Here is a 70,930-nt window from a genome sequence, read left to right as displayed (position 1 = left end):
TGGCAAGGGAGGACGCTGTGGTGCAAGGCTAATAGTGTAAAAGCTAGCTGCTAGCGCTAGCCTGGATGAGGGGGGGGGGGGGGGGAGCAGAGGGGACAGAGGGGTGGAACCGAGGCAGTGTGTTTGCTAAATTAATTTGTTTATTCCTCTCCATTATCGTTTGGGACGTTTTTCCGTATCGCGGTTAGGTGGATTTTATGTTATCCGGGCGCAGGGTGTGTGTGTGTGTCCCCTTTTCCCGGCAGAGGAGGGGCAGTTTGGTCAAGACACAAAACAAAATGAAACAAGAAAAACAATGGCACACACACACACACACTACCCTTTTCCGGTAGCGTCCTTTCGGTTAATTCACTTTAGCACCTCGGGGACGGAAAGCAAGAAAAGGTGACAAACTCGAACGGAGTTTGATTATTGATGAAAGGGAAATAAATTTCACCGGGAGCCAATCAGCTTGGAGCGAGGGCTCGGATGGGCGTGGAGAGGGGGATTAGGGGAGGGAGCGGAGATTAACACCTGATTAAAACGCCTGTTATCTCGGCGCATTAGAGCAGGGTTGGCCTGTCTTCGTTTAAAGCGCGCTTCTTTTCGTAACCAAGTTTGACATTTCAACCAAACAGTTTTCCGGTTCCGGTGTGATTTGAGGTTCTAGAAACGTTTGACAATAGCCATTCATTTGTTTTGGTTGTCGTTCCTCGCTGTAGCAAACACTATTTCAATTAATGGCTAAGAGGAAGTGATTAAAAACAAGATCGCTCAAATTAATGGAGGCGCCTGGTGCCTTTCGTGGCGCCATTTTTTAAAATCTTTTTTGAAAGCATTCGAAGGATATGTTCGTTTGCAACAATAATGAACCAGTTTCGTGCTCAAATGAGACATGTTTATCCTGGGTTTAGAATGTTCTATATTATGAAATACTTCAATTTATATCGAATGGAGGCGCCTGGTGTTCCTCTTCCTGGCTGACTATTGAACTGTGTTTTGCTGAAAATTATTTTACTTGAACTGATATCAAGCTGATACCAATGAGCTTGACGCATTACATTGGAAAGGTAATATATAATCATATCCGTAATTAATAGAAATAGTTAATTTTAATTCTTCCTTTCTTTGCCTCCGTTTATGTACTTTGAAAATGTAATTACGTCCCTTAAGGAAACATACTACCGGTGCTACGTTAAAGGCACTTGGAACTACCAGCAACAGTTCCACGCTTTTGCGAGATTGAGTATGTAACAGCGGCGTCTGCTAATCCCAATGCCAGTGCAAAACTCCAACAGGCAGCATGCATAATGTAGGCCGATCGGTACCTAAAGCAATCTCCTCCGACCTTGGGGCCGCGCTGGCTGAAGCCTGCCAGGTCGGCTCCAGCATCGGATTGCCGTCGGCGATCGATGAATGGTTGAGGCGCGTTGTGGAATGTCCTCAATCCCTCAAACCACGAGCCAAACCCATCCGAGGCACCCCTTTTCACCGGTGGAAAACGCCAGGCCACCGACGGTGGAAGGGACTTTTCCGGGTTCACATTAGTTGGCGGGCAAAAATGTCGATTCACATCGCGACAGTGCAGTCAGGTTGGTTCTTAACGTGCAGCAGGAAGCTGAATGCATCCCATCGTTCCACGACCTGAACTTGGCCGCGAAAGGAGGTACCCAAGGGTGGAAAAGAGTGGGGTTTTAGGAAATTGGCCCCCTCTTTCGCAGCTGCCCCGTTTTACCCCGTTTTCCACAGCCTCGTTGTCCTCCTGTGTCTTCATGCAACAGCATATGAGAAGGCGCGCGCGACTAATGTTCATTTGAAGACGCTAGTTAATTATTCAAAGTATTCGGTTTCGGCAAACTTGTAAGCCTCTTACGGAACGGTACAGTCTTTGGGTTCTTTTTTCTTGTTCTTGCCAGCTCGTTGATTCCATTCACCCTCTCAGCATGGCTCGCCCCCTCGACGAAAGTAGGCTTAAAATAGTGACAGAACTTAAGAACGCCCGCTCCTGCAGATGGTGAACGAGGCGCCCAGGAAATCAGGACATCACCAGCAGGCGTAAATATAGCTGTAGATAGCATATCGGTGTTGACGAGCGCACTTCCAGCATTAGCGAGGTCAGAAAACAGTGTCACAGAAGCACAAACACACACAACACACACACATACGACAAGGGGAAATCGAATCTCGGGGTGACACTTCGCCGTCATCCAGGTTCGACTGTGTTATTTATTGAACGGTTTAGCGGTTTTTCCTTTCCCTCAAATTTTTCCGAACTAGTACAACACCGTGCGTCGTTAAAGACCGCTCCAATCGCTCGTACGATTTTGATGGTGAGTAAATTTACGCGATTGATTTGCCCCTCCCTACCCCCCCTCTCGGCACCCTCTCACTCCCCCTTGCTTACAGCTCACCCGGTGGAAATTATTATCAATTTCTTCTATCTCGCTGTCATTACCGACACTAATCAGCATCAATTATGCAGTGTGCCCAACTGTCCAACCCCCCCACCCTTACTTCCACCACCCGTTACATACACACACACACACGTTTCCCCCCGTGACCTACGGCGCGGAAATCAATTTGGGCCTGTCATCGGGAAGCGTCGGACGATCGGCCCAGCGTGATTGTGTGTAATGGAAGGGTAATGAGGCCATTGTACTCGGCAGGGGGCGGGTAGAGCACAGCCCTTCCGTCGGCTATTACACACTGACCCCGGGGCGGCGCTTTAGGGAAATCCTACAACTCTTTCCCTCTCCGGCGGCTCGAAGGATAAAGATTCATATGAGGGAGCAAACGCAGCCTGTCTTTTTGAAGGGCAATAAGGATCGGGGCGAGGTTGTAAAGGAAGGAAAAGGAACTTATAAAACTTATAAGGAACTTATAAAACCGTTGAGTACAAGTGCAAGATGGTTGCTTTACAGAAAAAAGAGCAGTGAAAGATTGAAATGGAAAAGACAACTCACATGGGATACTTCACAAAATAAAACATAAAATAAAATAATACTAATCTTTAAGAATGCCCAATACGGATAAAACACAAACACATACATATGCAATAACGATAACAAATTCCATGGTTCCATGACTTTATCATCAGAACAGTAACAATTTGAACTGTTTCAAACATTGTACATTGAAATTGAACTTCCTAAATTAGTTTCCTAATTAGAAGTTTGAAGTAAGAGCCTTTACCTACAGATCGTATAAAAGTTACTACAGTTCACTTCGTAGGCAAACTTGAAAACCTATCTCAGATTACTTCATGTTTTGTACTGATTTAAAGAAATGTCTAGCAAAACAAGCGACTAATTTACAGGGTTCAAGTGGATCTATCAACTGATTCATTCACGATTCACGAGTAGATCATTTAAATCATGGGATATTTCATACACATGATAAACGTAAGTTTTTTGTTTTTTTTTTTTTGTAAAATTTGCGCTCATAAAACCCCTTAGTTTAAAAGAATTACGGTAAAAGAAGTAATGTTAAATTGGTGATCTAATTATCGTATTCAAGACTAGTGCGTTGAATTTGTTTGGAAGAGTTTGTTCGCAAATACAATTGCGTTGCCCACTGTTTATTTGTTGTCCAAAGTGTGTTTATGATCTTCTCCTAGTAAATAGGTCCTTTACCGATCATTGCATTAATAAGTTTATAAAGATAGAGAAAAGTTTAAGTCTCCATAAAATCGATGGATTTATATTAAACTTTGTTTCTTAATTAACAAGAAAATCTATACCCGAAGCATTTAAATGTTGAAAATCTAGCTCTTTAGATGTTGCCAACGAAACACTGATCACAATCACAATGACGGATTTAAATGTGATAGTAGCAATTGTATTAAAATACATTATTCACCGAGTTTGAAACCAAACTGACAGCCATTTTCTACAAGTTTTCACCAAAGCTGTTACTAACCGATGTTCGTCTTCACTTTCCTAGTTTATACTTTACAACCACTGACGATTCCAAAGTGTGTCTTATTATTTCACAATGCAGATATTTAAATATAGATCGTACGATCGTACCAACTTCACGCAGTTGCAATTAATTACAACTCACAGCTCACGGTGTTGTAGATCGTTTGCATTGCATTGGTTGGATTAACGGTTTTTCACGGGAGGTAAGGTTAATTTTAAACACCGCTTCGCACACACCGGAGCGTCTCCATGGAAACTCTCCATGCAGATCGGCTGCATTCCAAATTTCAAATAACATTTGATGGACGGTTCAAATGCAACGCGGTTCATAGGAAACAAGTGCGAGTGTGATCTTGTCCGAAGGTGCATTTCTTGTGCAAGTCGTTTTCAAAAAGGGGGGATCCTTGAAAATGTATATGATTCCTCTCACTTTAAAGTCTAACACAGAGAACAAAGCAATGTTATTAGATTAGGAACAGAGTAACAAAGTTATAAGATCATTACTGAGAAGAAAAAGATGCCAACTGGGTTTTACAGCATGATAGATGAAACCGCAATGATTTACCAAAGAACAAACATGAACATGAAACATGAAATAATTCATTCTCTGCCTTGAAAGTTCTTCAGAGATACTAAATGGGAAGTGCTTTAAATGAACTAACTTTCCGATCGGTACTTACAGGAACGATGGAGCACAGCTCGTTGCATCGGATTTTATTGCTGCTTCCGGTTCGCGATCGTTGATTGCAGCCTAATTTGATTTGATGCCTCGCGGAAGTGTTTTACGTGTTTACATATTGGTGGAAAAAAGGATGTGTTGGTCAACGTGTGTGTGTCCGTTTTTCTCTGGGATGAATGTTCGATCGGGATGGAAGGATCGCTTGCCCGATGGTTTGGTGGTTTGCAAGCACCAAGACCCACACACAAACACACAGGTAAGTAGAATTGGGTTGTTGAAAAGGAAAATATTGGTTGGAAATAAAGATTTAACGACAGTTCACTTTGCTCGCTTCACCGCTGCTGAAATCACTGGCGTTTGGGGCGCTCCTTAGCGCTCGAGCCCGACGAGCAAGGATCTCGAGGCGGTCCTGTCGAGTACGACGTCGACCACGACGACGACCGGGACGACGAAGACGACCACGACCACGACGACGACGACGACGAAGAGACGTTTCTTAGCGAGCGCGATGGACAACCGAGCCAGCGTGTGTGACCAGCGATGCCGGACGACGACGGCAGACTGTGCCACTCGGGCTGGCGTCCGGCGCTGCGAAGCGCGCGCGTCCGGAAAACTACGCGCCCCGGCTGCGGCCGCCCCGAACGCAGCCGGCTCCCAGCAGCCCGTTCCGACCGGAGCACATGTTCCAGCGCGACTGACGTTGCGTCCGAATGCTGCTGCCTGTCGCAGCTCGCACCAGCGCCGGAAGCACACGAGCGCGCACGAGCGCTTCTGAGCCGAGCCGGAACAGCGCGCTGGAGCTGTCTCGCTCTATCCCCATCGGTCCGAGCGAGACCACCAGTGCGAAATTGTGGCACGCGCCGAGAATTCCACCACGCGACAGATGCGATGCGATATTCCGAACGGCTCTGTTTTTTTTTGTGCTTCCCTCGCAGCTGGTGCGTCCTCCAAAAACCGTCGCTGACTTCCGGTTGGGCTCCCCCTTTTCGAGTGGGCGACCAGGCGTCCCCATCCGGAGGTTGTTTACACACATACGCTCCTCAACTCACGGCGATTCCGTTCCGGTTTCGGACGTGTTTACATATGCACGCTGCTGGGGAAGTGGCCTCCTCCCCCCGATCGTCGCGAGATCGCAATCGACTGCGCTTTCCTGTTGTCACCACCCTTCCACCAGAGAGAGAGGGTGATCGACACAAACGTCAAACCCCGGTTGGGGTCGTATTTTTAAGACGAGATCGCGGGATTTTTCCCACGAAGTTAATTCGCCACCCCAAACAAACGCGCGTGTGTTTATTACAAGTCCCTACCGAGGGGAGAGATTCCCTGTCTCCCTGTGCCTTCCCCTTTCGATAATTGCGCCTGCAGGTATGCAAACCGCACTGCAAGATTGACTTCACACACGCTTTCCAACGGCGTTTTACACTCTAGGAGTCGCCCAGACTTTCCCCCCATAGGAGGAGGGGGCGGGGAAAGCTGGTAGACATATCGGCATGTCCTACCCCACCGCCAACCCTCTCTCACTCCCTTCACGCACCGCCGAATGTGCAGTGCAACTAGAACTGCATTTTGCATTTTAGGGTTTTGCATTTTCGCTCGTCGGCTCGAAGCGCCTGGGAATGCCGGCAGGTGCTAATCAGCGATTGAAAAACATTTTGCAACACACACACACATCGGTCGGTCGCCTTTACCCGGGAAATTTCCCCCTGCCTTCTCGCGTGCCCCGTTGCCTTCCTTCCTTCCTGCATTTTGCGTTTTGCCAAAACCTACGGGGCAGACACTGGATAAACACCAGGAACTGTAGCCCCCTCCCCCCCTCCCCGCGTACCGAAATTCTCGCGCACTATTATGCTAACAACAAATCAGCGCTCGATATACCCGTCTCTCTCTCCCCCCCTTACACCTCGCCTCACCACGCCATTTGCCGGAAAGCTCTTTTGAGCCCTACCTCCGGGGGAAGAAAACGTTTGGCGTTTGGAAACGGTCGTGTCCGCAGTCGCAGTCGCAGTTTCCACACAGACAGCAAACCACCTTTACCTTCCCTTAATCAACCACAACCATTTCCGAACCGGTTTATTGGTCAGCTTTTAATTAGGTTTGTAACAGATAATGTCTTTAGCATGTCTGCTTTCGAAGATCGGCGACCCGTTGGTGGTTTTACAGATGTAGGGGGTTTATCCACGGCATGTTCTTGGTTTTTTGCTACTCAAAACACGCTTCATGGTAGGCATTTGTCGCTACAGAGACGCAGAAGAAATGTTTGAGTATGAAAAAGGAGTTTGAAACTCTTTATACCTTAGATAAGTTCATTTCCGTTGCCCCTACAGTTGGTTGTCTTTCATGATGAAGTATTAACGATATTATAATATGAATATATTGAGAGTATTCCCATAAACTCTTTCAGGGGGTAGGAAAATTAACACACGCTCTAAAAATCGCCTTAAGGAACTCCCCTTTTCGTATGATTTGTTTACCTCAATTTTTCTCTCACCGTTTACCATAAAGTAAAAAACAAAACCTTCCGATAAGGATGCGAGTTTCCCCCCCCCCCCCCCCACCGAGAGGGGATGATAGAAAGCGTAAAACAAGACTCCGGGGGAAGAAAAAAACAACCGAACGACACATCTTTTTCGGGGAGTGGGGCCATCATTACGCTTACTTTTCTTGCCTACTTACTTACTTAACGCCATTACTCATCACGCCTATTAATCGTCTGTGTTGCCTCCCATTGCACTCCCTTTTCCTGCTTTCCTGCTGGTCAGCTAAGAGCCACCCTTCCACCAGAAAAAAAAAACCCGGGTGAATGTAATTTCCACACGTTTAGGGTGTTTTTCTTCCCGCTCACTTTCAACCGGAGCGATTTTTCACAGCAACGCAAATTTGCCACAAGCTGCAGCTTTTCGGGAACCGCCGCTTCTTCCTCTCCCCCTCGCAGTCGGGTTTTTCCCCCTTTGAGTGACCCTTCACACCAACACACCCCCATGTGTTGACTGATTTACGTGCGTGACTGTGCAAATTTTGCCTTTGATTTAATGGGTCATTAAAGTTTTAAAACCCGGGTGGTGGTGGTGGTTTTTTTTTCTCTTTTTCAGCTCGGTCGGAGTTATTTGGAAGAGGAAGTGAATGATGAGGAAAGGAAAGTGCAGGTGGAAATCTTCCCCACCACAGTGTTGGGCTTCGTCGTTTTCGTTTTTGTTTTGCTTTAACGATTCCAATGGAAACACGAACCCAGAACCGTCATACTTCCTGGGAAAAGGCACCGAAAACACACACCGCTCACACCGGGTGGGCCATCATCATCTCGCGGGGCACACACACACACACGCACACGCACACGCCCATAAATCGACGAGTCGTGAATCGTGAAACCGGCAGAAAATTGAAATTTACAGCCGCCCAAAAGATGCTTCCGTTCGGAGGTTCGTCGCTTTTCCGCCCCCCGAGGAAGCGACTCGGTATCACTTTTCCCCCCTCCCCGTTCGGAAAGGTGTTGTTTTGTTTTCATTTTGTTTTTTATAAGTGCATTGTAAATATTGTTTCTTGATGCTTGGTTTTTGGGTGTGCGTTGTAAGAGGAAAGGGAGATTCTTATTCCAAACCCCATCCTGGGCGATTTTTCTCATCGTCATCAGCATCCTTTGTTTTTTTAACCTCCCCAATTTTCCCATCCCCCTCCGGAATGGGGAAACTTGTTTAAAAAAACACCCGGATGACCCAGTCATCTAAGCGTGGGACACTCACGCGCTTAAAACTAACAACGGTTTGCTTTCTTCCGCAGGAAAACATCATGTTCGGTGGAAAAATGTAAAAATATAGTTGTGGAGGAAAATCTCTCAGCCAACCGATACTTTCAACTGGGTAAGGTCGCCGGTTCTTTATATTCCATCATATTTTGCTACCTACTGTCAATTTCTCTATTTGTAGGTCAACGATGAAGTGAAGGAGTAGGTCGCAGTGGAATCGAATAGATACATTCCTTCATGAAGAAATGAAGAATTCAACGAGAACACTTTTCCAATCGTTAAAAAAACGAACTGAAGAGAGTGCCAATGGTTGGTTTCCAGCTTGGACAGGTGAGTGTGGTCTTATTGTCGAAGCCAACTTGTGTTATTTAGTCATGTGCGTAATGAGTATCAATGAATCAGCTTGCTAATGAATGATTTATTTAAATTCTAGAGAACAGTTTTTGTTACTCCTTTTCGATTTGAATCCTTAACAAGTAGAGAGTAAAGAGTGAGTAAAAGAGTTGCTAGTCGCCATAGAGAGTCGAATCTCAAACTGAGATTCGAATCCCAAACTGGGACTTAGCAACTCTTTTACTAACTCTTGAGATTCTAATCTCTATGGCAACTAGCCACTCTTTTGGGATTCAAATCTCCTCGAAGATTAATAAATCATTTTACACGTTTTAAATCACAAAAGAGTGACTTAAAGATTCGCATCATCGTGATGATTGTTCACTCTGATTCAACTCTTTCAAAAGAGTTGTTATCCTCATCACTAGTCTTTATATAAGCTATTATTTGCTCAGTATAACATGTCAACCCCTCATGGAGGGTTGTAGAGATTAACGGTAGGCGATTGTAATACATTTATTCTCTTAGGCTTTTCCTTGCGTGTTAAGGGCACGAAAGCAATGAAATGACTATTCAAATGTGCTTTACAATGACAAAGTTATACTTATTTAACTCGTCGCGTAAAATAGATTCAATAGTCGTTGATACTTTGGAAAAAAACAACTAAACGGAAAATAATTATTCTATCGAGTAACTAGAAGAATCGCATGCAAAAAGATAGAACTTTGTAATGAAGACTCAACCGAACGGTCAACCAGCACCGAAGCGATTGGTAGTTCGTGCCATTGCCTTCTTTTCTTTCGCTTCCTGCTATAATTATGTGCTAGTTTTGCGTCCGTCGGGTGGAGAATCGTTCCGTTTGGCCACGACTTGTTCGCCGTCCGATAGCATTATGGGGTCGTTTTGCGGACGGCCCGGTCAGCGTCGTTTATGATGGCAACCGCTCCACGACGCTGCAGCCCGGGCGAAGAAATCCACAAACGATGTGTATGCGCACATATACACACACACACACACACACACACATTCGAGCGTTTGCGGTTATCTTTGGCAGCGATTCTCGCAAGCCGTGCAGCACTGGTTGCAGCCGTGGAACCCGGGGCCGCCGTATTTCATCCGCAAAAGAAAGTTGTCGTCGAGGTTTTTCCCTTTCGACGTTCGACTTTCCCGTTCGCCCTTTGGGGTTGGAAAAACCGGGATCGTGCAACGGGCCGGGGAAGGGGGCGAAAAAAACGAACGCTCGAGTGTTTACAAACTGATAGTGGATGGCACGTTATTATATGTTATTTTTCATTAAGCGCTGGGAAAGTCTTGGCGCCCCGGGAAAAGGGGACTGATGTTTTCTTTCACCCAGCGTGTGTGTGTGTGTGTGGTTTCTTTTCGTTTTGTGTGCTTCCTTTGGACCAACGCGCACACTTTGCTCCAGTTTTGCACACCACAATAACCCACCTCCCCCCCCCCCCCCCCCCCTCCCCCCCCCCCTTCTCACACCAGAATGCCTCGCTTCCAGAATGATGGACAAACTGCAACCACGAAAAAAAGGTCTCAGCACCGGTTTGTTTTTTTATTCTTGCAGTGGCAGGAAACCAACATCAAACAAATAAAATAAAAATGATGCCCCCCCCCCGGAAGTGCTGATAAGTGGAAGGCTTAGAGGGTCCGCCCGATAAAATATGGGTGAAAACAACGTCAAGTGCGTATGACCCAAAGCTTTATGCCGTACAGGAAGTGTGTGTGAAGCTCCGACCGCAGTTATCACTTCGAGCAAAGAGGATCACACCTACTCGTGTGCCTTTTTTCTTGTTTACTAAAAGAAGGAAAAATATTGCCTGCCTATGGTTATTCTCGTGCTAAAGTTTTCCTTTCCTTAGTGCGTTTTCAACAAATTGGTTTATCTTTTGTACATTCCTTTCGTCTTGCTTACATAGTTCCTGGAGGCGCCTAAAAGTATGCAACGAAAATGTACAAATGGAAAGCAATCGATATCGTCCAAGGATTTAAAAAAAATCATATTTTTTAAATATCAAAATGTCCTTATAAACATACACTTGCAGATAGAAAATCATCGACGAATGTTACAAAAACAACTGGAAACGGGAAAAAAGAGCGCCCGAACATCCGCGATATGGTCCGCCTAGCGTAATTGGTTTTGTTGTGCCGCTTCGATTTGATCATATATGCATAGGCCACCCCCTTTTTTATAATATGATTTTTGCATTTTGCATTTTTAACTCTTCCCCCCTCCTGTTTGGGCATCCGTAGCTTTGTTTTCCACAACGCCACCCTAGGAAGACGGAAATACAAAATTAAAATCGCCGCACGCCTGTGATGTGGAAATATCCTTCGCACTCTCCCGGGCTCAGTCGTGGGAAAATCCTCGATTTGTGTGAGAGAAGGAGGTGGGGGTGTGGTCACAAGGGGGAGGGCAGACAGTCAGCACAGGGTCGCCGGAACCAAATGTCCGTGTGACAAATCGCTTTCTCTCGCTCTCGCGCTCGAAGCGAAGTACGAAACAAATAGAACGCCCGTGGTACCTGCGTATGTGTATCTGTTTGTGTGTGCTTTATTTGCACTGAAGGTAAAACCGGGAGCTAGACAGCCGGGCGAGGGAGGGCGGGCGGGTGCGGCTGTCGAGGGTAAAAAGCTTTTGAAATGAAGCACAGTAATTATAGAATATTTTATTACTGTAATTAAATGATGGTTTCATTTATTTACATTGCACGATGTATTTAAATTAATTTATTAAAATATTTCGCCGCATCGCGTCGGTGATGGTGGTGGTGGAAGGGGGAAGAGAAGGGTGTTGTACTCAAAGCAGGATGAAATGGTGGCAGAAGCGGCCTTATTCCTGTTGCTGGTAGGCCGATGATATTGTGTGCCAGATAGGAAGCGCAAGGAGGTGAGGAGGGCAAAGGAGGTGAAGTGAAGCCGTCGGTTTTGTGGGAAAGTTCACTGTGGAAAACCACCTGCCCATGCGAGCGGAGAAGGGGAAAAGGATAGCCCAACACCCGTTTAGTCGCTTCGGTGCTGTTGGGAGACCTTCGTTATCCTCGCGGGAGGAGAAGGATGGTGGTGAGGGGGAAGGCGGGGAACGGGGGAGAAAATGGGGGAAACTAACTAGATGCATGCAGCGGAAAAGGCGGGAAAGCTTCGCACAGTAGGTCAGCTCGCACTTGGAAATGGCATAATGCATGTAATAGACTTTCCCTACGTTTTCCATTGGCACAGACACCCTCTCCACCTCCCCCTCCCGGCACCACCACAATGGAGAGGGGTGGGAAAGTACCGGGGGGGGGAACCTATTGATTATTATTTCCCCAATAGATGCACGAGTTATTAATGCATATATTCCACCTTATATTTTCATAAACTCACTCCACAGCTGTTTGTGCGTGCATGCGTGTGTGTGTGTGTGTGCATGATAATTCTGCGCTAAGAATGGGCCCACTAATTGTTACATTGGTAAAGCCCTTTTTTCATCTCATTAACCCGCTTAGCAACCCGATGGGCGACATTGTTGGAAAAATGACACGCGAAAAGGGAACGGGGAGGCGCACAGTGTACCGATGGAAGAGGGGGGAAGAGAAAGGGAACGGACACAACATCGAGCATGTAAATCACGCGCATTTACGTACACTCAAGCCGCTTCTGGTTTGTAACATGCATTTTAAAAAACAAAACGCTAAAAAAATGTGTTAAAGCAGATAAAAGTTTTATTTTTAACTTTGAGAAATTTTAAATGAATCTACGTTCATTGTTCCTTGTATGTATGCTTCTGTACTTCATATTTGTACTATCCTAGTTAGACATTTCCAACAGTTTTCCTCAAAAACTCCTCACCGCGAACAAGAAACTTCTCATTTATGTATGGACCAAGACAGGCTGACACAAAATTAGCGAATTGTTAAAGCTTTCGACCAGTTTTTCGAGCTTCTAATTTTGAGTAAACCCCCCCCCCCCCCCCCTCCCCTCGGCCCAAATAAAAAAGGAGGAGTTTTTGGTTCGTGTGGAGAAGTTCTTCAGGCAGTTAGAAATATCTAGCGAGATCTCGTAGAATCAAGACAGGTGTTGTTTAAAATGATGAGTACTTTTCCAATAATACTTTCTTCCTAGTTATCTTATTATTTCTATGACCAGGTGTCTCCATCATTAATAGTTGTAATTAGACATCATCGGCATAGCAATCTTTTACCCCTTGCTTGTCAGTTTTACTTCCGATAACTGTCAAGTCCTTTTACTAAACTCCACTTGTCAAAATAGTAGTCCTGTCAAAATAGTTAATCCTCATTCGGGAAATGTATAGGCTGTGTATAGGAGTTTTGATTGGATAAAAGGAATCGTTTGAACAGCTTTACAGTTACCGAGTAATTATTAACTAACTGTTGCCAAACTTTCGAGCGAGATCCCCACCCCCACCCCCCCTCTCCTCCCCCCGGGTTGGGGGACTGGCATCGTCCTTTTTTTTTGATGAAGTGCGGGCAAAAGAAATCTCGTCTCAGATTGCAGCGTTTAGAAGGCGACCCCGGGTGACGTCCCCTTCCCATTTTCTCGAGGTGGATGAGGAGGGGCGAGGAAGGGCATGAGATAGTTGGCGAGAGGCGTTCGTCCGTGCAGAATTAGTTATTGATCGCGCTAATTGGAAGCGTGCAGGAGGCTCTGTGTTCGACGTGGCGGCGCTAATTGATATTCTTCCGAGTTGGACGGTTTGCGTCGGGGAAGGAGATACCGCGAACTATCCTCCCGGACGATCCCGGCCTTCCCCTTCCTGGCGCGCCGGGCAAAAAAAAACAGCGGCGCACAAAAGGGAAACAGGAAATGAGCGAAGTTTTTCGCGCGCTGGGCAGAGTAGAAAACGAGTGTTGGATAAAGTGAGGGGAGGGAGGGGGAGGGGGGGCTTTCTCTACGCCCAGCGAGGGCCGTAATTTATGCGCTAACATGTGTTTCCGGTTTTTTCTCCCCGTACGACTCGCGCCCCTTTCGCTTTCCCAACCGCTTGCTCGCGGGGAAAACCCTAGCAGAAGAAAAAGGAAGAAAGTGTGAAGGCAGGCGTGTGTGTGTGTGTGTAAGTTGATAGTGACACCGAAAGGATAAAGGTAAAATGCACTAGGCGCAGGATACACAAAACCGAACAGGGAAAACGCGAAAGGGAAAGGAAACTCGAGAGAACCACCAACGTCAACAAACACGAAGAAATTGAAGCAAAGCCTTTCTCCGCTTTCCATTACGATAAATCCGGATAATTGCTCCCGAAAAGGGAGCGGGGCGAGGATTAGAGACTCCTTCTCCCTCTCTCGTTCGTGTCCCTTGCCCCCATTCCCTCCCTCAATTCCCTAGGTTTAGAGTCACGCATGAGACCCAAGCCTCTCATCTGATTAATGTGAGACGCGCCCGGACTGCAACGTTCCGGTGACTCGGGGCGAGCGGCGTACGGGGTTCGGTACGGAAAATTGATGAAAAATCAGCCCTGCAGCAGCGAGTAAGACGGAACTCGTCGGCCGTCGGTCGCGTGACCAACGGTAATATATAACGCTACTGATTGGTGAAATTGGTTCTCGCCCGGCTGGAAAAAGCTGGCAAAGGGCCCCGCAGAGTGTGTGGGGGAGAAGGGCGGTATGAGTGTCGGCATTCTTCAATCGTAAATCATCGCTGGCGGAAATCAAACCGTCTCCCGGGGGAGGCACCCTTTTCTGCCGAGCCACGCCGAGGCCGGGATTTGAATTTTTCCGTTGCGATTTTTGTCGAACACAATATTAACACACCAGCGTGAAACGGTGGAACAATCACTTCCACACACCGTGTGGTGCTGTTGGTTGTGGTGTGCGAAATGAATAATATAATAGAAAGGAAAAAGCCGGCCAAGAAAAAGATCGAAGCGGGCGATCGGCCAGCGACGGGAAAGGGAAAAGCGGTGTGTGTTTCTTTACTACAAACGGAACAGAAGGGGGTTACATTGTAAAACCCCCGTTTTCCGAGCGTTTTCCTTCGATATGTTGGCGGAAGCGGAAGTCTCGTTGCGCATCTTTTTCTCGCTGCCGTAAAGTAGTCTTGACCGATTCAGGAATTTTCCAACAGCCTGCAGTTACTTGCAACTTTCCTCAAGTTAGTCATATTTAAACCACAGAGAAACGCAGTTTTCCAGTTCATAGTCGACAACCTATTGGAGGTATTTATTTTGAAACTCAGTGGAATGCCTAAGAAAATCCTTAAACGTTCAACTAAAAGCAAGTCAATCATAGTTTGTCCAAACATTGGTGGGACCAGCGTTCTCCCCATTAAAATAGATCCCGAACGTGATGCTCTGCGGCGAAATGGAACGGTTGGAATTTTCGTGCCGAAAGCTACCAGTTTCACCCGATTTTCTTCACCGTCCAAGAAAAATCGGAAAACCCCGAGCAGCGTTCGATGCGGCGAGCCGGACCTTGGTCGGAAGAAAAATGGCCTTCCCGGGTGGGAAAGGGGAACTCCTACCCATCACCCCTTCCTGTTTGCCAGCAACAACACGAAATATACCCACACACACACACACGCACAGACGCGCGCGTTGGGTGCAAGGAAAACTACACGACCGGGATCGACTGCACTGCGCTGTTGCATTTTGTTGCTCATTTTCGTGACCATTCATATTTTGTGCCACTCGCCCAACAGAAGTGGAGGAAGGAGGGTGGTGGCAGGATCCACTAACCGTGGGAAAAGCGGGTGGGAAAGCTAAGCAAAATTTTGTGCCCACTTGCAGAAATATCATCGGCTTCGACTCGGCTCACTGGGCACGGATGTGAGAAGGCCCTGGCGATGGATGTGGGACCCTGGCAAAAGGGAAAGGGTGGAGGGGGAGGTGGTTCGGGAAAAATGCTTCGGCGCGCCGGATGGTGGACGGCCAAGATAAATTGCTTCAGAAACTTTTTGATAGTTCGATTATCTATAGCCAACCTCGCGCCTCCCGATCCGCCTTTCGTGGGGGGGGTGGAAAATCTCATGCTATAGAGGAGAAGGGGGGAGGTATGATGGTAAGAGGGTATGGGAAAGCCGTCCTCCCCGCGTTAGCGTGCGAGCCTGCATGCATGTTAGTAATCTGTCTTCGAGCTGCATTATCCTGCTGTTTTTCCCTTGGTTTTTTTGCTCAACCAACATTTCCCGGACACACAATTTTCCCCACCCCAGACCCAGGGAGGGTGGGGGGCAGCAGCAGCCCAAAAATGCCATCGCAAAGCGTGCGCGCTGGGCTTTGGGTGATTTAGTGTAGCCCCTTTTTCTCGCCCCGAACTGGCATCAAACAAATTAAACTTTTCTTTTATTTTCCCGCAGAATAGACGGAAGCGCTTCGTTCGTGCAGTTTTCACTCGGCTGTGTGCCGAAAGATGCATTCGATGCTATCGGAAATTAACGGTCTTAGATTATGACGTGTGTATGTGATTTTAGTAAGTTCGAAAACAACTTACTAAGCTAGTGAATTATATCTTATATTTAAATAACATTCTCGTATCACGGTGTTAGTGTTTCAACTCCTCAAGTTTGTCCATCTTTGCACACATGTTTCTTAGGCATGAGAATAGGTTTTTAACAGTATCTCACGCCTGGAAAGTATACACTTTTTTTTAATTAATTACGATGTTCTCTCGTCATATATTGGCTGGTTTGTTTACATTCAGCAATGACATATGAAACGTAATCCCAACTTGCACGTATCACAGCAGCAAGTTTTTTCAATGAGTCGATTGTGAACAAAACGTTTCTTTAAAATAACAAGAAAAATAACATTTTTTTATTTGTCGGAAAAATAACTTTCTGCAGTTTTGACATTTATGACATATGAGTGAATGGAAACTCCAAAGAGTTAGATGTTAAAATACACAAATGGACAACAAAGTCTTGTAAACCTTTAACGAGGGCAGGCATGAACTTTACGTCAAGAAGAAGAAGAAGAAGAACAGGTCGTTAACCGAGCTAGCTAGCAAAACGATACATCTCTTCGGGAGGAAAATAGTGACCAAAATACAACACAAATCACTATGAAACGTATCGAAACCACTGTTACACAGCGATGTTGCTTGCTGCACAGTTATCATGCGTTTGGAGTTTACTATAAAAATGCTCTGTTAAATTTCTATTCAGAGAAAACAACCCTTTCGATTCGGAAATGTGCAGCGATGCAGCCCACCGCAGCCAGCGCGAACGATGAGAAACAATCAGGACCTGCATCTCAAAACCCGACAAGATTGTCAGTTTTTTCCCCGGGTGCTGAGAAAGCAAAAAAAAAGGAAGTTTGGACGAGTGTGACAAGGGCAAAAAATTTGACGAAACTCATAATTAAAAGCTGCACAATGCTCAGGTGCTTCAATGAATCCTGACTTCCCGTTTGCACTCCGGTTTTCATTCTAGTTTGACCCCACCATTCGGAGAAGGTGAAAAGGTGTCTCTATTTGCCTGTGTGTGTGTGTGTGCGCGCTTTTCACGTGATGTTTGTTTTACTCGTTTGATGTGCTCCCGTGACGCGCTGCCAGTATTTCCCTTTTTCGAGCGTTTGCTACCCGCTCGCTTTTTCTTTATCCCCTTTATTCTTTATCTCGTCGGTTCCACACGTCTCCTTGGTGGGATTTCCCGTAGTTCATTTGGAGTGAAAATTAAAGCTTGAAAAACTAACCCGCCAGAATTGTGGGGCTGAAAAACTAAGCCATTCTCTTTTTTTTTAATCGTTACACCTGGCAGCCTTTCGAAGCTAGTGCCTAAATGTATCCATATACACACACAGACACACACACACACACACACCTGATGCTACGTATTCGTTCAAATTAAACATTATAAACAGGATCCTTCCCCCCCTCAGGTCCCCTCAGCGTTCGGTCCCGATGCATCCCGAACAAATGGGCCTCCCGAGGTGATAAAATATATGTTTAGCTTCCGTCGTACTTACAGTTTTGTAGTACCTTCAGATATTTTACAGTTCCCCCACCATCTCACCCTTTGCGGGAAGGGAGAATAACGAAACGAAACGGAGAAACGAAAGCTGGACAAACCGGTTGTCAGTCGTTTCCCTTTTCAATGTTTTCCCAAAAAAAAGGGATGCCTGGCACGGGAGAAGGTAGCACCTGAAGGGGGGGAGGGGTTTCCAATGGGAAAAACTGGTACAAATGTGTTCGCAACCGTATGCGGGATTTGTGGATTTGTCGTGGTAGTTTCTTGAAATGTGCTGTGTAAATTCTTTTTTGTTCTCCTCGGCTCCTTGGCATTGCATTTTCCTCCTGCAAACACGTTTTTGTGGTATGAGGGCACGGGAAAGAGCTTGTGCTTCATCGTGTCTTTGATCCAAACACACAGCGGGCAACTTTCACGACTGTTCCGACGTCAAAATGACAAATGTCAACAATTGACAATCTCTGTCATAAATTGTACTTTCATTTGTTTGTTCGAAAGTCATTGAAAACTATGATAGTATACTTGAAAACTGAAGCATTTCACCATGGGAAATATGCCATAAAGGAGCCTAGTGCCCCGTTTTACCCTATGTTTCACTTTTATAAATAATTCACGTAAACCGCTCTCTTGAATACCGGTGTTGTTGTTGAGTCTTTTTCAGGTACATTATTACGCTAACAGAAGGAGACATTTAACAATAGTGGATGCTAGTACACTGCCCCATACACGTCCACTTTTCCTCTCGTTTTTGTTCATAAGAGTGTCGTAGGGAAAAACGGAACGGGTGTCTAATTATTTTCACGCCTAAACCCGGCTGGTTAGAGAAAAGGTTTTGGGGCTCAAACACCGGCAAGCTCAGCCGAACGCAGATAATGAGTCATGCAATTCCCCTTCCCTTTCTTTATCCCTTTCACCCTAAACGGGTTCTTTACCATCTAGGAGAAAATGGGATCCGGCAAAGGTGCGCGCTACGAAAGGACATCGCTCCAAAGGCGGGGAAAAACCGCAAAGAGCTGGGGAAACGGCAGAGGAAAATCGAAAGGCAACACCTTGAGGCCGCGCACTCACGCACGCACGCACGCACACAGCCATCACTCTAGGAGTCGACCCCGGGAAAGGATTTCTTTCGCCAGCTCGCGATTAGGAGATGCTGGGCAAAAAAACCCCTTTTCTACACACCAGACAACAACTCACCTTTTTCTCCCCGCGAGAAAGGGGTGGATGAGAAGGGGAGGAGGTTGTCATTGTTCGGCATTACAAGACGCCACCGAAACAAGGGGTGGGAAACCAAATGGCGCTGGGGCGGTTGGTTGGGGGGGAAATAAAATGTTATTAAATTCCATTGGAAATTTATGAAGACAACGTGACATCGCCCGAATCACTCTCCCCTTCCTCTCGGGAGTGGAGGCGCGGCTCGGGGGGAGGGACGGGATGTGGAAGGTAGTCGAACGACGAACCTCCCCGCCCCCCTTCCCCTGCTGCATTCGCTCTTTCTCGTGCGCTTTGACATCATAATTCGTGCGACATTTTCCGTCCTTGCGAAAAAACACACACATCTCCCGAAAGCTCCTGAAAATGAAGCGAAGGTGGGGGTGCGTACCTGGGCGAGACAAATCATTCCACCAAACGGCCAACTACTACTACCGGGTCTCGGGTGTTGGTATGTACGTCTCGTCAGGGGCAAAACCAGTCCCGCGCCGGCCAAAAATAGCTGCTGGAAATGGTGGAAATATCTGTCGCAAACCTTCCAGCGTTGGCAAGGGCAAGGGCAGATGTAAGAGAGGGGGAGGTGGAGTATGCCACACAAGCCACCCATAAGCAGTGGGATACCATCCCTCCCCCACCCCTCTCCGTATCCGGGACCTTCCGTTCTAGGGCAGAAAGCAAATTATTATTAAAGAATCCGGAAATGACGCGCACACTATTAGCAAAGCACCAAATGGCACTCGGGGGCAGGAGGAGGGAGGGGGGCATACAAGAGAAAAAAGGCGACAGCGTCAAGGGCTCGAATTACGAGCCCGGGCGTCGGAGGGGGTGAGGTTTGTGGAAAATCAGCCCGAGCGGTGCAGAAAGCAAACGATTACTATAACTTGTGTTATTAAATGAGGGAGCTTTTTAATTAAGCCTTTGATGAACGAGAACGAGGCGGGAAGAGGCGTTGGGGGGATGGGGGTTGTGGGGTGCGGGAAAAGGAGGAGGGGCGGGGGGAGAATTCAAGGGTGAGCACTCTTTCACGCGTCCTTCGGAACGGAACTACACGCTTCCGAAACCCTCATTCTGCTCATTCTCTCACACACTCACACACACACAAATATCCTGTACTTAATAAAAAGGAATAGAAAGGAGCAGTGGAAGACAATATCCTTTACGAACCCGGGTTCCCTCAAACACCGCGCGTTTTCCCGACGACTTCGGCGTTGACTTTCATGGCGTTTGTATAAATCAGCCACGCTTATCCGCTCCGTTTATCGCTTTGTGTGAGTTAACCTCTTCTAGGAAAACGCGGGAGGTGGAAAGCCACCCCCACCACCACCACCGGTAGATGTACCCGCACTAGTGATGAGAATAACGATTCAGTAACGTGATTCAACTCAGAGTGAGCGAGTTAGAATAGAGAGTCAATTCGTTAATTCACTCAGTATGAATTGACACAGTGAGAATGATTTGGCTCAGTGAGAATACATTGACTCAATGCGAGTGAATTGGCTATTTCGCGAACTGAAATTACGCGATTATTCGATGGATAATTAGTGATGAATTGAACTGATCAGGTAATCACTGATTATTTATCGAAAAAATGTGCGAAAAAATCATCTTGGTGAATAGAATCAATTCATTCATTGCGATGAATTGGCTCACTCACTCACTTCGACTCAGTTTGCACATCACTAACCCGCACTGCGCCTCGGAATGCGACCAGAACGCGCGCCGAAAGGATGGAAAAGCGCACGCCGACCGAAGAGGATGGAAAGAAAAACAAGCACACAGACACACACACACACACACACACACACACATAGCCGCGGGGGGGGAATCGGACCGATTATTTCCGATGACAAACGGTTTGATTGTCGGGGCCACGAAACTCCCCGTCCCCCCGGCCCGGGTGTTTTGGAATCCGTAAATCATCGCATCATCATCATCTTCATTAAACGAATTTCTGCCTTTTTCCCTCTCTTCGAGAAGAGAAGCGAAGGGAGAAGGGAACGGAAGAAATATGCTCCACGATGGATTTACGAGCTTGTTTTGCCAACCGGATGGTCAACTGCTCTACCCCTCCCCCTCTTCCACCCCATGGCAGAGGATGTTTGCGCTTTTATTTGTGCCTGTTTTCTTTTCCACTTTTCGTCCAATCGGTAAAGGTGTGAAACGCCTCTGAAGTGTCGCAAAGCGGCACACTTTCACGCATGTTCGATGGATGGATGAAAGGGACGGGGGCCTTGTTACTGCAATCCGAGCGTGCAATATCCGGCCGGCGGAAGTATGCAATCGAAAGCCATTTAAAACGGTTCCTCTGCCTCTTCCAAAACTCGCGGAACGGTGTGTCATATTTTCCACGCGTTTTCATTCGAAGAGTTCATGCAAAATATTTTTAGCTTCACGGAAGCAAAATGTAGCATCGATTCCTTGGCCCTAGATTTACCTAGAGGCCTCTCTTTCTCTCTCTCTCTCTCTTTTTTTTCCCTCACAAGGCAACCCCATCAAGGATCGCAAGCGCCAGACATCGGTCGCTTCCGGAATCGGAGCCAAATCGGAGTCGTGATTCAGATTCGAGACTGAGCAAGACGGGGCCACTCGGGGGACATCCTTCTACTGGTTCCATATAAAGAGATGTCCGGTTGGAAGATGACCACCATTAACAGAGCCAACCACAACAACGACGCACTCTTGGCCGACATGAAAACCGACCTTTATTTGCCTTATTTATTTGGGTTAGATAATTACTAGTGCAAAGATGTTTACGAAAGATTTAATGAGATGCTTTGGAGAAATATTATTGTAAAACAATCCTCAAGCTGAATTTACATTGTTAGTTTCACAGCTACTTGCAGTATCGTTTGATCCTATTTATATCTAACGAAAACACCACCAAAATGTAACAGCGATTGCAACATTGTCCGTCCTAGTGTGAAAACGGTTTGATTTGAACACCTGTCACTACGCCATCTCACCTGTCACTAAGCCCTCTCACCTTTCACTACGCCATCTCACCTGTCACTAAGCCCACTCACCTGTCACCGCCACTCTGTCAAAGTGACTTCCTCTGAAACCATGTGCTTTTACTAACCTACAAAGCTACTAACTTCTCACGTAAGTTTTACGTTCTTTTTATGTCTATCACGGCATTTTTACTTGCCGGAAGGACGTTAATGCCCCCTACCGTGTCCTGTTCATCAAATATTAAGGTATGTTACAAAAATATCCCAAGAAACCTACATGATTGAGTAAACCTAACCTTCCTACACCTAATCCTCGCTCGATCTTCCATTTTTAGGCATTCTTAGATGGTTCTGGCCCGCTCTTTGCGCCGATAGCACCTTTGCACATCGCCGAACAGCGTGATCATGGCCAGCGCCAGCCCGACCAGCGTCCAGACGAACACCCCACCGAGGCTCTCTGCATCGGGGAATTCCGCATCGAGCCGCTCGTTTACTCGCCGAAAGCCGTCCGCCGCACTCGCCACCGGCTCCGCCGACTCGATGACGGTGAGAATGTTGATGTTCTGCTCCTTGATCAGATAGTCCCAGAACTGCGCCGGATCGTTGCCGCTCGAGAGCGTCAGATTGCGCCACATCTGATACAGCACGTCCTCGGCGTTCTTCATGTTCCGTAAGTATTCATATGTGCACGAGTTCTGCACGACCGTGTACTTGAAGCGGTTCTGGCGCGACAGTTGCTCAAGGGACTGGACTGGTGTTTGCATGCGCTCCACCGTGAGGAACGCGGCCAGGTTTACGGTAAACGTCGCGAGCATGACCACCACGAACAGCCAGTAGGCAGCGACCAGAGTTCGCCCGGAGAGTGCCTTCGGAGCTTCATCACCACGCAGAATCTCGTACTTGATCTCGGCCGAATCGTGGATGAAGGCAAAGTCCGCATCGAGACGCTCGTTTACTCGCCGGAAGCCGTCCGCCGCACTCGATGGCGAGAATGTTGATGTACTGCTCCTTGATCAGATAGTCCCAGGACTGCGCCGGATCGTTGCCGCTCGAGAACGTCAGATTGCGCCATATCTGGTATAGCACGTCCTCGGCGTTCTTCATGTTCCGGAAGTAGTCATGTCAAGGGACTGGATGAGGTCAACGCGAACCAGCAGCTTTCCTTCAGGGCGTACTGTAGGGCGAGAACTTGTCCAGCAAACCGATACGAAAGCGAGCCCCAAAACTACAGCCAGTGGTCCATACAAATAGACGTACTTGCTGATGCGTTGCCGGTGATCACAGGATATCAATCTGGCCGATACCGATCGGTTTATGGCTAGCCGGAAAGTCCATGCAGATCAACAGCTGGGATCCTTTGCGATGGGCTACAAATGTGACCGCCCGGATCTGGACCACCTTCAAGCGGACAGCGTCGTCAATGAGAAACAACGGCAGCAACACGTCCTTGGTGCCCGTCACAAACGCTCCGCTGCGTGGCAAGCGAAACCGCCAGGCTCATGACGTCGTCCGTGTGACTAAGTTTGCTGGACCTAAATGGTTACTTCAATCATCCTCGCCTCCTTCCGATCAACCTCCACTTCCTGAGTGCATGATGACAGACCGGTTGTTCTGTGACCTCTCCAATCTTCGATTTCCAGAGTGTGAACACCCCACCGAGGCTCTCCAGCGTGGTGCCCTCGCTGTCGTCCGTGTTCGGGCACTGGCCGCGCGCCGAGTTATTCCAGAACTTTGCCGTGAGCGACTCGAAGAAGTGCTCCTTCTGCAGCTCCAGTATGAAGTAGCTCAGATCTTCCTGCAGATGGCTGCCCTACTATCCAGTACGGATGCTCGGCAAACACCTCGCCCACCTCGGTGAAGTTGCAGTTGCGCAGAATCTCGTACTTGATCTCGGCCGAATCGTGGATGAAGACAAAGTCCGCATCGAGCCGCTCGTTTACTCGCCGGAAGCCGTCCGCCGCACTCGCTACTGGCTCTGCCGACTCGATGGCGGCGAGAATGCTGATGTACTGTTCCTTGATCAGATAGTCCCAGAACTGCGCCGGATCGTTGCCGCTCGAAAGCGTCAGATGGCGCCATATCTGGTACAGCACGTTCTCGGCGTTCTTCATGTTCCGGAAGTAGTCATGTCAAGGGACTAGACGAGGTCAACGCGAACCAGCAGCTTTCCTTCATCGTAAAGTTCCTGCGTGTGGGAAAGTCAGTGGAGTAATCGGAAATGAACACAGTGGAGGAGTTACAATATCTTAGGGAACCTGATCTCTTACCGACACTCGTACGGATAGGCGGCCTTGTTGTTTCTTGCACTGTAGGGCGAGAACTTGTCCAGCAACCGGTGCGAAAGCGAACCCCACAACTACAGCCAGTGGTCCATACAAATAGACGTACTTGCTGATGCGTTGCCGGTGATCACAGGATATCAATCTGGCCGATACCGATCGGTTTATGGCTAGCCGGAAAGTCCATGCAGATCAACAGCTGGGATCCTTTGCGATGGGCTACAAATGTGACCGCCCGGATCTGGACCACCTTCAAGCGGACAGCGTCGTCAATGAGAAACAACGGCAGCAACACGTCCGTGGTGCCCGTCACAAACGCTCCGCTGCGTGGCAAGCGAAACCGCCAGGCTCATGACGTCGTCCGTGTGACTAAGTTTGCTGGACCTAAATGGTTACTTCAATCATCCTCGCCTCCTTCCGATCAACCTCCACTTCCTGAGTGCATGATGACAGACCGGTTGTTCTGTGACCTCTCCAATCTTCGATTTCCAGAGTGTGAACACCCCACCGAGGCTCTCCAGCGTGGTGCCCTCGCTGTCGTCCGTGTTCGGGCACTGGCCGCGCCCCGAGTTATTCCAGAACTTTGCCGTGAGTGACTCGAAGAAGTGCTCCTTCTGCAGCTCCAGTATGAAGTAGCTCAGAGCTTCCTGCAGATGGCTGCCCTGCTATCCAGTACGGTTGCTCGGCAAACACCTCGCCCACCTCGGTGAAGTTGCAGTTGCGCAGAATCGCGTACTTGATCTCGGCCGAATCGTGGATGAAGGCAAAGCATCGAGCCGCTCGTTTACTCGCCGGAAGCCGTCCGCCGCACTCGATGGCGGCGAGAATGTTGATGAACTGCTCCTTGATCAGATAGTCCCAGAACTGCGCCGGATCGTTGCCGCTCGAGAGCGTCAGATTGCGCCACATCTGGTACAGCACGTTCTCGGCGTTCTTCATGTTCCGGAAGTAGTCATGTCAAGGGACTGGACGAGGTCAACGCGAACCAGCAGCTTTCCTTCAGGGCGTACTGTAGGGCGAGAACTTGTCCAGCAAACCGATGCGAAAGCGAGCCCCACAACTACAGCCAGTGGTCCATACAAATAGACGTACTTGCTGATGCTTTGCCGGTGATCACAATATATCAATCCGGCCGATACCGATCGGTTTATGGCTGGCCGGAAAGTCCATGCAGATCAGCAGCTGGGATCCTTTGCACAACTTTGACCGCCCGGATCTGGACCACCTTCAAGCGGAGAGCGTCGTCAATGAGAAACAACGGCAGCAACACGTTCTTGGTTTGGTGCCCGTCACAAACGCTCCGCTGCGTGGCAAGCGAAACCGCCAGTCTCTTGACGTCGTCCGTGTGACTAAGTTTGCTGGACCTAAATAGTTACTTCAATCATCCTCGCCTCCTTCCGATCAACCTTCACTTCCTGAGTGCATGATGACAGACCGGTTGTTCTGTGGCCTCTCCAATCTTCGATTTCCAGAGTGTGTGTAGTACGAGGCATCATGGAACCGAGTCGCGTTGATGCCGTGCCTCTTCTCGGTCTTCAGGGGCCAAAGATTCCTTAGGAAACTAGCTATTTTCCTTCCGAAAAAGCTTCCGGATTAGCTTGTGGTGCTACGCGTGTGTTAGTTCAGTGTAGACGACGTAAGATTGTGTCGGGAAGGGATACCAATGTCCTATCGATCGCCGTCGTCCTCCAAACAGCCTAGGGTGACTTGCAAGTGCGACGTCGGTGAGGTAAAACACGTCAAACATCGGTACGGCGCGTGTGCAGCCGTTTTACGTACGATTATTACCACGCGCGGTCAAAACCAATTGTTTTAGAATAATAAAGTTACTTGTCCTTACTGTACTCTTCGCGAAAGAAAAGAAAACAGCTATCAGCTTCGTTTGCATGTCGTTTCCTGTGAGTAAAGTGTAGTTTAAGTGTGTTGCGAGTAAATTAACGGGTTCCAATTGTATTTAGACATGTTCTATTGCGAATTTTAGTACTGTAAGAACTGCATTTTGTACGTGCGGGCAAGAACATGCAGTTTTACTAGTTGTTTATAAACAAATGTTATCAAAACCGATTATATAGGCCATAAGAAGACCAATTACAAGGTTATAGAGGCTAAATGCAGTTGTTATTCCACATTTTTGTATGTTTACACGCTCGTTTCTGATTTGAAGAATAAATAAAGTCTTAAATAAGGTTATACTAAAGAATTTTAACCCTTTTTGTCGACTTTTTATTGCGTATTATCCGAAAATATCTGTAAACCAACTTTAAATTATCCGAAAAGCGTTATTTTGGTAAGTAAAACAACTTTTAATCACCTTAAAAAGAGTTATTTTTAAGTAAGTTTAATAACTCTTAATTAAACTAAAATATTACTACAAATTTCAGGCTTTTTTTCCGACAAAATCCTGAAAAAATCAGATTTTTTGGTCCAAAATTGCATTTTTTAGCGCGAAAACCGTCTCTTCGGTTCAATTGACAACTGTCAGCTGACAGCTGTCACCTGTCAACCGCTTCGGATAACCGGTCAACCGTTTCGGCCGAACCGCCAACTGTCACCTGTTTCCCGCCAACCGGTTCGGCCGAACCGGTTTAAATTTTGTGCTACCTCCTACGAAACTGGTAATCCTTCGCTCCTGTTACTTTTCGGCCAAAAAGCCGGTTTTTGACGGTTTTTGGGGCCCAAACCCGAGCAGGCCCGACAATTTTCGACCTGAAAATTTCAACTTTTGTAACAGGAGCGCAGGATTTTCAGGAGGTAGCAGGGGCAAAATTTTTATCGATTTTTCGACCTTGCCTGGTACTTTTGGGCCGGTTTTTGAGGATGAAAATTTCAACTTTTTTAACAGGAGCGCAGGATTTTCAGGAGGTAACAGGAGCAAAATTTTTATCGATTTTTCAGCATAAACTGGTACTTTTGGGCCGATTTTTGGGGATGCAAATTTCCATTTTTTTACCAAAAGTGATGGATTTAAAGTAGTTTAACTTACCTAACTCATTCTTTTCGGATAAATTGAAGCTTTTTATACTGTTTTCGGATAATTAAAAACTGTTTAACTTACCTAAATAAATCTTTTTGCATAAAATGCAATATTTTCGGATTACTAAAAGTTGTTTTACTTACCAAAATAACTGTTTTCGGATAATTTTAAGTTGGTTTACAGATATTTTCGGATAATACGCAATAATAAGTCGACAAAAAGGGTTAAAATTCTTTGGTTTAACCTTATTTAAGACTTTATTAATTCTTCAAATCAGAAACGAGCGTGTAAACATACAAAAATGTGTAAAAACGACTGCATTTAGCCTCTACAGTCTTGCGATTCGCCTTCTTATGGCCTATTTAATCGGTTTTGATAACATTTGTTTATAAACAACTAGTAAAACTGCATGTTCTTGTCCGCACGTACAAAATACAGTTCTTACAGTACTAAAATTCGCAATAGAACATGTCTAAATACAATTGGAACCCGTTAATTTATTCGCAACACACTTAAACTACCCTTTACTCACAGTAAACGACATGCAAACGAAGCTGAAAGCAGTTTTCCTTTCTTTCGCGAAGAGTACAGTACGGACAAGTAAATCTACTATTCTAAAACGAATGGTTTTGACCGCGCACGGTAATAATCGTACGTAAAACGATTGCACACGCGCCGTGCCGATTTTCGATGAATTTTACCTCACGGACGTCGCACTCGCAAGTCAATTTGGCTGTTTGGAGGACGAGGGGGATCGAAAGGACATTGGTATCCCTTCCCGACAACATCTTACGCTGTCTACACTAAACTGACACACGAATAGCACCAAAAGCTAATCCGGAAGTTTGCGACCACACATTTCGGAAGGAAAATAGCTAGTTTTCTAAGGAATCTTTGGCCTCCTGAAGACCGAGAAGAGGCGTGGGATCAACGGGGCTCTGTTCCATTAAGCCTCGAACTACACACACACACTGGAAATCGAAGATTGGAGAGGTCACAGAACAACCGGTCTGTCATCATGCACTCAGGAAGTGGAGGTTGATCGGAAGGAGGCGAGGATGATTGAAGTAACCATTTAGGTCCAGCAAACTTAGTCACACGGACGACGTCATGAGCCTGGCGGTTTCGCTTGCCACGCAGCGGAGCGTTTGTGACGGGCACCAAGGACGTGTTGCTGCCGTTGTTTCTCATTGACGACGCTCTCCGCTTGAAGGTGGTCCAGATCCGGGCGGTCAAAGTTGTGCAAAGGATCCCAGCTGCTGATCTGCATGGACTTTCCAGCCAGCCATAAACCGATCGGTATCGGCCGGATTGATATATTGTGATCACCGGCAAAGCATCAGCAAGTACGTCTATTTGTATGGACCACTGGCTGTAGTTGTGGGGCTCGCTTTCGCATCGGTTTGCTGGACAAGTTCTCGCCCTACAGTACGCCCTGAAGGAAAGCTGCTGGTTCGCGTTGACCTCGTCCAGTCCCTTGACATGACTACTTCCGGAACATGAAGAACGACGAGGACGTGCTGTACCAGATGTGGCGCAATCTGACGCTTTCGAGCGGCAACGATCCGGCGCAGTTCTGGGACTATCTGATCAAGGAACAGTACATCAGCATTCTCGCCGCCATCGAGTCGGCAGAGCCAGTAGCGAGTGCGGCGGACGGCTTCCGGCGAGTAAACGAGCGGCTCGATGCGGACTTTGTCTTCATCCACGATTCGGCCGAGATCAAGTACGAGATTCTGCGCAACTGCAACTTCACCGAGGTGGGCGAGGTGTTTGCCGAGCATCCGTACTGGATAGTAGGGCAGCCATCTGCAGGAAGATCTGAGCTACTTCATACTGGAGCTGCAGAAGGAGCACTTCTTCGAGTCACTCACGGCAAAGTTCTGGAATAACTCGGGGCGCGGCCAGTGCCCGAACACGGACGACAGCGAGGGCACCACGCTGGAGAGCCTCGGTGGGGTGTTCACACTCTGGAAATCGAAGATTGGAGAGGTCACAGAACAACCGGTCTGTCATCATGCACTCAGGAAGTGGAGGTTGATCGGGAGGAGGCGAGGATGATTGAAGTAACCATTTAGGTCCAGCAAACTTAGTCACACGGACGACCGTCATGAGCCTGGCGGTTTCGCTTGCCACGCAGCAGAGCGTTTGTGACGGGCACCATGGACGTGTTGCTGCCGTTGTTTCTCATTGACGACGCTCTCCGCATGAAGGTGATCCAGATCCGGGCGGTCACATTTATAGCCCATCGCAAAGGATCCCAGCTGCTGATCTGCATAGACCTTCCGGCCAGCCATAAACCGATCGGTATCGGCCAGATTGATATCCTGTGATCACCGGCAACACATCAGCAAGTACGTCTATTTGTATGGAGCACTGGCTGTAGTTGTGGGGCTCGCTTTCGCATCGGTTGCTGGACAAGTTCTCGCCCTACAGTGCAAGAATCAACAAGGTCGCCTATCCGTACGAGTGTCGGTAAGAGATCAGGTTCCCTAAGATATTGTAACTCCTCCACTGTGTTCATTTCCGATTACTCCACTGACTTTCCCACACGCAGGAACTTTACGATGAAGGAAAGCTGCTGGTTCGCATTGACCTCGTCCAGTCCCTTGACATGACTACTTCCGGAACATGAAGAACGACGAGGACGTGCTGTACCAGATATGGCGCCATCTGACGCTTTCGAGCGGCAACGATCCGGCGCAGTTCTGGGACTATCTGATCAAGGAACAGTACATCAGCATTCTCGCCGCCATCGAGTCGGCAGAGCCAGTAGCGAGTGCGGCGGACGGCTTCCGGCGAGTAAACGAGCGGCTCGATGCGGACTTTGTCTTCATCCACGATTCGGCCGAGATCAAGTACGAGATTCTGCGCAACTGCAACTTCACCGAGGTGGGCGAGGTGTTTGCCGAGCATCCGTACTGGATAGTAGGGCAGCCATCTGCAGGAAGATCTGAGCTACTTCATACTGGAGCTGCAGAAGGAGCACTTCTTCGAGTCGCTCACGGCAAAGTTCTGGAATAACTCGGCGCGCGGCCAGTGCCCGAACACGGACGACAGCGAGGGCACCACGCTGGAGAGGCTCGGTGGGGTGTTCTCACTCTGGAAATCGAAGATTGGAGAGGTCACAGAACAACCGGTCTGTCATCATGCACTCAGGAAGTGGAGGTTGATCGGGAGGAGGCGAGGATGATTGAAGTAACCATTTAGGTCCATCAAACTTAGTCACACGGACGACGTCAAGAGGCTGGCGGTTTCGCTTTCCACGCAGCGGAGCGTTTGTGACGGGCACCAAGAACGTGTTGCTGCCGTTGTTTCTCATTGACGACGCTCTCCGCTCGAAGGTGGTCCAGATCCGGGCGGTCAAATTTGTGGACCATCGCAAAGGATCCCAGCTGCTGATCTGCATAGACCTTCCGGCCAGCCATAAACCGATCGGTATCGGCCAGATTGATATCCTGTGATCACCGGCAACGCATCAGCAAGTACGTCTATTTGTATGGAGCACTGGCTGTAGTTGTGGGGCTCGCTTTCGCATCGGTTGCTGGACAAGTTCTCGCCCTACAGTGCAAGAATCAACAAGGTCGCCTATCCGTACGAGTGTCGGTAAGAGATCAGGTTCCCTAAGATATTGTAACTCCTCCACTGTGTTCGTTTCCGATTACTCCACTGACTTTCCTACACGCAGGAACTTTACGATGAAGGAAAGCTGCTGGTTCGCGTTGACCTCATCCAGTCCCTTGACATGACTACTACCGGAACATGAAAAACGCCGAGGACGTGCTGTACCAGATATGGCGCCATCTGACGCTCTCGAGCGGCAACGATCCGGCGCAGTTCTGGGACTATCTGATCAAGGAGCAGTACATCAACATTCTCGCCGCCATCGAGTGCGGCGGACGGCTTCCGGCGAGTAAACGAGCGTCTCGATGCGGACTTTGCCTTCATCCACGATTCGGCAGAGATCAAGTACGAGATTCTGCGTGGTGATGAAGCTCCGAAGGCACTCTCCGGGCAAGCTCTGGTCGCTGCCTACTGGCTGTTCGTGGTGCTCATGCTCGCGACGTTTACCGTAAACCTGGCCGCGTTCCTCACGGTGGAGCGCATGCAAACACCAGTCCAGTCCCTTGAGCAACTGTCGCGCCAGAACCGCATCAAGTACACGGTCGTGCAGAACTCGTGCACACATGACTACTTCCGGAACATGAAGAACGCCGAGGACGCGCTGTACCAGATGTGGCGCCATCGGACGCTCTCGAGCGGCAACGATCCGGCGCAGTTCTGGGACTATCTGATCAAGGAGCAGAACATCAACATTCTCACCGTCATCGAGTCGGCGGAGCCGGTGGCGAGTGCGGCGGACGGCTTCCGGCGAGTAAACGAGCGGCTCGATGCGGACTTTCCCGATGCGGAGAGCCTCGGTGGGGTGTTCATCTGGACGCTGGTCGGGCTGGCGCTGGCCATGATCACGCTGTTCGGCGATGTGCAAAGGTGCTATCGGCGCAAAGAGCAGGCCAGAACCATCTAAGAATGCCAAAAAAAAGGAAGATCGAGCGAGGATTAGGTGTAGGAAGGTTAGGTTTACTCAATCATGTAGGTTTCTTGGGGTATTTTTGTAACATACCTTAATATTTGATGAACAGGACACGGTAGGGGGCAATAAAGTCCTTCCGGCAAGTAAAAATGCCGTGATAGACATAAAAAGAACGTAAAACTTACGTGAGAAGTTAGTAGCTTTGTAGGTTAGTAAAAGCACATGGTTTCAGAGGAAGTCACTTTGACAGAGTGGCGGTGACAGGTGAGTGGGCTTAGTGACAGGTGAGATGGCGTAGTGAGAGGTGAGAAGGCTTAGTGACAGGTGAGATGGCGTAGTGACAGGTGTTCAAATCAAACCGTTATCACACTAGGACGGACAATGCTGCAATCGCTGTTACATTTTGGTGGTGTTTTCGTTAGATATAAATAGGATCGAACGATACTGCAAGTAGCTGTGAAACTAACAATGTAAACTCAGCTTTTGGATTGTTTTACAATAATATTTCTCCAAAGCATCTCATTAAATATACCCGAACTTAGGGTATAGTAAACTCAAGGATATTTTTATCCTTCTACTAACATCTTATATTGTTGTGTGGCTTGTTTGAAAAGCTGATTTCACATTCACTTTGCGCAAGTGTTACGAGCTTCCGAGCGCCGCAGGTTTAATTAGGGAAATAATTGTACAAGTACGGTCGATTTAAGAGGCACTAACGGAGCAAATTCTTGTGTAACATAGGTAATTAAATAAAAATTTTACTTGGAGTATGCCTTGGTGATTCCCCTTTGCTTCCTCGTCGGAGTTGTGACCCCAAGCTTAGGGAAAGTTGTTAAGGATCATTGCCTAGCCTAGCGTGGATGGATTTCAATTGATTAGGATAAAGTGTTTGCTTTTTAATGTAACTGGAACTGTGTAGATAACCGCTGGTTGAAAGAAAGTTTGTTGATGCTTGTGTAGTGTTATTTGGATTTGGTCTCGAGAGGTTGACAGTTTGTTAGTGAATGTATGTCTACACAGTAGTAAAACTTTTGTAGCTTCAACTCTTGTGTCCAAGAAAATAATAAATCTGTTTGAACAATAAAATAATACTCACATAAACACACACAAATGGTGTCGCAGCGCGTCGAAGGTTTGCAAACGAGCTGAGGGGCCGCAAAACAAATGGCATACGGCTCCATCGAACACGACCTGGTCGAAGAGCTGGGGTTAAGTCGAGTTCCGCGACCCCTGTGTATTAGCTGGACCGGTAACCAGAAACGCAAGGAGACCGGATCAGTCCGCTTAGCACGTACACTTCCCGGCGCCTTTGACGATAAGTAAGCGCCATATAAACTATTGAAGAAACTCGGTATCACTGTCCAAGCGATACGAACATATTACGGGAGCGAAAACCGACTCCTACGCTGGCGTTAAACCTCAGGTGTTGATCGGAGCGGACAACTGCACATTGGGGCCTAATTTTCCCTAAGAGGGAAAGGCCAACCAACCGATTGATACGAAGACGACAAGGCTAAGATGGACCTTGTGTATCCTTGTCTTCTACCGCCGCACATCACAGCAATCGTTCCTGTGAAGATCTGGCACCACAAACACACTACTCACTCGAAGCGCCCTGGAACGCTGAAAGAGGAAACAATAGACAGATAACCGCTTTGAGATTGGTATCATATGGCTTGATGGAAACATACGATCACATACTTAGAAAAGAACTGTATCTTACGGATCCTTATATTGATGCTAATAAACCAGTTGTTCCTCAGCGTTATCGGTGAAGCATTCAATCTACGTAGACGCATTCCCATCGGGCCATGGTTCCAGCGGTCACTGATCCTGCTGACATTAGTATCCGCCAGCGGAAGGAAACCTCTGATCGCCTTCGAGGACAGTTCTGCAACTCTGCGGCCTACAAGGAAAGGAATTGTAAAAGCATGTAACGAGAATGCAATCTTACCAGGGGAGCAGCCGACCGAAGGACGAAACTTCTTCTTCTTCTTTCGCTATGCGAGTCGGGGTATATCCTCCTACGCTAAGTCGAACGTTTGTTCCCTTACTCGTAATCAGAGGCGTACCGACTCTGTCCGAACTCCTATGAAGGGGCTCGTCCTTTAGGACCGGCTAATAACAGCCATATGTCCACCCGCCGGCCACGGGAGGGATAATTCCTTCCGTTGTCAGGACACAAGAACTCGTGGTCCGCTTGATTGACTCAAACAGAACGAGATGTGCGGCAGCTAGGATTTTTCTGACCTGAGCTCCAGCTCGGGGTGACCACGCGGTCGTGCCGTAACCTTACTTTTCCGCTAACCCTTTCAGGAAACTTGAGCACTGCTAACATCCGCTCTGATGCACTACCGAACTGGAACTGGAAGGACGAAACGATGCACAGATAAGGATCCTCGAGGATGCAAGCAATGACGCGCCAGCACGAGGTCGGTAGTGACAGCCAAATAGTAAACATGTTTACTAAGACTGCGGCTTCGCTTTTGGTAAACCCGTGTTCTCGAGTCCCGTTTCCAGTTAGAGCTTTTCACGTGCACTGTAAAATCGTAGGATTTATTACCTCATCTCATCACGGGACTTTGAAACTGAGAATTATAAAATTTTATAAAGACTTCGGCGAATCCCGTTGGAATCGATCGAAATCTGTTCATTAACTGGCATTGACGGGATTTTGGCGATTATTGGAATCGATAGGCGACGCCTAGCGTTACTCATTTCCATTCTCCACCTAATATCACCCGCCCGCCCTCCCCCTGCCAGTGGGAAAAGTAAGAGCGAAGCTCATTGACGGAAAGTTGGACGGCAAGGAAAGTTTTGCATGAAATTAAATTTTTCTTTCGAAAATATCCCCCCCCCCTCGTCTCCCGCCATCGGTGTTTGCCCATCGCCTTTTATTGCCACACGATCTGCCGTCGTCGTCGTCACCCCTTTCGATTTTTCCCGACGGTACTGGTGCCCCTTTCTGTTTGTTTGCATAAACTCCGCACATCATTAAGCGCGGAAAGCGAAGAAAAATGTCAAAGGTGTCAAATTGGAAGGGGGAAGGGGAAAAGAAAACAAGCACGAACGGAACGGGAGTGCGAGTGATGACAGTACTCCCCCGTTGCTCCCCACACTTTCTCCGGCAAACAAATTCCAACTGGAAAATGGTTATTGACGAGCATTCCTTCGCGTGCTTTCACTCGCCGACTGACATCGCGATAAGGGTGCCGTTTACATGCTAGCGGGGTTTGGGGGGGGGGGGGGATGGTGGTTCGCCGACAACAGGGACTATCTGAAAGCGAATGGAAAAAGGGCACAATTAAAAAAGATTCAGTAAGTTAAATCCAGTCTATTCACGGTGGGTGAATTGAAGTGAACAGTCAATTCTTAATTCACTCAGAATGGATATGGCGATTCTCGCGTGAGTTTTATACAACTCAGTCGAATCATCCTAGTGAACTGAATCGATTGAAGAGTTAACTTTTCACACTCTGAACTCAGGTTGGAGGCATTCCCGTCCGCTAGCCTTGATAACGCAGGTGTTGAAGGAACGTAACGAAGGATATATCCATTTTATTTTCCCGTTTTCTCTTATCACATCCGGTTTTTAATCAACTCGACAACGAACCGAAGCAACGGGACAGTAATTAAAAATCACCAAGATGAAGGAGGGAGCGGGTAACATTTTCCCGGACTTCTCTCCCCCCCCCCCTCCATCACCCTCCTTCAGCGTGTGATGACGTGTAATTGCGTTACTTATTGCCGCTTTCGACGTTTGACTTTTTGTTATCACGCGCATCCCGACTTCGCCCGACGGAAATTTGGGGGAGCGGAAAATGTTTCCCTCTATTTGTCTGGGCCCCGTGACTAATTTGATTATTTTCCAATACCGTCTAGCGATTGAGGGGGGACTGTGTCGATTGTTTGTGCTTCGGGGAAGGGTGGGGGGAGGTTCGGGGGTACCGCGCTCCTCGAGAGACCCGGGGAAAGAAGATTCGTGATAAATCTTTTCCCATAAATCTTTTTATACGGGCTGCGAGAAGTTTATTATTCACACACTCCGGGTTTTATTTTCCCCGGCTTCCCGGTGGAGGTGCTAGCACGTATGCGGAAATGCGGTGCGCGGGTGGGGGAGATGGTCCGACGCCGCCGGTGCATCTCAATTGCGGACCAAACAACGCCAATGGCCGAAGCACAGGCCAGTGGTGAAAACGGTTCGGTTTTTGGTTTGGTTTCTCTTTAAATACCCAATCCCATTTGTTCCGTCCCTCCCTCTCTCTATCTCTCTCTCCTTATATGTATGTTGCACGTGTGTGTGTGTGTGTTTGCTAGCGAATTCTGCGAACCATATCCTTCATCGCACCCCCCCCCCCCCCAACTATTCAACCCCCGTCGAGAGCTATACGTGCGTATTCGACATCGACCCTCCGGCACAAATAAAAAATAATAAAAAAAACCCTCCCCCCCAATTCGTCACTTCCTCCCCCCACAAGGTTCACGTCTCAATCGCGCGAGAAAATGCGATGCGCAAAGGGAAAGCAAACGGATGCACGGAGGATATTAGGTTATTTCCTGGCAACTAAATCCCCCCCCCCCCCCTCCTCCCCCCTCCCCCGGTTTTCCAAGTGCCAAAACGCATGCCGAATTTTACTCCTCCTACACACGAGAGCATGCAAAACGGGTGACGCTGCTCTTTTAGCGTGTGTGTGTGTGTGTGTGTATGTGTGCTGATGCCACTTTATCAAGGCACGAATTGTAAAACGTTCCAATATGATTTTCCCACTCCCTTCGGCACGGTTTTAAAAGTGTCCCATCGCCGCCGGAGGACGCCGACTAGGGGGGGTTGGTTTGAGGGGTGTGTAGTTTTAAGCTTCACCCCCCCCCCTTTTATAATGTGTAACATAAATCTCAAGCCGTTTTTGGCGGTTGCATTCGGGGCTAAAGCAGTTCGGCGTTCGGTGGTGGAATGTTTAAAGGTATTTCGGGTTTGCGTTTACCGAGAACCGGTGAGGGGCGGGGGTTCACAAACCCGGAACGGTGCACATTCGTGGTCGTGGTTTGTTAACGAGTTATTATCATGTTCGACGGTTAAACAATGAATGAGCAGAACGATGGGACGATTGTTTAACGACAAACGGGTTTCCTAACGTTGTTTCCAATTGTGTGTCAAAATGAATGAATGAAAAGAAATGTTACTTCAAATTGACCGTTGAAAACCATTCATCATTAAACTTTTAAAATGTAAAGCAAACCGATCTCAGTGGCTCAATTGGTATAAAATAAGTCCACTCAATGCGATTCGAATCTCGTTCTAGATTGAAAACAAAGGATTAAAAGCGAAAGAAGAGAATGTCTTATCTGAGATGAGAATTTGCTTATCTTTACTTTACGGGACCGGAACAAGGGTTTATCAAGAGCGATGCCGTAGTTTTTCGTAGTATAGGGGAATTATCACTGCTTGAATGGTAAATGTTGAAAAAAATTTGATTTGGCATGAAAAAAGATATTTCCCTGACGGGGGACTCGAACACCAAACCACCGGGACTTAAGACTCAAGCAGGCTCAACCTGTACATCATTTGTCCGCGACAGACATGAAGGGAAATCACTGATACGTATGGCTCCGAAAGTCCCGTGGCGCAGTGGTAGCAAACCCATGCGGTGGGGGGGAACCGACCGGGTTCGAATCCCGGTAGGATTTTCCCACAAATTGTGAATGTTTGTTGGGGGTTTTATTTCTCACTACTTTTAAGGCTTAAATGATAAGTAAATAAGTTTGAGGGTTGAGAGGGGGGGGGGGGGGGGGGGGGACTTTGTTGTGCGTTCCCCTCCACACATTGATCCTAGCCCTGGTAAATCCCCCCAAAAACCCGTCGAAAAAGGGTTCCCCCCCTTCTTCGGGGGGGGGGTGGGGGGGGGGGGGGGGTTGTTCGGGATTGCCAGTGGCCAGAGGCCACTTGAGACCCCCCCCACCCCCCCACACCTAGTAAGCATTGGTGTTGCGGATGCAAAATTGCAACATTAATATCAACAAGCGCCCCCCCCCCCCCCCCCCCCCCCCCCACATTGAAACAAGTTGGGCCCCACAACAAATTTGGGGTTCCAACTTTTTATTTTTTCAACAAAAAAATAAATCCAGCCGCTAACCACATCCGTAATTAAAAGTAGTCCATACTGTCGATGATGTTTTTTGCGAGAACGAGTTCACCAAAGTGCGCTCGATATCGATTCCTACAATTGATCACACCTTTCAAAAAAGATTAAGATAAGATCACACCGTCGATACCGTCGGGACTCCCGCAAGGATGGTAGGGAAACTCAGGAAAATGGTACATTAAACCGAACTGTACAATATCCAGATGCGATCGCGCGAATCAAACGAACGAGAAGGAGGTTCAACTGGGATCGTAATTCCCGACGACGTGCGGTTCTAAGGACAACAGGAAGTTTGGGATAAAAACTAACTTCTGTTTATATCTGCAGGCCGCTTACTTTTCCATTCGATAAGCTTCCACTGATCAACGAGGTTCGGTACCTTTACCGCGCTAGGTGAAACCAGGTGCAAGGAAAGTGTGAACCGTTTCCGTTTCGTGTTGTTTTGCGTTGTGAAACATTTGTTTCACATCTTTCTCTATTCTCTCTCTCTCTCTCTCTCTCTACCTCCTGCGCACCACGGCACCAGATGTCCGGCGGAGGGGCACTGGACCAGACCACTAGAAATACGTGTGTGTGTGTAGCATATTTCATTTCCTTTGATCTGACCCGCATAATCTTTTTCCGCATTGTGCTTTGCATTAAGGGCGCGGTGTCACGCGAGTGGCGGCCATTTTTTTTTTTGCTACTTCGGAGCTGTTACCTGCATGGGCTGCATTGTAAAGCAACCCGTAGACGTTGCGAACTTGTACGCGCGAACAATTTGACAACCTGGCATTGCCTATGTAAAGGCGTACAAGTTCGCAACGTCTACGGGTTGCTTAAGTATTGCCAGTCCCGTGAAAACCTCTATGAATTATACACTTGCAGTTGGAGAAAACGGGTTTGGTGGATGAAAAACTTGCGGCTATCACGAATTCGATTTTGATGCAGTTATGACATTCACCTCCTAAACATGGGGAGATATATGCATATGCAAATCATTGCAGCCTTTCGCCCGACATTCTAACGGCGGGTTTAAACCTGCCGATGGTTTTAACTTTAAACGCTTCCGCTACTTCTACAAGCACGCATAACAAAGCTTGACAACTAAAAGTTCTTTGGCTACAGCTTCGAAAGCGAGAAGTGCTCATGAAAAGTTCTTACTTCCGGGAAGCTTCCGCAAAATCGGGATAAAAGGTGTCATTGCGCAAGTCTGTAACAAGCGAGCTTCGGGCGTTTCAATTCTGGGTTATTTGAAATACGGCAAGGCTTTCGGGCAAACGGCTCGCTGTCATAGTAACGCTGGGCAGCGGGTGTTGTTTTGTACGCGTAAATGTTTTTCCCCTGGCGGAGTGCGGAAAATAAGTGTCGCTGAAGTGCCGTGTCCCTTTTCCGGGAATGTCCGATAATTGCGTGATGAAGGCGAGCAGTAATGAGCGGAGAGTGAAGCGCTTCTCGCGTCAGCAAGCGGTTGAGCACGAGCTGGACGTGTTGATAAAGGATGTGGAGAGCAAGCTGAAAGTGGTAAGCGAAGGGCGCCGGAGGCAGGGCTTTGGGGACTCACCTCTGTAGCGGGAATGGTTGCAGCAAACTCCGCGCGACCCGGCGTCGCTGGACATGACCCACACCGTGCCGAGGCGGCTGTACGAGCGCATGAAGCGGTTGGAGATGGATCTGCCGCCCTTCGACGACCGGGAGTTCGAAGGGATCCTGGCCGTTCGGTTGCAGGACGTGCGCCAATCAGCCGGACCGGATGGGCGTGCCCGGACCGGGTCGTCGCACGGCACCGAAGGCACGACCGACGGTGATGACACGGACGGGGGCGAGGCCACCCGGGCGGGCAGCAGTCGAGCGAAGCCGTTCGAGCTGACCGTCGAACAGCGGACGGAATCGCGCCAGCGGGCGACGGAAGCCGGCGGCAACTGGATGGAGCGGTTCCTGCGGAAGACGAGCAACGAGCGGATCCGCTGGCAGACGAAGTACTACCGGACGGACCAGAAGCTGCTCGACAAGCCGCTGTTCCAGCAGATCGAGGAGCTGATCGACCTGGGCGCGCAGGACTTCTCCGAGTGGCTGAACGGGCTCGGCGCGGAGAAGTCCAACATCACGCGCGACATCATCAAGCAGCTGTTCTCGATCGAGATCGAGGACGAGATGGCCCGGGCGATCCGCGTCGACACGAAGGAGGTGCGCGCCATACCGGCCGAGGCCGCCTACCACTGGAACCTCGAGAGTGTAAGTACCAACATACACACACTACCATTGTCCATTTCCATCTTTGACCAGTTTCTAATTGGACTAGGAATATTTAGATCACTGCACTAAAGTACTAGAAGGCTACAGTAATGTAAGCAAGCAAGTCTTTGCTTGGTTTACGAAAACCATTGGTTTGTTTGTTTGTTTGTTTGTTTGAGGATTGCATACATTCAGGGGCATGAAATAACTAACTGAAGAGGATGTTTTTTCCCGTTTACCAACTTCCCGTACTACAAACTAATCTAATATTACAAATCATTTATATTACATCATTAGGCGACATCTGTTATATTTACATTATGATGTCCTTATTTGGCGAGGACTTTTACTGTCACCTTTGCCCAGAATAGCTATAGGGTGTAATAACGCAACGTTCTACCAAATGGGGTTTTTGGAAAGAAGTCAGGCGTCAGGCTAGGTTCCGTTTAGAGGAAGGAAAGTCAATTTGACACTAAAAGTCCTCGTCTCGATAAGGGCATTAGCAATTTCTCAGGCAAGCTAAATTACATGTGAATCATTTTATTATATCATTAGGCGGTATGTTGTTGTCTGTTCCTATTTACATCATAATGATCTGTGCCAATTCCGACATCCAAAAGGGGGAGATGTATTGACTCTTGGTTCTCACTTCCCAGATGGCGCTGCAGAAGCGAATCGCTCAGGTGATGCGGAGTGACCGGCGGGCGGCCCGGGCGTCCCGCGAGCGCCACGTCGCCTTCGGCCGCACCCTGCCGATGGAGCTGCGGACGAGCTGCCGGCGGGACGCGATCGACAGCATCCGGCCCGACTTCCCGGACGACCTGCGCACGCTGAAGGCGCTCTTCCAAGACATCCGCCACCTGCGCTCGGTGCGCTACCTGATCGAGCATCTGCACGAGCGGGCGGAGATCCAGCGGCCGCGGTATCTCACCGAGCTCGGCCTGTTCCGGTCACGCTCGCACGCGTTGGCCACGCCGTTTTATCAGAAGGTGCTACCGCGGAAAGTCATCCTCGATAGTGTGCGCCACTAATCCGGTGCCCCCGGCGCGATAACCGGGGCACCTGAGGCGCCCACCTGTTATCTGATTTTGCCACCTCGAAAACGGAACCCGATAAGCGCGGCGCATCTTTTTTCCTGTTTTTTATTTCGGACAGGCTGTTTTCTTTGCTGCACGCTCATGCAGATGACGTGTCAGCGCATACCACGGCCCGCCGGTGTTCGCGCGACGATGGCGAACAAACTGAACAACCACAACATTGCAGTGCATGTGTGTATGTGTACGGGGCGGGCGGGCACACGACCACCCCTTTTGTTTGCCCTTTCTTTGCACTAGTCTTACGGCTGGCTTGTTGGGGCTAATGCCGCCGGATTACGGAAACACAAAGGCCAGAAATCCCCGAGACAAGATCCAACGGTTGGAAGAGGCTTCCAAACGGCTAATCCGGGCCCGGAACGATGGAGGAGCAGGAAGGTCGACCGACCGGGGGACTGCGAGCCTCTTCACGTGAGAACACTGCGCACGCTGCTTTCGTCATAGACGGCTTACTTGTTATATTCTTACCCTCACGATTATCACTATTGTACTTCCTAATCCTATGGAGGACTAATTCCGCGGAAGGCTACTGGTAAATCCGATCCATTATCTCTGGAGCGGGCTCAGCGAATGTATAAGAAATTGGTGTAGGTTCTAGTAATACTTGGTTTTCGAGCTCGATGCCCGTACGAGGTGGGGCCCATCATCAGTGGGCAAGCTCGCCAGGTTCGTAGGAATGCCTCCAGATGTCGACCAGACACACGGACGAGTGGAACCGGTAGAACATGATCAGTGGCAGGGACAGGTGGTTCAGGATGGACCACAGTACGTCCCCGTAGTAGTCGTAGCTGCAAAGCGGGAGGGAGAGAGAGAGAGGGAGATTTCACCAATTAGCCATCGCAGCTCCGTAACCATGTTCGGAAACCTCCGACTACGTACCGCTCGTCACCAAAGTCGCCCGTTTTGACGGCGAACGTGTAGTAGATCCAGAGCGACACGTTCGCGATGGTCATGAACGTTACCAGCTCCTTGCCCGGCTTCTTCTTCTGCAGCTCCTCGGTGTTGGAGCAGCGCCGCAGGGCGTCGCATATCCAGGGCGTCTGCAGCAGCACCTGGACGATCTGCGTGAACACGATGAAGCCGTTCAGGATGGAGCTGTTCTCGAACGCCGGTATCATGCTGAACAGCGTCTCGGAGAAGAACGCCGGTATGGCGATGAACAGCAGCACGTCGTCGAGGCGCGAGATCGGGTGCGGATTGATGTCGAGCTTGGACGTCTGGAAGTAGGCGGCGACGGTCGCGAGGATCATGATACCGAGGACCGTCACCTCGAAGATACCGTCCAGCAGAATGCCCGTGTCGCGGTAGTCACTGCAAAGACAAGGAGAGAGCTTTAGGTGGTGTGCACTATCTCCAGGATGGTACTGGTTGAGGAAACCTACTCGTCTCTGGAGGCGATGTGGAACAGTATGATGACGACGATGGTGGCGACGACCAGGATGAGACCGGCGAACAGACCCCGACTGGCGTGCTGACAGTCACCGTACACGACCAGCCGGGTCTTCACCTGCGCCTCGTGATCGAGCGTATCGTCGCAATGATCGCTGCATTCGCTTTTGCCGTCAAAGTCGAGCACACTGCCTCCACCCTTGGAGACGTGGTCACCGTGCACACTGCCGTGCCCGTGGTGTGACCCGCCATGCCCCCGGTGTCCCTTGACCGTGATCTTTTTCGGGCACTTGCTGATGTTGGCGTAAATCATGTACAGCAGCCCCACGATCAGGATATTGAACTCGATTACGAAGGGGTATAGGTAGGGTGAGAAGGACGCCAGCACCTGGTTGAGCTCCTCCGGGCCTGGGCAGTCGCCTGGCGCGAGCATGGACGAGTCCCGCTCTTGCCTGCCTACCTCCGCCTCCGAGTAGGTGGAGTTCTCGCCGATCGAGTAGTCGTCGTAGTAGGACTGCTTGATGCGAATCGCTACCACCGTCTCGCGCACAATCGTCAGCACCCAGAAGGCGAGCGCGGTGCCGATGGCGTGCATGATACCGAACCGGGCCAGTCCCCGGTAGCGGTTGATGACAATGTTTGCGTACTTCCAGAAGAAGAATATCAAAAAGAGACAGTATACGAGGAAGAGCACCTCCATCGCGATGGTGGTGTTCGACGCGCACTGGGCCCACTTGCCATCGCGGCTGTTCATCAGGATGCCCTGGTAGGAGAGCAGTAGCACCGAGTGGATGAGCAGCCCGAAGCAGAACCAGGTCGCGCCGAGCTTCAGGTAGATGATCTCCCCGTGACGCCCCGTCACGAAGCAGTAGTCGTGCGGGATTGGCTTCAGCGGTGCCATCTGCCAGGCCGCCGGTTCCACCACACCGTTTGCGCTCGCTGTGCCCAGCTCCAACACCCCGCCCGCCGACCCGTTGTTCAGCGCTGCCCTTCGCTGTAGTTCCTCCTCGTACAGCTCGCGCCTCCTCTGCAGCTCCAGCAGCGCCTTCTGGGCGCGCCACACGTACAGCCGGATGTCCACGTACAGGAACACGAAGTAGATGATGCCGGTCGCGACCATGTAGAGCGCGAACACCTCCGCCAGCGGGTAGCGCGCGTTGTTCTCCACCGCGTCGGTGATGAACGCGATCAGGCCGAACACGATGAGGAACAGCGCGTAGCTGATGCCGGTGACGCCGGCCAGGTAGCGGCGGGTGAACTTGGACTTCTCCTCCGGCGTCGAGGGCGGCGGGATGTGGTGTTCGCTCGACTGGTGCGTCGTCGCCGCGATGGACGGCTGGTAGGAGACGGCGCGGATGATCGGAGGAGGCCGGCCGCCGACGGAGTACACCGACGCCGGCCGCTTTTGATAGGTGGTTGGGGTTGATGGCGGTGCGTCCGCATCCTGCGGCTCCTCGATCTCGATCGACGGTACCGTCAGCATCATCGGGTTTACATTCTGCAACCATAGGAGTTGAACCATAGGAGGCGTCGTTAAGCGATTCCACGAAATATAGCAACCTCTTATCTCGGACTAGCACATTGAATTTAATTACTTTCTCGCCCACCCGAACGATGTGTGGATGTTCTAATTGATATTTCTAATCCATTCGCCCAGTTCCCGCACCCCCTCCCCCCCCCGTCACTCCTTGGACCGTCGCCTACGAAACCACAGGAAATTAAAGTCGAGTAAAAGGCTTGGTCCGAGCTGGAGAAGCCTGGTATTTCGATCGGAAACTGCTTGATACACTGTGTTCATCCCCATCCAGCCCCTCTCACCCACCACCACCGGGGAGGGGTTTTTTTTCTTCCCCCCCCCCCCCCCCCCCTCCCCCATCGGCTCAGACAAAACACACTCACAACCCCGGCACAATCCAGGATGAAACAGTTCATTAGGTTGCTGAAGGCTCACTGGAGCGCAAGTTATCGTTTTTCCGCTATTTTACCTTACGCCTCCCGAGCCCCGTACACCATCTTTCCCAACGAACACGAGAGATGGACGGCAGCAAACTCCCTCCATCCCACCATCCTTGGGAAGCTTCGTCCCATCGACGCCGCAAAGGGTTCCTTTAGATTTCCAATCAACTGTTAAATTGCGCACACGGCGCGACTCCACGGACCAGACGACTCACACGCGGGCTGGAGGGAGGGGGGGGGGGGGGTGTAAAACCCGGCCACCGATGTTGCCCACCCGAGGCCCTTTGATAATTGAAGCACGGCTAATCCACCGGCGCTCGGGTTATACTTAGCGACGCTAGGAAAACCCCATGCATACCGGGGCCCTTTCATCTATCCAGAGGGTCTGCGGGGTGGAGGGGGGGGGGGGGAGGGGGACACGTGTCCGCTTGTGGTGAAGCAAAACCGGCACCGGAAAGAGAGACTCCTCCAAAATAAAAACCAAGGAGTGCGCCTCGAACCGGATGACAGGTGAAGGTGTTTCGAAATCTATATATATAAACAACCAATGTGTTTTGGGGGGAACTGGCGGCGATTTCGGGAGGAACACGGTGGCGCGCTTACCTGGGCTTGGCTGGGCACCGACGCAGGCTCGGGGCCGGCCTCGATGTCGCCGTTCGTCGCTGTTGAGAGCATGTCGACTCAGGACACTGCACGGTACTGAACTGAGGCGAACTCCGGCAGCGCCGATGGCCTGAAGGTGACTACCAGTCACGCGATGCTTCCGCCCCCCTGCTTCAGTGGTGCTCCTCCTTCCTCCTTCTCCTCCTCCGCGCGTGAGTAATGTACGCAGCCTTTAACGGAGGGGTAGGGAGTTCGGGGGGGTTGTCGCCTCTTGTCCGAGTCCGACCGATCCGCCAGTGTCTGTACCGCTGCTGCGAACGCGGGTGCTGCGCATTTATTTATCCATCGACCGGAACTCGAATGCCCGATGCACCCCCGGAGGCTCTGACCGCACACCTCGTCCCCGGTGGGGCCGCTCGCGATGACTGACGGAAGCATCAGCTGGTCAACCCCGCCGGGTTCTACCCCGTACACACTCGTGCGAGAGGGCGGGTGGGGTGGCGAGAAAATCCCTTTTTAGCCGGGTTCCCCCCTTCGAGCCTCGAGCGATAAGATCTGGGGCCCAAGCTGATTAGAGGCGCGTCGAGATCGATGAAATGACGGCGAAAAGACGCACTAGCTCACCTCACCGTCCCCACCGTTGGGAAGGTGGCTTAAGATAGCGGGTGGCCCAACACCCGGGGGCCACGGGGTTGGCGGGATATATTAAGCTCGATTACGCTGATTTATTTGCCCACTCCGAAACAAAATCCGCGCAACCCCGAAAACCCGGGAAGCCAATCGTAATGACACTCGTCACGAATCACTGCTAATTGATTGCTGACCAATAAATTAACGAAATCCGCACACACCCTACCCCTTCCTCCTCAATTGCGACGCAAGGTTCTCGAAACCTCTCGCGCAAATGTCGGCTGGAATGTCTGGAAGTCTGCCTCCAAGTGACGCATGTCCACAAGGGTAGTGTGTAACCAAACCGCACATGGAGGAAGTAATTGAGGCGATATTTATGCTCTCACCTTCCCACGCATGTTTTTTCCCCACTCCCTCCTCCTCACCCGGAACCCGTGTTGTGATTGCGGCGAGTTTTATGGCGGATCGGATTTACTCGGTGGCTCGTAAATCAAACCCAAACGGGGCGTCCAACTACTACTGGTCTGGGAGTTAATAACCCGCGTACCTGCAACTCGTGCAGCGCCTATACGAGGTATCGGAGATGTCGAACGCTGAGTCACACGTAAAGAGATTGACGCCTTCTCATTAGAAAAAAGCCAGCATAAAAGCCCACCGACGACCGACTTGCCTTACCCTCTTCCTTATTAAAAAGCCCACTTCTGGATGAGAGAGCAACTTTCAAACGGAAATGGCTATGTTTACTATGCCCTGGTGCCATCGACATCGCACGGAGGATTGTAATTATGCCAGGGCATTAATATTGCCCAGCACGGTTCAACTGTTTACCAATCAAACACCCGGGTCGAGGCGGAACGGGAACGTCAAATGGTGACATAAAAGTAGAACACCAGGCGCTACCAACACACCAATCGAACGGGCTCGGGCTTGGATGGGGATGACAATGTTCAATAAGTGAAAAGGCCAGTAGTGATGGTTCGCATTAGGAGAGGTTTACGTGATCCACTCTACCGGTTGGGGTCATCAAACCTGCCTTAATTTGTGGCCTTATGACATAAGACACCACACCAAGAGATGAAAGTGCTGTCCAGTGTGACACGAACACATATGGTAAACATTTCCCATCATAATCGGTTCATTTGTTCTTCCAATGCCAAGCAGCTTTTAAATAGTTTTGTAAATGTTGTGCAACAATACTATTCATATTTCCCTCAACTGATTTTCAAAAGTATTTTGATGATGTTTTAATTTAGCTTTTACCCACTTTAACATTGATTTTAAACATTTTCTATTCGCATACGTTTGTTTTCCATTCTTTTAAATACAGAAGCGCTTGCAAATGATGTTTGCTGTACGGTACGTTTGTTTGAAAATTGTTCAGTTTCACTTGAGCCAATTTTCAATACTAGGATTATACAGTTGCTCTGTTTTTCTCTTTTGCAACTTTAGAAAACTTTTACCCAAACAGATGCTATGTAATCTAAACTAATTTGCATATCCTTTTTTCGTTTTAATGGCAATTGTTGTGGGTCGCTTTTTCCTTTTAAATACCTCTTGTTGTTTTGGGTTTGTAAGTTTTACTAAAATGTATACCAGTACTTTCTTTGTAAATGTTGATTTCTTGTTAAAGCGATACTATCAACTCTACATCTGTGGCTATTCGAAACATTTACTTGTTTGTCATAAAAGTCGCATGACTTACCATGCATCGGCGTTCCGATTCAATTATTCACTACGAAAGCATTGAAGTTTGCATCAATGTTAGGGCCGTTTAATGCTGCGAGGAGGTTTCAATCATTTCGCCATGCAGGATATGGCCTAATTCGGTGTCGATGAAGTAAAACCGGCCCATTCTGTATCTGTGTTCCAACCTAAACAAGAAGAAATGAGCTCATGGAAAATGAAAGAAGGGGAAAAAAATACCGGTAGAGCGCGAGATATGCACTTTAATGTTGCTCTTCACAAGAAAACCCAAGGAGGGGGTGAGAGGGAGAAGGTGTGGTGGGCAGGGGGAGAGTTACAACCACATGGCGGATGGCGGAAAAGCGAACAGCTAGCCGGGACGGGACGGGACAGGGCCCGGGGGTTGCGGTCTCACCGCCCAAGTGATGTCCGATTTTCCGACTAAAAGCCGCCGCACCAGAAAACGGGGGTTGATGACAGGGGATGAGGGTGAGAGTGGTGGGGGGGGGGGGGGGGGGGTTCGGAAAAGGCGACGAAGCGTGCGTCACTTTGGTCGCAAGGATAATGCAACCGGTGGTGTTGGCCCTGACCGCCCACAGGTGCTGTCCACTGCTACTGATGCTGCTACTGATGCTGCTGTGTTCTGCCCCCCGAGGGACTTGTTTGTTCTGTGTTTTCCAAACCCCCTCCCCCCCTGCCTTCCTCACCCCCACCCCTACACCACACGGGTTTTTGTTTGAAAGCGCACAACATCAATCAATTCCATTGGAATATTGCTGCTCCTAATTGAATTTCCCATCGAATCGATAAGGGAAACAAACGGTTGGTGGTGGGTGGAAGGGGGGGGGGGGGTGGGGGGTTTGAGGGAGTGGAAGGTTGTGTTTCTCCCCGGGGTGGACGCCGGAGGGTTCGGCTCGGGCCTCCCGGGGGCAACCGGAAGCGTGCGTTAAGAGTGCAAAAAGGTGTCCCCCTCGCCCCCCCCCCCCCCCCTCCCCCTTCCCACCGTGGTAGGCTTTGGGAGTGACATCGGCTTTTCCTGAAATGCTGCTGGATGCTGCTGGTGCTGCTGTCAACAGTTGCCATCGATGACGTTGATGACGACGACGTCGACGACGAGCCTGCTGATGATGATGATGTTTGCTACACGACACGACAGCACACTTTGTTACTGTTATGAGAACCCGGCGTTATCTTTTGTGCCACACCCTCCTCCCTCCCTCCCCACCCTCCCTCCCGGCACCGGCATTCACTCCTCAAGCGCGCTGTCGATGATTAACTTCATTGCACCTCCCAAACCAGCGACGCCTCCATGTCCTCAGAAGGCGGGGGGGGAGAAAAGGGGTCTGGTGCATGGCGAAAGGTATGCTGTTAGGCGCTTTCCCACTCACTTTCCTTTTCCCTACCTCTACCTCTCTCTCTCTCTTTCTCTGTCACTCTGCCAAAGTTTTCCGCCGTATACGTCCGCCGAGCGTGCACCGAAGTCTCCGACCGTCCAGGTCCGAAGGGTGGATGCCAGATACATTACAACCTGGTTGAATTAATTCAATTTGGAGTGAATAAAAGATTTTTAATTGAATTCTAAATTAAATTTTCGTGATCGAACTCGACGCACAGATCACTCGGAAGAAGGCGGGGGGAGGGAGGGGGAAGGATGAAGGGAGTGGAGTGATGGCGAGCACTAGCACTGTGTTTTGCCTTTCCAATGCATGTTTTGCACTTTTTTGTACCTTTTTCCCTTTTTCCCATTTCGCTTTTTGTTGTTGTTGCCTGCTGCGAAGCTATTCTCTCTCTGAACGACACATGGAAATACGCACAAACACACACACGCACGCACGCACACACCATTTCACCACAAGGACTGCCTCGTACCTTACTCTCGGTCTCGGTTAGGACGAAAGGACAACAGGTTGTAGGGGAATGTGTTCTCATAAATACCCTCCCAAAAAGGGAAAACATAACTCCTTTGAACAGCTACATTGTTGTTTGCAAAAACACAGTGTTATCACAAGCTCTGTCAATTTGACACCCTTTGTGTCGCTGAGGTGTGATGTTTGCGAAAGAAACGCACGAGAGTTTCCCGTGTTCAACCCTTCAAAGGTCCAAGTTTTTACTTGCGAGGGTTACCTACATGACAGTTTGCGCTGTCAGTTTAGCTCCAAAAATGTTGATAATGTTTTGCACAATTATTGTTTTCAGAAGGGAGTCTTGTGTCACAGTTGTGTACGTGTTGGTATAAAGTTTAGTAATGCAAATAATTATTGCACCGAAGGGATGCACTTTGGAACAGCTTCCCCTACGCGTATGACTCGTATGAAATGCAGTTGATAATTGAATTGTAATTCCACCGGAGAGTATGGGGGGTTCGAGGATTCCTTGCCAGCTTTCCCTACAGGTGTTTGCAATTTTTTTTTCTTCTTCCCGTAGTTGCTGTTTTTGCCTTGCTCAGTTCAATTATCCTGTCGTGTACGCCCTTCATCGCATCATACCCATGATTTATTACGGCGTTTAACAATTTCCACAACCGCGTTAAGGTGGAGACGAACCCGAACGTTCGGTGCGTTTCCGAATGAGTGTGTGTAGGGGGCTAGGAGGATGTGTAAGTGCGAAACTACCGGATTGCTTTCGCACTCCCGAACAATAGGGACCCCGACGAAACGCCGTTATGTCATTCCACTGAAGGGTTTAAATTGTTTGTTCTTGTTTGGTGATTCCAACATTTTAATTAAACGTCCGGCATTGAGCCCGAGATTTCTGCTCGCTCGTCGGTAGGCGGTTGGAACCTCTACACACCCGGATTGCAAATGGGTTGAATTCGCAATCATACTCTGTTCAATTTAAGTGCCCAAACATCCACTGAAGTACCCGCACTCTCTGCACGCTCCCAGACATTAGTTTATTGCTTTATTACACTTTATTTTATATGACCCTCTTGATTAGATGCCTTCGGAAGCTCGTCGATTATCCTGAGCGAAAGTGAAGTTTTATTGACGGCAATCGGGACATAACACTTCTTCCCAGACACTTCAAGGAAAATCTAGTCAATTACGACCGTAACGTTCCTCATACTTTCTCCCAGCCCCTAATTGGTTCCTAGTTCTCGAGCTGAACCAATTTTATGGCTCTTAAATTACCTACAAGCTGGATGTCAACACCTTTTAAGAGCTTTTCGTGCTCTGTGGACGTCCTGAATTCGTAAAGAATAAAAGTTTTCCTTCTAAAAATGGACCGAATATGTGTAACACACTTCTTCTGGGTTATTATTCGCAAATGTAAACAACATTAGGATGCTAAAACCATCGAGTGTGGATATACTTCAAGTAGAATTGATTATATCGACAATATTAAGCTATTCTCATTAGTTCGGTGAGGATACAACGAATAACTCCTACCATATTGCGTGAAAACGAATAACATGGAGGAAAGAGTACATGGTTCATCGAACAGCAAACGATGTACTTATTCTCTCAAACAACATGAACTATAGCTAAGGTGATAAAAACTCCTTGTTTTGAGAGTCTACTAGCCTTTTCCTTCCATTACAGTATCCTTAAGGATTCGACGTGAATCAAAGTTTAAAAGGCAAGCCTCAGTAGATGTTTCTAAATGTTAGATCAATTTGCGATTTGAAGCAACCTAAAGCTGGTGTTAACACATCGAATGCAGGAATTGGGATCTCATACTGAGTATCGTATGGCAAAAGAGTATCGAAGGTAGTATCCATTGCTAGTCCATTTATTGGAGACATGCAGTGAGGTTCTCCAAACAATTCAACTAGTTAAAAAATCCCGATTGGTCCCCGACAAAAGAGCGAAAGAAAATAACGAAGCAGTAAAACCCGCCCGGTCCCGTTAGCATACATCAATGGCAGCATCAACATTGATTTTACAACAGCAGCAGCAGCAGCCACATCTAGTTGACGTTCTTGCCGGTGTTTGTTTCAGTGTTTCAGATCCTCTTGATGTCGTCTCGTTCGTTCGCCCGAGGGGGAGAGGGGTTGGGGGGTTTAGGGGCGCAAACCCGGTGAGGTCATGCGTTGCAGCACACAATAAAGGGTACGCACGGGTGACGGCGGCCACCTTCACCAACCTGGGACCCCCGCCGCCCCATGGCCCCCCCGTCCCCACGACAATGGGAAACCGGTCGGAAAACCCCGTTCGGCCGTAAAACCAGGCGACCTGGTAACAATGTGTTTCAGGATAGGAGGAGGAGGAAAAAAAAAGCCAAAAAAGAAAACAAAATCTACATGTGCAATATTACCGTCCCGTCCCGTCGAACCACACCCCCCCCCCCCCACCCCTCTGAAAAACGCCCTGTTGCGGTGACAGGGTGCAGTTTGGCTGCCGATTGACTTGTACAGGCCGCACCGCACTGAAGAGTTTTGCTCGACATTTTGACAAGCCCCGAGGAGACGAAGCTGGATGGGAACGAGAAGCGGGGAAGGGTGCGTTGATGAAAGGAGGGGGGCACAGAAAAGCACAAAACAAAACACAAACGCACACAAGGAGAGATGAATGAAAAAAAGAATAAACAAACAAACAAACTATTGGTTAACAAATTAGCAAATTAAATTGTTGAAATGGATAAACACGAAAAACAAATTATTAAAATAAAAAGAGGTTTGACTAACTCCAAAAAAACGTAGTAAAGTAGAGCTATCTGGGATTAGTCGGGCATTAAATCCACCAAACCGATGGTGTCTCCCGATATCCACTGTTCCCGGTGTGATTATAAACAATATTTGCCTTGCGGTAGAATAAAAACAATTGTCATTTACTTCCATACCGGTTTGAACCGGTTTCGATGGATTTAATAGACACACAAGTCTGTTCATTGGTGGGCACAAATGGTTGTAGGGATCGTTTTGTTAAATGTGTCCATGGTCGCGACCCACTGTGCAACGAATGCTGCGATGCTGCGAACCCACTCAATGCTCGCTTGCGCAACGCCATTTACGGGCGCGTTTCGGCGCCACATATAAACCAACCCCTTTTCCCTATCGCCGGACCCTATCCGAAAATGAGTCGTCGACGACGGGGGCTTTGTAGTGGTCGCGCGTGGACCCCCTTTTTCGCGGCGGAAACCCCGCAACGGTGGCCGGAGGGGATCCGTTCCGGTTCACTGTGTCCGGCGATCGATGTGCGAGAAGCAGGGCAGGGAGGGGAGAGGGAGGGCAAGGCCGGTAACTGGCATCGGCGGATCGAAATCGAATTCGATCGGTGCGGCCTCGGAAACGGTGCGCGCCCGAGGCGTCGACGGCCCTTTTTCGGGTTGCACCCTCTGTTTTCTTTTTTTTTCATTTACCCCCTTACGCTTACCCAGTGCGCTTTTCTTCCGGCCGTGCCGCCCCCACACCACCCCCCGACCCGCCACGCTTCATTGTTTGGACCAGCCACCCTCCCTCACCTCGTCTTTCACTGCGACAACAATTAAAATAGCTCTTCATCCCGGCCCAACGAGGCATGGCCAGCTCCGTCAGTTGACGTTTTCCAGCTCCCGAATATATTAGGTTGCTTGTTTTCCCCCCCTTTTTTTCACACACCCCAACTCTCAACCCTTGACGATTGACATTCGGACCGAATTCCGAAACATTCCTTTGGATTTGGGCGGATGAAATCAGAAACAATCTAATCGCCATTGTTCATACAGCCAAAGTGACATTCCGTGTCAAACTAGTCAAAACTTGACGTTTATCAGGCGAAACATATACCAAAAACAATAGGCATAAACAATTGCACGCCTTTAAGTCGGTCGTCAACAAGCTTGAAATGATTAACAACACGGGAAAAACGTATGCACTTCGTTCGCAGACGTTTGCAAACGTGGATTAAGGAATCGAAAGGATGATTTCATTCACAACTTGGCAAAAGAGTTCCCGATAGTTCGATGACTCCAAGATCTGTTGTTGGGGTTTAAGTTTACCATAAGAAAACAACAAGATTGCGTATGTAAGAGGTCAACTAAGGGTAACAACTAAGAATTATTTGACAAATAAAAGTTGATGTGAACTTCGCACGCCTCTAAGGGTTTAGAGCAAGCAGCTAGCAGAACCGGAGCAACCTGAGGTCCAGTAACAAACGCTGCTAGTTTGAGATCGACAACATGTTTGCAGTTTTTACCCTTATTGTAAATTTGTGTGTCAATGTGTGTGTGTGTGTGTGTTTTTTTTATGTCGACTTTGTGTACACTTTGCTTTTGGGATCGTTTCCGATTGGATGGGATTCAAATTAAAGTACCGTGGCGGGGTGGAGTGAGACCACATTACCATAACATATGACGTTACGTACACCGGTACACGCGCGCGCGCGCCCGCGTTGTCCATAGATGGTCATCGCCAGGGTCTCGGAGCTCCAGATGGGTGGGCCGCCTCCGTCGTTCGGCGGGTTCGACGCCTCTGACGGCCCGACCGGAAGGAAGCAAACCCAACCCGCTACACTTCAAGCCACCTCCCCTCCCTCCCCTCTGATCCACCTGCCCGTCTCCACTCCTTTTCCATTGTGTTCGGTCATGTGTTGCACGTAATCTTGCCGTTGATTTTTCGTGCTGAATGTTGTGTGCTGTGTGTTTGACTGTTTCTGCATCAGTCGGGCGACATCGCAGTTTTATGCTAACATTGTCGGGCGAAACCGGGGAAGGGAAACCAATGGCGGAACCATGGCCGGTCCCCTGGATCTGGCTGGGAGCTAGAGCGCCAGTGCAGCTCGCAGTACGCATCGGTGGCCTACGTGGGTCAGATGGTTCACCTAACGAGCATGTTGGGACCTGTGCAGTGGCAGCAGTGAGCAGTGCAACCGTGCTCGTACAGATACCGGTGATGTTCAGGCGCAAAGGCTCAACAACCAACTACTCTGGAGTGTGCGTAAGGTCTACCAGAAGACAGCAAGCAACGTTACTCATCAGGTTACTACAAGCGGTAACGCAAGGTCTGTAGGAAATCTAAGGTATCAGTACGTCTATATGTCTACAAAGTTACAATGTGAGACGAACGATTGGCAATGGAGTTCAGTACAACTGGAACTTGCCTACCCCGAAGAAGTACCCTATCAGCATACCCTGCAACAGCTCATTGGGCAGAAAATGTAAAACCAATCAATCCGGGAGATCAACGAAAAGTATCGCTCCGGCTTGAGCTGGGTCTCTGCCTTAATTAAAGTTCGGCTTCGGGATACATCTCCAGCCAGCGCCCGTTTTCCAATCAATCTGATGTGGAAGGTCCCGCTGCCAGAATGGCGAAACCGGCCGGTGGTGATGGTGGTGGCGGTGGTGGTCGTTAATTCCGCGCCACTCGCCCCGCGGGTAGCCTCGATACCGGGGCCTTAGTGTACACCAGCGCCCTCTAGAACCGAACCCGTCACGGCGGGCGGTCACTCGTTAGGTGACGGCGTACTATCCCTCCCATGGCGACGAGCAGCAACCCTGGAGGGAGGGGAGGGTTGGCCGTTTTCGTTTTACCGATGATTAGGCTTCCCTCATTTTCCGGCCTATTGCGATTGTTCGCCTTCTTGGGAACTTTGGGCCGCTCTTCATCTGCATGCCGGGGGAAAAAAAACGCTCTATCGCTTAGCGCAGGGCAGGAAAGGAAAACATTCAACCGTCCCTAAATCCGGAAAGGACCGCTCCCCGGGACCCCGGGTGGTTGGAAAGGGGGTGGGAGCGGAGAGGGATGTTTGAAAGGAAGGTAGGAACAAATTGCCGCCTGAGCAAACCCCAGTGCGCTCAAACGTTGCGAAGCCCCCGAACCGGGGATTGATCAGAGATTCGGATTCCTTTCATCTTCCCAACCCGGCTCGGTGATCGGTAATGGCAGCGTGAGGGGTATTCTGGGTAGGGCAAAGGCTGACCAACATGAGAGTAACACACACACACACACACACATTAAGTTAACGGTTCAGGAAATGGAGCACCGTGGGGAAAAAACTCGAGCAACCGTGACCAACACCGGGAGTTTGCCGTGCGACGTCAAAGCGTAAGGGTGATGCGGGGAGGCAAAGGAAGAGGATGAGAATATGTCAGGCGCCGCCGACAGATGTGTCCTTATTTTGTAGGAGGGTTGTAATGAGCACGTGCGTCGCCGCCAAACATAGGATTTTGAAGAATTAACCGCTTCGACAGGATGCGACAGTTGCGACGAGCGTAGGGCTAAGTGTAGGCGTTTTAACTCCCTAACCTCGGGCCTGAGTGCGCTGTCGAGTCCGATTGCACGTTTCCACCAGCGCGATAACTCAATTTGTACTAAATTTAGAACAACGGTATGGAAGCCGGAGGTCGAGTCCTCAGCAAAAACCCTCCCTCGATGGGTCAGCTAAGTGAGGTTACGACACACGCTCCTGGAAGAAAAGCGACGTCTAAATCGCCCGTTAGCGAAACTACCATTAACCGGACATTCCTATTCGCTTTCCTAATAGAAAGTCGCCCCGAACCAACTTCGAACGAAGAAAGCTCTACCGCGTTCGGTCGAGGTAGGGAAAGGTGTCGGAAAGATGGGAACACTCTCATGTCACAGTCGAAGAGGCGGGCAAAATGGCTGAATAGCGTTTGAATGTGCCAATCATTGGCATTGGCACCCGTGTTCTCCCTCTCTCTCTCTCTCTCTCTTCTCCACATCCTCCTCCACATCCCTAGACATCGCTCCCTATCGCAAGGAAAGCCGTTGCCTCGGTTCCCCGCAATAATAAGTGCACAGTCACACACACACTCACCCATATCCTGCATCCCAGCAAACCTTTGCGCAGAGAATGGTGCAGAGAGTGCAGATAGTACACCTTGCGCCAACTTGAGTGACATTTCCCGTCGCCGAGTTTTACTGCATTTAATTTTCACACACACACACACCACTCCACAAGTGGGTTCCCCGAGGGGTGGGGTGGGAGGAGGAGATGGCGTGCACGGCAATTCAATAAATTAGTTAAACCCAAAGCAAAGTCCTCCCTGAGTCCTGAGACCTGAGGGCGACAGCAGCAACGCAAGCGACAAGAGGGAGAGGGGGGGGGGGGGGGGGGGGGAGAGAAGGTAAAGAGAAAGCGAGGACTAAGGGTGGTCGGTGGGAAAATCTCCGGGAAAATAGGATGACCAACGGCAAATGGGAAGCCACCGAACTGACCACTGAAGAGAAGCTAACCGACCGACTCCTATTTAGGCTTATCGGTTTCGCGGTACGGTATCGCCAGAACCTGAAGCACCATCCCGGGTCATCCTGCTCCACGTTCTACCCTCCCCCCGTTCAACCTTCCTTCACTCCGCGCGTTCCTGTCGGAAGCGGAGGCAGCCTCGAAAGGGGTTACAGTGTCCGCAAAGTGTCCGCTTTGGTTGACACTCCAAGATAGGCCGCAGAGTACCGTGCTCGAAAGCGTTTGAAGAGACACCGGGGGAAAGAGAATAGCAAGTGGGAGAGCAAGGGGTGGGGGGAAGTCATGAAGAGTAGGCGGGGGAGTTATTGAAGTTGAGCCAGGCGTTGTGGAAAAGGAGTGATTCTCGATGAAATATCCACCTATGAAAGATGTCTCGTGGCTAGGCTAATCCTCTCGTTCTCGGGTGCGTCTTTGCCGAGTCGGTCGTGAGGGAGGCTCCAACCAGCATGCCTGCCACTTCCGTGGCCATACAATCAACCATCCTCCATCCACGGACTCCAAACCCCGCTGCAGACTTCAGTCCCAGATACCTCTGCCTGGGGTCCACACCGCACCGTTACTGTTTGCAAGGATGCTGCCGGGATGTGATCTGGCGCTTTTGATACTCTACCTCACCCGCTATATCTCACACCTTCTGCTTTGCCTTGCAAACCCCCCGCCCGCCCGCCACCGGCGAGCCTCTATCTCTGGCTACATCTCGCCTCAAAAGCCCCAGGAAGCTGGCGCCCGTTCTCACTCGAGCCAATATCTGACGACATGCTACTCCGTGCACCGGTAGCACCGACAGCTTATATTTACCGACAACCTTAAGTGCTATGTAAAGCGGAAAAGCCGACCCCATTCCCCCCCGCCAAACACGCCGTCACTTCTCCCCAAAACACGCCGCAAGTCCTTGACGGCGTACGGCGCGTTCTCGGAGGTTCTCAACAGGTGTGCGCTGCTTATATGCCTACTACCTTGTCCGCCGCTAACCCTACCGCTGCACCACTCCCTCTTGCTCTATCTCCTTCCCTTTCACGCCAACAACTCCCGGGGCTTTGCCCATCCGTTTTGGAGTGGGAGTACATAAGGATATTCCCCCCCTCCCCGGTTGGAGGCTTTCTGGAACGGCGTTCTTTTGCGAACCCGATAAGGATGTGTCCCGGACCTAGGCAGACTGACGTCATGGAAATGGGTTGGAGGAGGGTACCAATCGCTTCCCTTTCCCCTCCCACCGCCTGTTACCTTACCAGGACAACTTAATATTTTCCGCAAGAAAAGAGTGTTTAAAAAAAAAAATCGTTCGACGATGCTAACCAAACGCTCGATTTCATTCCACGAATCGATTTGGTGTACACACATTTGCGAGTGTTGTATTGTTTGGTTTGATGGACTGCTTCCGCTCCGGACGTTTGCCCCCCACCCCACGGTTGCCCTATTGACGTTTTCAGCCGTTAAATGCGACTGATCCGAATTGCACCCGATTTGTTTTGCTCGCTTTGTTGACGTTGTAATATTCTCCACCTTTTTGCAATTGTGCATCCTCACCTTGCTCACTTTGGCCTCGCTTCCGGTAACTCCCCCCCCCCCCACTCTCCTCCCCTACCAAAGAGAGCCTCTAATTCCGAGCCAATTTCGAGCTCGAATAAAGGCAAATCCCTCTTTCGAACACCGCGCGCGCTGCCCGCTGCGTTCGCAATTAGAAAGGTGCTAGTGTGTCTACCTGTTTCGTCCACACAGGGTTTCTCACTTTGCTCCCGCCGGCTCCCTGCCGGCCCTCCCCCCCTCCAGCGTCCAGCGTTCGGAAAATGTTGTCTCCTGTGGCGCATGAGCATCAACGACCCCGAGGGTGGGAGACCCGCGACCATCCCCTCCCTCCCCCCCCATCGTCGTCGCCGTCTTCCACGGGATGGAACGGATCGAAATCCTCCTCTATCCCACCATGCAAACGCTGATTTGGTTCGGTTTGTTGTCTGGCAGTAGCTGCCAACCGTCCCCATTAGGAGTCCTGTCTCCTTTCGAGCGGGACACATTGTAGCGGAGTGTGCATCCCCTACGGTCGTTTATGGCGCTGGGGGGAGGGGGTGCAGAACACACAGGTGGATACAGGGGCGGCGGCAGGACAAAACCTAGAAAGGATGCCGGCAAATCAAAACCCTCATGTGCGTAAGAGTGTCGCATGATAACCTGCCCGCCAGAAGGAGACGGCGGAAAGTATAACTCCTAGCAAGCAAAGGTGAAACCGAAGATAAACGGCAGACAATTAGGTAGAAAGGGAGAGAGAGAAAAGAAGAGAGCGTGAGAGCGAGCAAAAGAGTGTGAGAGAAAGAGAAGGAGCATAAATAAAAGTGACTGCTTCCTGGTTCTGGAATTAACTGAAACCAGGACTCTGGCGCCCTCGGATGTAACGATTTTCCGAACACCGTTCCTCCGTCCCGCTTTGGCACACGCATTACGGTTAACATACATATAGTCATCAGCCACCACACACACACACACACACACACACTTTGTAGCACACGCACGATGAATAAATAGGTTATTTTAGGGGTGCAAAAGCGATTACTGTGCCGTTGCCAAAAGGGGGAAATGGGTGATGTCGTGGTTTTTTTTTTCTCGGGGTGCTGAAAGGACGCCGGCAAAGGGCCGACGGAAGCTGCGGGACCGTGGGGGTAGGAAGGGTCTGAAAATCTGAAATGAAATAAATTGATCAAATAAATAGCGGCAATCCTTTTATTGCGACAGCGACTTCTTCCGCGAGACTTGCGGAGATTTTACGCGGTCTTTCGCGATTTTACGTGATTTTCTAATGTTTTCCTTAACTGTTTTCCAACTTTGTTTCCCTTGTTTTCCATTAATCTTTTGCACATTTTTATGCCATTTGGTCACTTCCTTTTTACTCTTTTTAACTCGTATTTTTTGTTTTTTGCTTCCTTCGTTCGCCATTAACTTCTTTGCCTTGGCACCGGAACCGTCCGCTGCTTTGCAACGACTTCCGGCCAACCACCAGCCCCCTCCTTCCCCTGGTCCCTAACTCTTTTCCCTTGGCACGTGCCGAACATTCCCCTTCCTCCCCGCCCGTCACGAAGAGGGCTTTCTTGTGGCACACCAAAGGATGGAAGAAAATAGCAATCACTAAGAGGTTTGTATTTTAAATTACCACACAGCCCCTGCTAACAGTCCCCCCCCCTCCAGCCGGCCCCCTTCCTTTTGTTTGTTAGTTTTGTTTTTCCCTCCTCCCGAACACCGAAATAGAACAACAAACGGGCAACAAACGAAATAAGAAAAAAAAAAACAACAACCGGCCCTTCCGGTTTTCGTGTCTAAAAAGGACTAAAGTAAAAGCTAAACAATACAGAAGCCTGGGATACAGCAGGCGAGTGAGAGAGAGGGATAGAGAGAGGGGGGAAGAGTGAGAAACGAAATAAAAAAGGAACAGGAAACCTGCTGGCGCAAACAAAACCAAAGCAAATGCTAAGCGCCAAACAACCTGTTGGTTTTGGTTTGTTGGGCCCAGACGGGCCCTTTTTGCGAACTTACCTGCTTGGAAACACGGAGGGAGCGACGAAAAAGCGTTGGGGCGGTGGGAAGGGAGCAGAGTGGATGGATGGGCAAAAAATTGCTTCTCTCTCCCTATGTGTGACATGCCCGGAAGTGACTGCAGATGAGGCGGCGGTGGCACCTGCGAAGGAAAGAGTGAGAAGGTAAGGTAGAAAGAGACGGCTTTCACAATAGAGAGATAGAGAGAGAGAGTGTAGGAGAAGGAACGAAGTTGTCGTCTGATGCTGTGCACATTGCAAAACCCACCGAACGATGGTTTGTTCTGGCAGGATCAATGTCGCGTGCTGAAGGATGCCTAGAAATCCCCACTGCCTTCGGGAAAAGCGCTACCAAAGAGGGTGTGAGAGAGAGAGGAATACGAAAGGTGGTGGAGGGGGGGGGGGGAGGGGGTGGAAAATCATGTGGTTACAGTGGCGTGGCAGGCCAACGGCGGGAGAACGGTATGTTTTTCTTGCACCTAGCACCGATTCGCGCCATAGAACGGAGGCGAACCGACTCATCCAACCACCGGATTGCAGTCCTGCAAACGTCGGCGGTGGGAAGGGAAGGGGGGAGGGGGTAAGGGAGGACCAGGCGTTATGTATACACGTACATGAGCGGTTGGGAGCAAGATAGCGCGGCTAAAAAGGATGAAGCTAAAAACCCAAACCCCCGACGGCTCCAGAGAGGGCGCCTCAACCAACCCACGTGTGTGTTTATGTGTGTGTGTGTGTGTGTGTATGGGACGAGTCCAGCGGAAACCGTGTTGCGCATCCTTCCCCACCCACCATCCCCCGGTCCTCAACCCTCAAAACGTCCATGTGCTCGCGCGCATCCTATCTCGCTTCTCGCAGGTCGACAGTCTCCCTAACGCTAGTCTCCCTATCTAGTCGGCAACCGTTCATCCCCCCCCCCCCACCCCCGTCCCTGCCAGGACACCGTTGCGCGGTCCTGCATCACCCACCCATCCACCCATCCACCCCCGGCGCGACCCCTCGGCGCACCGTACAAATATCGTAAAGGAAACGGATGGCGAGCGAGTAGCATCAGTTCGATAGTTGACGCGGCTCGGAGCGGTTCCCGAAAACCAAACGGGCCCTAGAAGCCCGACTCGGCTCGGGATATCTCTGCGAGCCGTCCAGCCGCAACTTGTTGCAGGCGATGGGAAGCACACCGGACAAAAACAGAACAGCAGAGTGGTCCGTCTGCTGGCCAGAGGAGAAGTCGGCCACCAAGAACCAAGAACCCAGATATAGCGCCTACGAACCCAGATATAGCGCCTACGCGACCCGAGCAGTGTTGTTGTGTTTTTTTGCAAAGTGCGACGGGGAGACCAGACCGCAGTAGGAAGAGTTCCAGGCATCCAGAAGCAACCATCAATCAACTAAACCCATCCACTGCACTGCCCCGGCTGCTGCGTTACTCAACAAGTCGCCGTCGACACCGTCGTTGTTGCAAGTTTGAGCGCCAAAATGGGAAACTCGCGCCACGACTTCGTTCAGATAAAGGTTTCGCGTTTTTGCCGGTCAGTATTCGGTTTCAGGATCGTTTTCCAAGCGAGACCTCGCGATTGTGAGGCTACTATGCCTTAGAAAGGTGTGTGTATGTGTGCGTGCGTGTGCTGGTGCATTGTAATTCGGCGATGAGCAAGCTGCGGTTGGTAAGTAGAGAGATTATTTTCCCCGCACCTCTCCTCCTAGACCTTACAAGCAGAGACCTACCTTCGACCTCGATCACCCGAGACGCCGAATCAACTCCAACCTGGGGAGGGAAAACCCGCTTCACATAGAGGACGATGAATTTCCATGTGCACGGTGTGAGCCCAGTTTAGGGAAAGCATTTTCCTGACAGCCCTCCAAAACGGATGGGAACTCGTCATTGGCAGGAGCTAGGGAGGGAGAGGGTGGGCTGGGGGTTAAATTTATCGTTCGCAGCAGGTTCCTTAAATGCGACCTGCGTGTCTACAGTGGGCGAGGGCCGCTGTTCCTCCGCCACTCCGTGCTCCCTTACCTGGGCGGGCTGAACTAATCGAGTTTGAATTGCAATATGTGATGTGATTACGGCGACTACTCTCCCTGTGAGATGGTCGCACGCGTGCGTTGCCGGGACTGCAGAGGCGAGTACCTTCGACTTCGTAGTAGGGACACGCGGTAACCCCGTAACCACTTGTTGCCCGACGGTGGTGGGCTTCCTGCGAACGAACCAACGAGCAAAAGAGCCAACTTTCCCGGGGGTGGCAGTTGCAGCAAGCGCACCGGTTGCGAAGAAAGCCAGACAGGACGGTAACGCATACGTTGTCAGCAGGAGAAGAGTCGTGGGGGGTGGGGTGGATTGGCTGCTAATAGGCAGTCGTTTAAATAAAACGGAATAGCTTAATGCGCAGGTGTCGGCAGCAAATGGACCAGCGGGGACCCGTCCTGACCGTTACCTGATTCGATTTCCCATTTTTGCACACACCGTTACGTGGCGGCTCTCGACTTCAATCTGGGCCATTCGCCTACCGACCTTCCCCGGGGAGCTCAGGAGCTCGAACACGATCCAGAATAGGACCTCGGGCCGGAATGGGGCCCATAGATCACCACCGCCCGCCGCTGCCACCACGGGAACCCACTCCGTCAGCTCCGCTCGACGCCTCCGGTCACGCTGCGTAGAATAGATTTCGTTTCATCAGAACCTCCACCAGCAAAGCGGGGTAAAAAGTACACCCGACATGTTGATGATTCGATTTGCCTGATTTCGTATTGACTGGTACGCAGGTGACGCGGGGAAAAGAAGCTGAGTAGGAGGAGAAAGAGTGAAAAAAGAAGCAAACATCACACTGGAAATAATTTAATTTATTTCTCATCAAATGGAAGTCCCTCCCTCGCGCCGGGATGTTCTCGGGACGCTCAAACCACCCCCCCCTTGTTCGAGCTGACTTGCTTCGAAACCACTTAAGGCTCCGTACCCCCATCCCACCACCCCCATCCCCGCACCCACCCCCCTACGTCGTGTGGTAGTTAGTGCACATTTTTAGAACCGTTTGCAAACTGATAAGCCCGATTCATCGGACTCGACGTAGAACGTATCTTTTATCGAACCGCTGAAGGAGTTGAAACATCTACAAGCAGATAAAGTGGAAGTCGAACACAGCTCGGTACAAGCGGTACGCTACCTTATCTGGAACGGGTTTCGCTGGCTAACGTGTTGTGGAGGAAAACGAATAAAAAAAAAACAACAACACACACACACATCCTCGCGCGCATAGCGCAAATTTTCAATTCGTTGTCGACGAAACCTGCACTGGAGTTAGGTGATCAGCATCGTGCATCGCTACCGAGGCTCCGCTTCCACTCCTCACTCGCCGACGCGGCGTGCGCACAATTACGCGCGCCCTCCTGCCGCGGGGCCAGGGTGATTTTCCCGATTTTCCAGGGCGACGAATCGAACGACTAACAACAAAAAAAACCCATGGTGTGTGTGCGTGTTTATGTTCGCCTCTTCCTTTCGGCACCGCACGCATGATTCAATTTACTGACGCAAACGCTGTTTCCTAGACGTTTATTTGGTTATTTAATTTTTCGTCATTTTCTTTTACCACCCCCTCCCCCTCCCTCTCCCCCCTGCCGGGCTGAAATTTGTACCAAATGGCAGCATTTCGATGTCGGCAACACTTGTAGCGTTTTCGACGGATCCCTGTCGGCGACACCAGAGAGAAAATTGTGGAACCTTTCCTTTTTTTCGATTTGTTTTCCCCCGCTTTTCCCCCGCTTTCGAAATACAGCACAAATGGGGGTGGGGGTTTTATATGCTTTCGATTCAGCATCCCGATAATACCACTTGTTTTCAATTCATCATATTTTTCATCCAATTTACACCTATTGATACTTGATACTGTCATAAACATATCTTCTACTTAAATAACGTTAAACATTCAATACTTCACAGAATGGTCCCACAGTGTTTTAGTATTAAAACCAGATTTTCACGCGTTCAATACAAGCCATTTTCTTCGTGAAAAGCGTTCAAAAAAAGGCCTTATTGATCCTCTATAAGATTCATTAAATAGTGCTTGATTTGCTCAAGTTTGCTTAACCTTTGTTTGGGGGCCCGAAAAGCAATCATTTTGTGATCTCTTACATTGAGTATTATAAACAAATGTGTTTGATTGTAGTTCTTATTCCACTGAATAGTGACACTTTTGCATTTTAATTCTCAAAAGCATTCACTGTTGTAATTGGAATCTGTTTGAAAAGCGTTCTCATTGCAGGCAAGGGAAGTTTATCATATTTAACACACGCCAGTAAATATTGATTTAGTAGACCTAATCACTGACATATGTAACTATGTAAATATATAGTTTGCTTGTTGTAAAATCAATGACGAAGCGTAGCAGGTTCGTAATGCGTAAAGACAGTAGAGGTCCTAGCAACCACCACACTTGTAAATAATTTAATAAAGCCCAGTTGGTAAGGCGAAAAGGAAAGGTCAGCGAAATGATGGCAATCGGTGAATCTGAGCTGATTCCCGTAGCCCACGTGCCCGCGTTATCACAACTTCCGCCAGCACCGCCGTGAACGGATTCCATTAAAAACTTCCCAATTAGCACACTCGGCGCATTAACTTTACAACTTCACAGCTTCACGGCCGCTGCCCAATATGATCTTGTAAGCGCTGGGACGCGCGCGTGTGTGGGTGTTATTTTTTTATTTTAACTATTTTTCTTTATCTCGTTTGTCCCAATGTCCCGTGGGCTGCATGTGCCATGTGCCGTCCATTAACAACGGTGACACGTAATTTTGTTTCGCGTACGTTCGCATATGCCCGCCAGGCTCTCGGTTCGGCGCGGATTCGGAGCAAATCGTCTGTGCGATGCTAATAAAATTACGGCAGTCGAATTAAGGCTATTAAACGGCATACACACACCCACACACACACAGACAGGAGGAAGGCGCGCGCGCGCGAGCGATAGGCGCTACGTCACGAGTCCTCACACTCGCTCGGACGCGCCTGTCAAGCAGCTGAGGGAATGTAAAAAATGAACACACACCACCGGCCATGGAAGGGTGAACCAAGCGGGCAGGAGGCTTTTATCACGATCACGATAAACGGGACGCCAATAAAAGTGAGGTGCAAAACGGCCAACCGTCGGTACGGCGGCCTGCAACGCACTCAACCCCCATATATTCCCGGCTGCATTCAGGGCTCCAGGGCTGTAGGAACCTGTGTGTGTGTGTGTGTGGGTGAGCAAGGGCGTGCGGGTGTAGGTGTAACGCAATCAGAATGCCCGCGAGCTCGCGAATAACACCATTTTCCCGGCCACGGTCTCCGGTCCCGGTATCATAATCAAATCGCGGCACGTCCCTCGAAGGGCTGCTCCAGTAGTTGCGCGCACGCCAGACCTACCGTCGGCATCCGTCCTCCACCGATCGGCCACCTCGCCCCCAAACACACTAGGCCTTCGAAGATAGCGTAGCAATGAGAAGGTACGCCTCGTCTAGCAAATAACTTCGTTATAAACTCTTTATCAGGCTAGTTTAATTAGCATCCGGAGCATCCGGCGAAGGTGGTGGCCTGCCGGCGCGCCGAAGGAATGGCGAAATTAGCGAGGTGCGCCACACCGTCGGCTGCGCCGCAGCGGACGCCAGGGCCTCGTCAGCAGGCGCGTCCAAACACCTCGCGCATAACGCTTCGCACGCCATCATTATCAGACTCGATAATGGCAACGCAAAACATCCACCACTCGAGCGTGCGACAATGTGCAGCCAGAGGTCCTCCAAATACCGCAACTCCGCGTCTCTCGGCGAACAGAACGGTACCCGCTGTCAGTGATTGTTTACGGCTGGAGTTCGACCGGCACGAACAGAGAGCGGAGAAGCCGGAACGACTCCTTCCGGTTGCTAGAGGATGTCGCTGACTCGTGACGGACTATACGCAAGGTAGGGTACGAGCACCGTTGGAGATCCTTGCCCCGGCCAGCACGATCTGGGTTTGAGCGATGGACCTGCGTCGGAGTCAACAGGCCCAGCATGGGGGGCCGGGAGGTTAGGCCCGATGGTTTGTCCCCTCAATTAGCACTCCGCTGCGTGTTCAGTCGTTCGCGATTCATTAGACACCACCCTGGGCTGTTGATGGGAGACCACGTCGGGGGAATGGCGTCGTCGTTGTTGCTCCTCCTTGTCGAGCTCCGGTTAAAAACATCAGCAGTAGAGTTGCTTCCACAGCTCGACAAACGTCCACAGTATACAGTGTGCATTTTTTGACGCCGCCTGCTTGGCCACAACCTGGCACCGGAGGCTGAGGCAAAATGTCGCGAAGTGTTTCCACCGTACGTGAAATGGGACCGATTCCGGAGCTGTGGTGTGTGTCGTTTTGGACGAACTCCTCGAACTCCGCGTGCAATCCGGAGTTCCGGGTTTGGTTACTACACGATGTGTTCAAAGCGTTGACTTAACCGTACTTATGAGTCGTTTGTTATATTTCCGTCGGTGATGTTTACCTTTCCCCAACCAGTGTCCATCCTCCACCGGACGACGACGAATCGCTAGCCGGTGGATCTAACGCCAAAGAGGACCAACAGCAGGAACAACGGAAAGGCAGGTCCCGCCGTCGAGACAGTGAAGCGAGTCGCAGCCAGAGCTCGGCGATGGCCAGCTTGCGACCGACACCGCTGCAGAGTCGACGCGGCACGCTCGACAGCGTGGAGATGGTGGAGCGCTACCAGTACACCAAGAGGCCACCACGCAGCGGATCGCACTCGCCGAGTCAGTACGAGTCCCGGCGGCGGCTGTCTAGCTTCGGCACGCAGCGCCGCATCTTCCTCGACCTGATACGCAAACATGGCAGCAAACTTTCACTCAACCGCAAGTTTTCCGAGACGTCCAAGGGGGATGAGCAGGGCGGGGATCCCGGGCGGCTGAGCCGTGACCGTGCACAGGCTAAGTGAGGCAGGAGGTGCCCGCCAGGTGCCACCGTCCGACACCGCAACATAATCCTCTCCGTGTATCCTTTTCGCTTTCGTCCAACTCAGACACCAGCTCACCATCGCACTGTCGGCGCTGTACAGCAAGCTGTTGATTATCCTTGGCGTGACGCTGCCGATCACGGAGTTTGTAACGTCCAAGGCACCGGCCAACTTCCACCAGGGCTTCTACCTGTACCTGCACGGAGTGAGCATCCTGTTCTGCGTATTCCTGCACGTCGCCCGGTATCGGCGCCGGACGCAACTCGAGTTCCTCTCGCGCTGCGAAGGTAGAATACTGAGAAACTGGCGTACAACATTGACGGCATTCGGTTCATGCATCTTTCAACTGTCACTTTTAGAGCACGACGGCGGCAAGGGGAAGCGGGCGGTGATGAAGACGGCGCCATCGGGGAGTGCTTCCCATAGCGCTTCGTTCTATCTCCGGATAGGCGCCATCGCGTTCGGCATCGGTAGCTTGGTGTACTCCGCGCTCGATTTCGGCCAATACTTCGAGCTGGCAAGTAAGTCCCTCTTCAAAATAAAACCCCACCGTATACACTTCTTCAGATGTTTGGATCCACCTTGTTTTTGGATTTCACCTCCTTGAACTCCAGATGACGAGCGATGCGGTAATGGGTTGGTAGCACTGATGCCAGCCGTTCGCATAGTCCTGTGCGTGGCCCAGATGCAGTTTGTCATCGTGAGCGGCAAGGACTTCGGGCTGGACCATCACACCCTCACATCCCGCTTCGGTCTGATGCACATGCTGGCGACCAACGTCTGCGAGTGGCTGTACGTGCTGGTGGAGGAGGCGAAGCATGAAATAGTACACCTTGGGCATCCCACCGCAAGCGTCTCAGTGCACGCCGTGGGAGCTCAAGCAACAAACGGTGAGTTCTGCCAAAATACTGATACTACACCGACGAGACTAGGTAACCACGTACGTTGTAGGACTTTTTCCTTCTCGGTGCTATACATATATTCTCGGAAACGGAATTCATTTGCAGGATATGTAAGTGTTATAATCTCTTTTCTCGTTTCTTGGCATCGCAGTATCGGCTATAGCGGGATCGGAAGATCTTAAGCTGCACTGCCGGACGAGCAACATCATGGGCTCGCTGGTGCAGAATGCTGCCCCGTTTCTATTCCCGTGCACCATCGAGTATTCGCTCATCTGCGCACTGACACTGTACGATCTCTGGAGTGTGCTCAACCGGAACAGTGACCCCTCGAAGCGAAAGTCGGCTCCGGAGCGTCCGGACCGCGGCGTCACCGGTCGCCCAGCTAACCGCTTCTCGATCGACTGTTCCAGCGCGCAGAAGGGTCTGTTCGGGGGCATCATAACGATAGTGATGACCTTCATCGTGCTCATCATGTACTTCGTGCTGCGCCGCGAGCGCAACCTGCAGGGTGCGGCCACCCTCGAGATCGTGCTGTACGAGCTGGTGCTGTACTCGAGCACCCTGGCGGCGGTTGTCGGTGCCATGGTACGCATGCGGGACCTGCGCGTCACGACGCAGCGCGCCGGCCGGGGAGCGGGCTCGCTGCGTGCCACCCCGCCACTACCTCTCGATTGCCACCTGCTGCTGGTGACGCAGACCGGCATCTACATCTACGGTGTGTTTTCCATCATTGGCACCTACCACACGCACGGCCGGCTCCTGCACTTCGCCGTCGTGTCGGAGATACTCGGGCTGGCGCAAACCTCCCTGCAGACACTGTTCGTGCTCAGCTCGTGGTGGCGCCGGTGCAAGGGTGCGCACCAGAACCGCACCAAACCGGGCCGGGAGCTCATCACCTTCCTGCTCGTGGCCAATCTGGCCGCCTGGATGGTGAACGCGCTCGTCAAGAGCAACGCCAGCTTCCGGCCGCTCGTCATGGGCTTCTACGGTGCGGGCGCGTGGTCCATCATCGCCCACGTCTCGATGCCGCTCGCCATCTTCTACCGCTTCCATTCCACCATCTGCCTGTTCGAGATCTGGAAGAACTCCTACAAGGCGCGCTACAATGAACCGTAGCTGTAAAGCCGAAAAGCGTTAGCGCTGTTGGCGCAACACACGCAACGCACGCACTTCCCCATTCAACACCTCAATTAGTCATCATAAAAAAAAAGAACAGAACCAACAGCAAACAGCGGTATCAACATCTTCACCCCTTGTCCTACCCGGTAGGGTAAATACGATATCTTCGTAATAGTGCAATAAAGTGAGCAATAGGCGAAACTACGGCTGCCCGACACTGTGCCCAATCATCGTCCCCTTTTTGCTGACGCCTTCGACGCCGTGAACGACGTGTCGATTGGACGTCTTAGGCTAAGAAATACTTATAAACACATTGTCGAATAATGGTCAAAATAAAGTAAATCCCAGTTAAATCCCAACGCTCTCTGCCCATCAATCATCACCACAGCATATCGCGCGCCGGTACGAGAACCCGTCAATCAGTGCAAAGTGGATTGGGACGATAAATTATAGGGGCGAGATTAAGTCCAATCCCTCGATCGCCTCGATACCGGAAGATGGAGAGCTATCGGATCGCCTACTAGTTGTACACCTCGATCCTGGCAGCGTTCCGACATCGAGGCGCATCGCCGTCGAGACAAATTTGAGTGCGTCCCCAAGCTAGTGGTATTCGGAGACGCGGCAGTAAATGGATCTCGGTAATTCACCACCGTAAGCCACCATATAACCACTTCGAGTACTGATTTGTGCTATCGTCCGATGATTGAGTGAGTGCGGACTTACTCTCCGGCTCTGGAACGTCGTCGTAAGTAGTAGGCTTTAAGGGTTTATCAAACTCGAAACAACTGCGGCCAGACTAGCGCAATCCGCGCGCCATCAATGTATGCAAGTTCCAGGTACCTGTTGGAATGATTTAGGGCCGGCGTTCGATAACCCGTAGCCGCTGGTGGATTCCTTTTTGCCTTATTTGTGTTTTATGTCTTGTGCAAAGAAATTAAAACTCATTCTATCCAGATTATTGCGACCGCTCGCGATCGTCGCCATCAGTTCGCCCCCGTTCGGGGAAGCCGTGGGTATCGGTGATGGGGTGAAGTTGAACGACTTGCAGCATTGATTGTCAGGAGATTACCGCGGTTTATTGCCGCTACGGCGGGCAATTCGGCACTCAATAACAACAAACATGGACGTCATTCCCGGTCCTGGTGCGATTGCGCCACTCGATTAGTCGCCGAACGGCGGAGGGGTGACTGATCTGACGTCAGTCCGGCGTCTAGTGATGGGGTAGACGCGCGGTTCGCCACTGCACATATGATCCAGGTCAGGCGAACGTTGGCGAGCTTTGGCTGCCAGAATGGCTCGGCTGACTCACACAACCGGTTAGAACGGCGCTCACAGCATACCGAACTCACGGCAAGTCACGTGAGCCTGCACTCCCACCCTCGCTCACCTGTGCGCCACCTTCCGCCCCGCCGCTTGTATGTGTGTTTACATACACATGTCATCGATTGGCACAATTAAGGCACAGCACGGCGAACACAGTGCGTGACAGCTTTTAGCGGTGCGCTCAGCCTATTAGAACGGCACCGACCGATCCGAACCAGTTTTATGATGTTTGATCGAACAGCCAATGCCTCCTACTGCTTCTCCCCCTTCCCACCAAAGTCTTCAGTGGTAATTGGCAATCTGGTGCCACTTTTACTTCCAGCAAGTCTCGCCTGCAAGCCTGAGGCTCCGAGGCTCTTAGGCTGAACTTGAACTTTGAACAGCGACATGCGAACAACGCACTATGCAACCCTTTTCAGAACGCATTCTCCCCTCCTCTGCTCCCTCCCCAAATGGTGCATTGACATAAGCTGCCGGGGGGGGGGGGGTGGGGACACACACACACATTCACACGTGCGCGAATGGGGCTCAAGCGTGAACATTGGCGTGAGATGTTTGCCAAGCCTATTCGCACTTGACAGCGGGCGATCGTCACGCGGATCAGGCGGGTCGAAGCTGTTGGGGGCACAGCATGCACACCGTGCTGATGCCCGCTGGCGACGTCGGTCGTTGTCTTATGACACCGGCTCTTAGGCCCCGGCTTCCTGTCCTTTGCTTCCACACGCATGTGTTGTATGCTGCTCTCAGTGCTTCATTCTCTTCTTCTGACACTCGTTCCTA

General features: G+C 50.1%; 3 protein-coding genes and 2 pseudogenes across 3 annotated transcripts; 3 read left to right on the top strand and 2 right to left on the bottom strand.

Moving 5' to 3' along the window:
• Positions 1 to 22,064: 22,064 nt before the first annotated feature.
• LOC131268797 (ionotropic receptor 25a-like) lies at positions 22,065 to 24,911 on the bottom strand (annotated as a pseudogene).
• A 3,558-nt stretch (positions 24,912 to 28,469) lies between these two features.
• Positions 28,470 to 31,504, top strand: LOC131268796 (uncharacterized; annotated as a pseudogene).
• Positions 31,505 to 39,027: 7,523 nt separating this feature from the next.
• LOC131268795 (uncharacterized) lies at positions 39,028 to 40,895 on the top strand. Its single transcript, XM_058271069.1, has 3 exons — positions 39,028 to 39,153; positions 39,217 to 39,864; positions 40,521 to 40,895. The coding sequence occupies exons 1-3, from the start codon at positions 39,028 to 39,030 to the stop codon at positions 40,893 to 40,895; spliced, it is 1,149 nt and encodes a 382-aa protein (XP_058127052.1).
• A 709-nt stretch (positions 40,896 to 41,604) lies between these two features.
• On the bottom strand, positions 41,605 to 44,978 carry LOC131268794 (proton channel OtopLc-like). The gene is made up of 4 exons (XM_058271068.1): positions 44,907 to 44,978; positions 42,341 to 43,845; positions 41,838 to 42,269; positions 41,605 to 41,746 (listed from the first exon to the last, which is right to left on the bottom strand). The coding sequence occupies exons 1-4, from the start codon at positions 44,976 to 44,978 to the stop codon at positions 41,605 to 41,607; spliced, it is 2,151 nt and encodes a 716-aa protein (XP_058127051.1).
• Positions 44,979 to 65,749: 20,771 nt separating this feature from the next.
• Positions 65,750 to 68,824, top strand: LOC131268793 (proton channel OtopLc-like). The gene is made up of 6 exons (XM_058271067.1): positions 65,750 to 65,781; positions 66,356 to 66,784; positions 66,873 to 67,093; positions 67,166 to 67,327; positions 67,421 to 67,696; positions 67,872 to 68,824. The coding sequence occupies exons 1-6, from the start codon at positions 65,750 to 65,752 to the stop codon at positions 68,822 to 68,824; spliced, it is 2,073 nt and encodes a 690-aa protein (XP_058127050.1).
• The last annotated feature ends 2,106 nt before the right edge of the window (positions 68,825 to 70,930 follow it).

The sequence above is a fragment of the Anopheles coustani genome, chromosome X, assembly GCF_943734705.1.
Source record: "Anopheles coustani chromosome X, idAnoCousDA_361_x.2, whole genome shotgun sequence".
In the NCBI taxonomy this organism is placed as follows: domain Eukaryota; kingdom Metazoa; phylum Arthropoda; class Insecta; order Diptera; family Culicidae; genus Anopheles; species Anopheles coustani.
Note: the sequence above shows the minus strand (reverse complement) of the source record. Positions and strands in the feature narration are given on the sequence as shown.

What these genes read in the sequence shown, in the direction of transcription:
- LOC131268794 (XM_058271068.1), bottom strand. Translation starts at nt 44,978, where the DNA reads ATGCTCTCAACAGCGACGAACGGCGACATCGAGGCCGGCCCCGAGCCT. An exon ending in CACATCGCCTCCAGAGACGA is followed by an intron (nt 42,270 to 42,340) that starts GTAGGTTTCCTC and finishes TTGTCTTTGCAG; the next exon opens with TGACTACCGCGACACGGGCA. An exon ending in GGCGACTTTGGTGACGAGCG is followed by an intron (nt 41,747 to 41,837) that starts GTACGTAGTCGG and finishes CCCGCTTTGCAG; the next exon opens with CTACGACTACTACGGGGACG.
- LOC131268793 (XM_058271067.1), top strand. Translation starts at nt 65,750, where the DNA reads ATGTCGCTGACTCGTGACGGACTATACGCAAG. An exon ending in CGTGACCGTGCACAGGCTAA is followed by an intron (nt 66,785 to 66,872) that starts GTGAGGCAGGAG and finishes CGTCCAACTCAG; the next exon opens with ACACCAGCTCACCATCGCAC. An exon ending in GTTCCTCTCGCGCTGCGAAG is followed by an intron (nt 67,094 to 67,165) that starts GTAGAATACTGA and finishes TGTCACTTTTAG; the next exon opens with AGCACGACGGCGGCAAGGGG.
- LOC131268795 (XM_058271069.1), top strand. Translation starts at nt 39,028, where the DNA reads ATGTCCGATAATTGCGTGATGAAGGCGAGCAGTAATGAGCGGAGAGTG. An exon ending in TGGAGAGCAAGCTGAAAGTG is followed by an intron (nt 39,154 to 39,216) that starts GTAAGCGAAGGG and finishes GAATGGTTGCAG; the next exon opens with CAAACTCCGCGCGACCCGGC. An exon ending in ACCACTGGAACCTCGAGAGT is followed by an intron (nt 39,865 to 40,520) that starts GTAAGTACCAAC and finishes CTCACTTCCCAG; the next exon opens with ATGGCGCTGCAGAAGCGAAT.